The sequence below is a fragment of the Hibiscus syriacus genome, unplaced genomic scaffold, assembly GCF_006381635.1.
Source record: "Hibiscus syriacus cultivar Baekdansim isolate YM2019G1 unplaced genomic scaffold, ASM638163v2 tig00111272_pilon, whole genome shotgun sequence".
Lineage (NCBI taxonomy): Eukaryota > Viridiplantae > Streptophyta > Magnoliopsida > Malvales > Malvaceae > Hibiscus > Hibiscus syriacus.
This window is the reverse complement of record NW_024063039.1, coordinates 426,113-497,518: the sequence shown is the minus strand read 5'-3', so window position 1 is coordinate 497,518 and position 71,406 is coordinate 426,113. Positions and strand designations below refer to the sequence as shown.

At 33.9% G+C, this 71,406-nt stretch overlaps 2 protein-coding genes, 1 long non-coding RNA gene and 1 pseudogene across 3 annotated transcripts; 2 read left to right on the top strand and 2 right to left on the bottom strand.

Moving 5' to 3' along the window:
* Positions 1–901: 901 nt before the first annotated feature.
* LOC120157465 (laccase-14-like) lies at positions 902–2,262 on the bottom strand. The gene is made up of 5 exons (XM_039168572.1): positions 2,142–2,262; positions 1,901–2,052; positions 1,595–1,816; positions 1,396–1,506; positions 902–1,303 (listed from the first exon to the last, which is right to left on the bottom strand). Exons 2-5 carry the CDS (start codon positions 1,995–1,997, stop codon positions 1,008–1,010), a joined length of 726 nt encoding a protein of 241 aa, XP_039024503.1. The 5' UTR covers positions 1,998–2,052; positions 2,142–2,262; the 3' UTR covers positions 902–1,007.
* A 3,002-nt stretch (positions 2,263–5,264) lies between these two features.
* Positions 5,265–7,507, top strand: LOC120157462 (putative laccase-9). The gene is made up of 7 exons (XM_039168568.1): positions 5,265–5,391; positions 5,463–5,614; positions 5,695–5,939; positions 6,031–6,156; positions 6,247–6,838; positions 6,910–7,259; positions 7,340–7,507. Exons 1-7 carry the CDS (start codon positions 5,296–5,298, stop codon positions 7,471–7,473), a joined length of 1,695 nt encoding a protein of 564 aa, XP_039024499.1. The 5' UTR covers positions 5,265–5,295; the 3' UTR covers positions 7,474–7,507.
* A 27,859-nt stretch (positions 7,508–35,366) lies between these two features.
* Positions 35,367–60,881, top strand: LOC120157433. The gene is made up of 3 exons (XR_005519139.1): positions 35,367–35,376; positions 36,058–36,065; positions 60,635–60,881. It is a non-coding gene; the product is annotated as an uncharacterized LOC120157433 (long non-coding RNA).
* A 4,730-nt stretch (positions 60,882–65,611) lies between these two features.
* On the bottom strand, positions 65,612–71,018 carry LOC120157451 (annotated as a pseudogene).
* Positions 71,019–71,406: the final 388 nt, after the last annotated feature.

Genomic DNA, 71,406 nt, shown 5'->3' with positions numbered 1-71,406 from the left:
AGCCATTAAGCGATAGGACGGAGCTCCAAAGTTGAACAACAAGAGTGCATTGATAGAAAATATGATTTCTTGTTTCCTGATCGATTCTGCAGTTTACACATGTCCATTCTGTTGAAATACCCATTTTGAGGAGCCGATCTCTAGTTGGTAATATGTTTAACAAAGACATCCAAGCAATCAAACTGAATTTAGGAATGTGCATGGGAAACCAAATTAGATTATGCCAGGGAACTTTATCCCTTTTGATTCGGATAGAATCCCAAATATCTCTTAGCCTAAGAGAACTTGATGAGGAGAAGATGTTGAGAGTAGTAGGACGCAAATTTAGGACTCTATTAATACTCGAGCCCACATTAGAACCTGCAACAAAATTCCAAAAATCTTGATCTTTGAAAACATAAGAATTTAACCAAGCCACCCAAAGCGAGCCATCACCCGCTAAGATTTTCCGGATTAGATCAATAGAACACGCTTTGTTCCAGATTTTAGTGTTTTTGAGGCCAAGGCCGCCTTTGACTTTAGAGAAGCAGATAAAATCCCAGCTTACTCGAGCACATGTGGCACACTTATCGTCACCTTTCCAGAAAAATCTGGAGCAGAGTTGGTCCACTTTTGTAAGGATCGAATTGGGAAGGATTAGTTGTCTGCACCAATAATTTGAGACGCTGAAAAGGACAGAGCGGATAAGTTCAAGTCTGCCAGCGTAGCTCAGATTTCTAGCAGACCAACGGTGAAGCCTCTATTTAATTTTATCAATAAGCACAACACAATCATTCTCAGTAAGTTTACGAGTAACAAGAGGACAGAAACTTTATTTTAGTTAATTCTAATCTAAAATAAATAACATTGTACGTCTTTAATAGAAAAACTTCCAATCACAATATTAAAAACACCTTGTTCAAATAACAAACATCCATCAGACAACAAATTATTTCATACCGAATCACTTATTTTAACATCAACAATATTAATCAAACCCCTTAACATTGGATAGTGTAGAACTAAAATTAAGTACTAGTGGTATATCGTAGAATTCCGGCGGTAGAGCGTGTGGTGTCGGAGGAAGGTCGAGCGGTGATGTAATAATGGCCTAGATTTTGGTTTGCGCAGAACAAAACATCAATAACTTGGTGTGGGGCGAGGGTCAGGGAATTTGTAAAGGAACGTCGGCTGTAAGCCCCTCTTTGTCCAATAATGGTGAGACTGTGGGATGCGATACCAAACTCCATTGTTTCATTAACAGCATTTACTATGCGAACAATGAAAAGCCCCTGGTAATCTACTTGATACTCGAACGTTGTATCTACAACATTCAAAAAAACAATTGTCAAAATTGTCGGATTATTACAAGAAAAGTTCGTGCATAAAAAGTGTAAAACAATTGTGCATACGTACCGTTACCGCATCCATTTGTTTCTCCAGGGTGTCCATTTATTGTGTAAGCATCGGGTTGGGCATCGGCCATGGTTTGATTGGCTTCGGTTAACTCCTGCCTGAACCATTCTCCTGAAATAAGAAATTGGCAGAAGAAGCGTTGAGATTCAAGCAAGTTTTACTCTCAAAATATGTGAAGGAAACAGCTAACAATATGTACCGATTATAATCGTTTTATCAGAATCGGGTGCAGGGAAAGGATAGTCCTCGTTGGCTGCCGGCAGAATGATAAAGGCGCCGTGGACGGTGGCACTAGCCCATACACTGGTAGCGTGCCACCAAAGAGTCCCTATCTGGTCGCCTAAATCAATCTGGTAAGTGAAGTTTCTGCCTGGCTGGATTAATTGATTTGAACCATTATTTTGAATCCTCAATGCCCTCCCTACAAAAACACATTTAATTCATCATTTCATCATGAACTCGTAAAAGCTGACGAAAACTGTGTAAACGTTGAATATAATCTTACCACGTGATGGAAACGGAGCTGTTTGCTTGATTGTGGACATTGACAAAAACTGTGTCCCCTCTACGAACCATAATCTCAGGCCCTGGGAAGCTTCCATTTACAGTCAAGATGTTCTTCGTGCTACACAGCTTTGTACACCGGGATTCTTGCAACTAAATCAACAGAAATAAGAGAGAACACAAAAACCAGAGTCACTAACACTTATTGACACAACAGAGAAGAGATGCAAGAAACTACTTACAAAGAATTCGTAATGGTGGTCATCAGCCATGGATAACACAAGAATATCAAGAAACAAAAGCCCTGTTAACCACATCAACCCTTGCTTTTGGAAACCCATTTTGTTCCTCTATGTATCTGTGTCCTTCTGGTATTTTTATCGATTTCTTAAATATTAATTAAAAAAACAACCGTTTGGAAAAAGTCTTTTTGGTAAGGAAGTGAAATTATTGACTAAAAAGAAACCGAAGTTTCTGAAAGCCATAATGAGAAATCCAGAGGTCAAACCGTTTGCAATAGAAATTTGCAAAGTTTCCAGACGCGTAAACCGGAAGACAAACGAAAGTCAAAGTGGACAAAATATTTTAGTGGATCCGTTATCCTACCTAATCTGCCCTTGAAAATGAAGGTTGATTGTCAAGCTAAGACAAGTTAGCATGCAAAATGACATTTTCATTCGCCACAAGGAAGCAGGACGATGACACTTAGCAGATATCGTAACAGCCTCATCTTCTCGGATGCCAAGTTCCATTTTGAGTTAGATTTGATGTTAGTTTGTAGTTACTGTTATCATGAGAATGGATGTAACGGTATGATTAAAATTAGTGTTGGTTTAGATTATAAGTTGATCTTTAGACTTTTTAATATCATTTTAATGAAGTTTTTACGTTAATTTAATCATTTGTTTAGATAGATATCAATTTAGATCCGAAACAAAAATATATTTAATATATATATATATATATATATATATATATATTAAAATTTAAACACTACTCACGTATACGATATAGCACTTGAATAATATGACATTTAATGACATATAATATGTTTAAAATTTTATCTATGCATATTTTAATTTTATCTATGTATTTTTTTGTCAAATTTTTGTCATTCATGCTCAAGTAGATGAGCGGACTAACGCAAAAATATTTAAAACAATATTGGTAGTTGAAAATTTTAGTTAAAATCTTTTAAAAATGGGAGACCAACTTAAAATCTAAGTTATGATGCCTTTAAACCATACCTTTCACATAACTTTTCTATAGCAATTTAAAAAGCATTTTTCAACCTAACAACGATGAACAACAATTCTTAAGCTTTTATTAACGTATGTCTTATCAGGACGGATGCAGAAATTTATGTCAGAAGCTATAATAAAAATTTTAGAGGTGCGAAATTAGATAATCAATAAAAAATACAAAAATAAAATCTAAAATATGAGGGAAGGTGCGACCGCACTCCCCAACACCCCGTCGGTCAATCCATGTGTCTTATCGTATATATTTAGACAATGTTAGTTGGTGTTAAGATATATTAATTACAATCATAATATATATTTTTCATATACTTGCGAATTTAAATAAACGAGCAGTATGCCTATAGTAAATATTTAAAATGTATTATTTATAAATTACGAGAACATTGACATAAAAACTGGAACACGCAAAAGTGGTTTACAGAATAAAACTTAACAGATAATGAGAGAGATAAAGATGCCATCTTTGTCAAATATTTCTGGACGGTTCCCCTCAAAATGTAGAGTCAGAGAAGCTACCATTTAAAATACCACGATTGTCAAATGTCAACCTTTAGAAAGCAATAGATGATTATATTCAATCAAGGAGAGGAGTATGAAATTGGACATGTTTTCATAAAATCAAACATCTTAAATTCATTTGCATACTAAACAAAATCTAATGATGAATTGTGAAGAAAATATTGCAAGTTAATCGTGGCTAAAACTGTGGAAGACTCGTATAAAGGGAGAAAATTCAAACATTGATGGCTGCCTAACTAGCTTGCATCAGTTCAGTTGTGTTGTGCTGTTACTCATTTTCTGGGATTGTAAGAAACTAAATGGAGGAAGGGTTGCATCATTTCTAGAGAACGCGTTTAGAAGACCCGCAAAGTCGCACATGGCTGGCCGGTGATCTCTCAAGTTACAACTTTCAAAGAGACAGCCATCATCTCCGTTGGAAAATAGCTAGTATTTGTTTTCTCCATAGTTGCTTGAATCTGCGGTTCAAATCAACCGGAGTTTTGCATCTCTTTTCGGTGAAATTCTTTGTTACCTAATCCGGGTCCACGCAATGCCACAAGTCATACAAATGCAATTGGCTTTAGTTGTTAAACTTTCGAATAATATATGATACTATTAGTTATATCTACACATTTTCCACAATTTAGTATTTGATTGCTGTGCAAACATTCGAGACTTATAAAATATTAGTTACATATGACAATGGAATGGTCAAATCAAATTTTTGATAAATATAAACTTAGTTTGAGTATTATACTTTTCACTAGACATTAATCAGATTCGATTTTAAGGAAGTTTCGCACAAATTAGAACTCAACTTGAATATACAAGTTATCATTTTTATTTCATAAAATAAGGATCTGGTTGGAAAAAAAATAAAGAATGATGTTATAGTAAATATTCTTAAATATAAAGAAGAAAATTATATTATTATCCCGAATTAGATTAGAACTTTAAATTCAATCTTAATTTGACTCTCTAATATCCGATCTAACTTGATCTTTTTTTCTAAAGAAAAAAAAACTATAACGTTGGGATCAAATTGCAATTCTTATTACATTACTTGTTAGAGTTGAGGACAAACGGAGGAGGTAACATTTTGGGGGTCAATATTTAGCAGTTGTTGATAGTTTATATTAGTCATTTCACATTTTTGTTTAAGTTTTTAAAGTATGGGGATTGAATTTACTAATCTATTAATTAAGGAAGGACCAAACATCCAAATTAACAAAGGATAGCCTTTTTCCAAGAGAAGAACTATGACAATTTGAAAACAACACTAACGAAATATTATTATAAACATGGGCTGTAACGTACAATCCACGAGATTTAGGTACTAAAATTTTTACGCTAACAAGAAACCTAGCTTTATCGGAGCCATTATTTAATATTGAAATAGCCATATAGCTGACTTCCAATGCTTACCTGGAATAAGGAGTGTGACGTGTAAGTTTTTTTACTGAAAAATAAAATGCAATTTACTTTTTTATACATACATCTCAGAAGATTTGTTTTATATTTTCCAAGTGAGAAACTTGAGGAGCGCAAGCCATTTTTCCCGCTATAAATTGTTGAATTTCAGGACAAAAGGACAACTCGGGGGAGAACTAAGAACACTTTAGAGAACAGCAGAATGGGTTTAGTGAATCAAGGTTTTGTGTTTGTTGGTGTTTTGTTTCTGAGCACTTTGCTCCTTTGCAGTGCTGATGTGCATAACTATGAATTCTTCGTGAGTGCCTTTCTTTTTCCTTTCTTTAACATATTTTTTTTTCTTCTAATTAAGGTCTTAAATTATTGTAGGTCCGAGAGACAAACTTTACGAAACTGTGCAATACGACAACTTTTCTGGTTGTAAACGACAGTTATCCTGGTCCTGAGATTCGTGTTAGTAGAGGTGATACTGTCTTCGTTAATGTCCACAATCAAGGGAGCTATGGTTTTACCATTCACTGGTAATTAACTTTATTTTTTTCAGTGGTAATTTCATGAAGAGTCGAAATAAGAAGTGATTAAATAAATCATGTTGCTGCAGGCACGGTGTGAAAAACCCGAGAAATCCATGGTCCGATGGTCCCGAAAACATAACTCAATGCCCGATTCAACCGGGAACCAACTTCACATACGAAGTCGTGTTATCGGATGAAATAGGAACCCTTTGGTGGCATGCACACAGTGACTGGACTCGCGGTTCCGTCCAGGGAGCCTTTATCATTTTACCAGCCGTGAACGAAACTTATCCGTTCCCGACACCGGACGCCGATCAAACAATCATGCTTCGTAAGCTTACCTTTAAACTTTTCGTTTGTGTTGGTTACATATAATTATGAATCACAATTTGATTTCAATTTTCAACTGTATGTTTTGGCAGAATCATGGTACAATGGAGACTACAAGCAGATTATCGATCAAGCACTTGCAACCGGCGTACCTCCTCGCCAACCAGATGCTTATGCCATCAATGGGAATTTAGGAGACACAACCGGATGTCCCAACGGTACGTTCTAGCTTCACGGTATTCGAATCAAGATTTCGTGATTTTTCTTAATGTAAACCGAACTAAGAGCTTATGAATTGGTTGTTGTAGATACAATGTTCCGTATGCAAGTTGATTTTCAGAATACATACCATCTCCGGATAATCAATTCTGCAATGAACGAAGAGATGTTCTTCTCCATCATGAACCACCCCCTCACCGTGGTCGCACAAGACGCCTCCTACATCCAAAGGTTTACGACCGACTATATATTGATAAGCCCCGGACAAACAATGGACGTTTTGGTATTTGCCAACCAAAACGCCGGTCAATATTACATGGCTACTCGGCCTTTCTCTGATTCCGCAGCTTTGCCAGTTGACTTAATTACGACTGGTGTTTTTCAATATTCAAACAGTGCGGGTGGATTGAATGCTTCTTTGATCAATCTACCCGCAAGAAACGATACAAATGCTACTAGCAGTTTTCTCAGCCGAATTAGGAACACGAATATCACGCAGAATCCGCCGCTGAATGTGCCGACGGATTCGGAAATCAGCCGACGAGTGTACATCGCGATCGCCACAAACAACTTACCGTGCAACACCTCACAGTGTCTTGTACAGAACAGAATAGTTGCGAGTATGAACAATGTCAGCTTTGTTGTCCCACGAATTGACATTCTCCAAGCATACTACAACAGGTATACATGGACTAGTTTGATTAGATGATCACTATAGCTGATACTGACAAGTTATCCTCATAATATTTCAGCACCACTGGCGTTTTCACCCAAGATTTTCCACTCAATCCACCAGTATTCTATGATTTCACCGGAAACTTGACTCTTCTCAATCCGGGAGCTGAACTAGGGACGAGGGTTGTGATGCTAAACTATGGCGATGCAGTGGAGATTGTGCTCCAAGCAACCCAGCTCGGTGCTGGTGGAAGCCACCCGATCCATTTGCATGGTTTTAGCTTTTACTGGGTGGGAAGTGGTTCTGGAAATTTTAACAATCAGACTGACCCAAGCACCTATAACCTGGTTGATCCACCCCTCATTAACACTGTCCACGTTCCTGGTAGAGGATGGGTTGCCCTCAGATTTTTTGCTAATAATCCCGGTAAGTTGTCACAAAATTGATTTGATAACTTTTAATCCGAATGATTTAAACTTAAAATAATTGACATGAATGATTTTCAGGGGTATGGTTTATGCATTGCCATTTCGATAGGCATAGCAGTTTGGGAATGGACACTGTTTTCATTGTGAGGAATGGAACTACCACGGAGACAAGCATTCGCCCACCGCCACCCAACATGCCTCGCTGTACCTAGAAATAGAATGATCGGAATAAATATTATCTCTGTCATTGGGAATATTGCTAATAACATCTTTCCTATTTGGAAATGTAACATTATAGTCCATAAATGATACTGTAATCTGATTTAGTTTGTAAGACTATTTGTTTGAGTTTTATATATGATATGATTGGCAGCTATACATTTGTAGTCTTAAGATGACTGGTTTTGGGAAACCTATATATTCCCTTTCTTTGATTAATGTCGTAACAAAACAAAATTCATTGGCGCTGACATTGACAAGTGTTGGTGAAAACGAGAAAAAAGGGGGGCAATGACATCAGCTAAGAAAAACATCACTTGATAAAAGATATAATTGGCTTCCACGTGTGTTGACGCTGTCTACCATCTAAAACTTTATTTTAAAACGACAAATATTTGTTCAAATTACATCTATTTTTTAATGTAAAAGTGTTTAATGTTTTATATTGAAATTATTTTAATTTTTGTTATGTAATATGTATATTGAAAACAAATAATAGGAAACTATAATTTAAAATGAGATGAAGGAGTTGTGTATTTATCCATACGTTATTCTAATTAATCTAGGATGATATTATTTATGCTTATTTGGATAATCATACCTAAAAAGATACGACTTCAAAGAAGAGATTGTTTAATTTGAAACTTAGGTTATAAACTTGGATGGGTTCAAATAAATCTGCGGCTGCCGCAAGAGAAATGAAAGCAATTCAAAAGCGTCCAGAATATGAGACCAAGTCGTTGCTGTCCTATGTAAGTTATAATTAATCAAAGTAATAAGAATAGAGGGGTGGCCATCCTCTTTCTTTTTTACTTTTGCCACTATAGTTTTCCAATAGAGAAGAGTTTTATTTTTTTTAACTTAGTTTAATTATACTTATTAGCGGTAATAAGAGGATTTTTACAGTTTAAATCTGAAAAATATTATATCGGAGAGTATTAAATAATAGTTATATTTTCTGAAAATTTTAAATTTTATATAATCTAATCTGATAAACTATTACAAAATCATCTGTATGATAATGTATATTTTTTAATAGTCTAAGGTTAATTATAAAATAATATATGTTTAAAATTTTCTTAAACTATTAACATCACACACACTACAGACTTTTTTTTAATCTAAAACCTTTATGAAGATTTATATTATTATTTACCATTGAAACCAATTGATAGTTTGGTGTATGCTTCCTTTTTATTTATTTTTATTAATTTAAAGTATTTACAAGTGGTAGTATTTATTTTAAAACTCTTAATCATTTGATAATAAACATTTAAATATCTTGTAGTCTCTAATATTTAAACTTAAAACCTCTATATTTCAAAAATAACAATCATTCTTTAACTATTAAAGCAACTTAATGTACATGTATATTTCTTTTGGTTCATAAGAAATCACCAAACTCAAAATATAAATTCTTTAATAAAAAAATTGCCGTCACATTTAACTCGATGACAAGGACACCATGTTTATGCGTGTAAATATTTTCTTTGACTTATCTTTTTTATGTGATTTCTTACTGATTAATCATTGTTTGAGAGAAATTACCATGTCCAAGATTACACCATTGTCCACGAAAATCAGTTAAAAATGCAAATTGGATGAAAATAGCGCGCATATATATATATATATAGAGAGAGAGTAAATAACAATCAAATGACACAAACTAAATTATCTTAATAATTAAAGTAACTGTTTTTTTTTTATAAATCACAGATTCAAATATCAACAATTAAAAAAATAATTGAAAATATTTAAAACATCTATTAATTTATAATAGACATAATGCAAACAAATACCCCTTATAAAACTCATTTTCGTCTGACTTGGGTTATTCATTTAATTAGTTTATTATATTATATAGTATTAATTTGCATCGTATAAATGTGTTACATTTATATCGTATACATGAATATATTATACTATATGTTATAATACACTATATTATAATTATATATTTATTCTATTTTTTGTTTTTTACAGACCCAAAATTCCAGTGTTTACAAACCCAAAAGCCTAGATGCAACACCTTTGCAGACTGAATCTGGAGCCCGAACTAACCCCTGCGACCCGAATCCACTGGAGCCCGACTTGAATTGGAAGATTAGGGTTTCCAACTCCCACCTCCTTCTCAGCGCCGCAGCCGCCGCAACATCACTCGATCAACTCTGAATTTCCTGGCGATGTGTTATTGTGGGGCACCAACAATCAACAAATAACAATTTCAGTCCCATTAGAAGTCTAAAACCCAAACAAACCGAACTAAAAATAGATTTCTTATAGCTATATATAAATTGATGTAAGCGATTGCACAGAGGGATAAGAAACACGACAAGGAAATCATACAAAGAAGAGAGAGATTCGAATTTGAAAAAACCAAGGGGACCACGAGCAACAGATTCGAACATAAAAGAAAAAAAACACAAAGAGGAAAACCAGAGAGATTTCAAGGGGTTTCTGATCAAAAGGGGAGAAGCTTTTATACCATCCATCAAAACCAGATAAATCAGCAACCACTTTACACAACAAAGAGTTCTAGGGAAAAAGAAAAAGAAAGAACTTACCTTTTTGCTCGGAACGCTTCAATTGCTTCATCGGAGAAAAGGGAACTCCTTCTACCGTCGAAGGTAACCTTGTTTCCTCTATTAATCCATGCTTAGAGTCGAACCTTTTGAAATTTGTTTGGTTTTCTGTAAAAAAAAATGAAGAAAAAAAATAAGAGAGAAGTGAGAGGAGAAAGTTTCAGCGTGAGGGAGAAAAATGGCCAAGCGTGTTTAATTTAGGTTTTACTTTTTTAGTAAAATATTATTAAATGATCTTTTTGAGCCCGTGGTTTTGTTGTGGATTTAGAGTTAGGGCCATGGTTTTGTGACATTTGGTTATTTACATTTTTAGTGCATGTATTGTTTAGTATTTTTTTTATTTTGGGCTCTGGTTTATTTTGTAATTAGTATTCAGTCCTTTCCAGTTGCCGTTAATACCAATTTAATCCATCAATTTAAATTTATTTCAATTTAGTCCTTTACATTTCTGGTTATTCATTCTTTTTTTCTTTTTAATTTAAGCATTTTTTTTCATTTTAGTTATTCATTTTTTTAAAATTTTAGCATGTTTATTTTTTTTCTTTCCTTTTTTCTCATTATTTCCCATTGTTATTTTATCATCCCTTTTAATAGTTTTTTTCTTATTTTATTTATTTACCTTTTTTACCATTTTTTTATCTCTATTTATTTTTATTTTTCATTTTAATATTCTTTTTTTGACTTTTTCAGTAATAACTCAATCGATCAAAAGGTAAGCAATTCAAATTGGATTTTTAAATTTCGATTTAAATTTTAATTTTCGCAATTAAGATAACCGACAAATTAATTGGTACCAAAAGGGCAGTGCAAGGGTGTTAATCCTTCCTTGACTGTGACCGACTCCCGAACCCGATACATTTCTGGTAAAACGCATATCAGATAAGATGATGTTCGATCCACCTAAATGTTTTTAAAATGATCAATAGCGACTCTAACGTTTCATTTCAAGTCGAAGTCCAATTTCGGGCCCATCCAAAAGACAGTTGCGATAGTTTGGTGACTCTACTGGGGACGGGTGAATGAGTCAGGCAAGAATTAATTTTCGGTTGTCTTTTTAAGCGAAAATAATAAATTTTAATTTATTTATTCGATTCTAATTATTTACCTTTTATTATTTTTTAAGTAAATAGTTGTAGTGACGTTTTTGAATGATTTCAGATTTTTTAAAAAGTTTTCATCTCTGGCTCTACACTCGAGCCCCGAATCCTTTTAAGTGGGGGGTGAAAGCGACGCCTTCATGAGAATTTATTCTCCGCATAGGCCTAGCAAGCAACCTTCGAGATTCATATACCTTATGTCTTCATGTGAATTTATTCACCGCATAGACATAAGGAAATGTATCCTCTCGAGTTTAACTTAGTCCACACAAGCTTTTAATGGGCTTAGCACTAAGGGTCTGGTAAGCCCAAGGGCCACCAGCAAGAAGAACTCATGTACCTTTTTTAGAACCTAAACCGGGAGACTACATGGAATTAGATCCCATCCCAAAACTTCATTTCAAACCCTAGGCTGCTTTGAGATTATTTCCTACTTTATTTCCTGTTCAAAGCAAGTGAACTAGAAATTTATGCGATTAGGACCTGTTCAAAATTAACATGTAGAATAAAGATCATGTCCGGGTAGGAATAATAAGCATGTGGGGTAGATATCATGTGAGGTAGGACTTTTTATTTTTCATTATTGTTTTGATGTACCTTACTAACTCTTTTTCATTTTTGTTCTCTTTCATTTTTTGTCATTTGCATCATTCAAGGGAGGTGTTGATCTACCAAAAACGTGTTCGTTAAACATAAATAATTTGCATTAATGGACAAAGGGGTTATAATATAAGAGATGAAAAACTCAGGAGTCCGGCTATGGTCAGAAAAGACTCAGAATTGACCTGGTTTACACCAAGCACATCAAAAGTTAACTTTTTCAAAAAGGGTTAGCACAAGTTGGGCAAGACGAGAAAAAGGTTACTAACCTGAGGAGTCCCTTCAAATGCAACAAGAACAAGATGGCAAAGCGATAGCTGAAACTGGAGGACATTGTTGACGAATTCAAGAAACAAACAAATAAACTTCAGATAGTTCATATCGATGGAGGGCTCCAATGGTGTTTTCGTTAGGGAACCGACTCAGTAGAGAGTGAAAACCAGAGATGCAGCCATTCGAGACTTCTTAGGAAAAATACAAAAATTAGCTCAGAGAGGCTGGAACGGTTCGACAGGATAATCAACTGGTGATAGAAGAAGACAGAGGATGAGTCAACCTATTATAAGCTGTTCAGGGTCTAGAAGACTTAGTGGTTTTTGTCTCTTAAGAAATAACACTTTTGTCCCCAATAAAGATTATTTATAATAACATATGTGTTTTTGGATCAATGCCTCGAACATTTCATGCATCATGCATTTACACACATTTTGCATTTTATTATTGTTCTTCATTTCTTTATATTCGCATTAACTAACAGAAGAATGTCTCATCAAAAAAAGGAACAAATACTAGATATATCACCTCAAGCATTGGACACACCCCATCCACATAACACCCACTCAAAGAAGAAGAAGAAGATGGAAGCCAAAATCGCTCAACTCGAAGAGAACATGATGAGGCTATAAAAAGAGTTAGAAGAAAATATAAGCTGAGAGAATCAGAGTACTCTGGATACAATCATGAAGAGTCAAGAGTCCTTGATCGATTAGATTATGGACAAGTTATCTGGCCTCCATCAAGCAAGTGTACCTGGGGCAGGTTCGTCGGAAAGGGTAGCTATGCCACATACCCCACAAATAGTTATATCACTTGGAATCTTACCTGAACTTCAAGGGAACTCATCCGCTGCAAAGGCAAAAAAAACCCATATACTGTAAAGATACAGACTGCTATATCTAACCCTGAGAATAATCTGGGTTATTACCATATACCAAATTTAGACGAAGAGGACGACAAGGAAAAGAAGATGGATGATAAAATCAAACAATTAGAGGACCAAATGAAGGTGGTTAAAGGAGACCATGACTACTATGGAGTTGATGTTGCAGAGCTTAGTTTAGTCCCATACTTGGTTCTTCCTCTGAAATTTAAGTCCCCAGAGTTCGAGAAGTTTGATAGGAACAGTTTCCCATCCACCTACATCACCATGTTCTGCCGAAAAATGACAGGATATGGAGGAAAAGACCAACTCTTGATCCATTACTTCCAGGAGAGTCTATCGTGCTCAGCTATCCGATGATATAATCAGGTAAGTCGGTCCCATATCAAGACTTGGAAGGATTTAACTAAGTCATTTCTTGAACAATACAAGCACATTAATGATATGAGACAAGACCGAGTTATGTTGTAAAGCCTAGAAAAGAAGCATTACGAGAGTTTCCGATAGTATGCACAGAGATGGAAGGATTTGCTTGCGCAAGTTCATCCATCCTTGGATGAAAAAGAAAATAAAAAGCTCTTTGTGCAGACTTTGAGAGCTCCTTATTTCAGGAACCTGGTTGCAATCACATCAGGAAGCTTTTCAGACTTAGTTATAGCCGGAGAGATGATTGAGTTGGCCATAAAATAAGGTAAAATAGAGGGCGGAGAATCAAACAAGAAACGTCCCATGAAGAAAAAAGATAGAAAGATCAACAAAGTCAACACCTACAATGCCAACAAAGGTACTACGATCTCAAGCACAAAAATAACTACAACTGTACCGTCAGGTACTTCTAAACAAAATCAAAGGGAACCTAAGAAAGAAAGAGAGAATGAGCAATTCGATCATATTCCCATGACGTACAAGGAACTATGCCAACAACTTTTTGGCACTCATACGGTGTCACCTTACCCTATGGAGCCAATGAATCCACCATACCCCAAGTGGTACGATGAGAATGCTCATTGTGAATATTATGGCGGTGTCCCAGGGAACACTATTGAGAACTATTACATATTCAAGAGAATCATACAGAAGATGCGTAACAAGAATTGGATCGTACTTCAACAACTCGGGGGCATCCAAATGAGGAAGAAGATCATTTCATGTCGTCATTTGCAGTATCCTGTTTGAATTTATTTTTAAACTTTCTCATATTTTTTGTGTAACTTGTTTTTTAAACTTTCTCTTTATATGAATATTTAAATGAATTTATGCTACTTTAAAGATGCTGAGTAATGAATCAAATTTACAGACTTAAAATTATTTGAATATCAATTGAATTAAAAAACTCTGTAAATGATTCAAAGTTACAGATCTTTGACAAAGTGGCATGAATTAAAAGCCGATAAAACAAAGGACTTTGACTTTACCCCAGAAAATACGCTCGAACATCGTACCCTTCTCTTACAAGAACCGATATAGCCTTCTCCTCTCGTAAGGGAATGAACAAGAGGCTTGGTATTTAGGTGTACATAGGAGCTGACAATATGGGGCATATTTTGTGTATGACATTATTATACTTTTATTTAAGACGTTCAATGATGATAATGATCTTCACAGATGGAATAGTCGAGTAGGTGAATCTAGTTTAGGTCAGTTGCTTGGAAATTGAACTCTAAAGATAAAATTTTTTGACTTTCAACAACGCCTAGACTATAACAGGTTTTTCTTGACAATTTTAAGAAATTAAATCCTTAAAGCTGAGCTATTCTACTTAGGCAATTGGTTATAGAGGAAACTCGAAAGCCCTGGCTTTATGAATAGATTGCATTCAAATTATGACATTGCTCGGACACTTGGCAATTCTATGTTTGCTGCAATTATCAGGCCGAAGACTTTGTGATGAGATGAACCCTTCAGTTAACCTGATAAAAGTGATTATAATATTAAGTTATCCCTCTAGAGCAATTGGTTAAACGCCCGGCTTTATGGATTCAGCTAGTCAGACGATGACAAATTAAATCAAATTTATCAAAATAAGGAGTTTCGGTAAAAATAGACTAAGGGAGTTAAGGAACACCTGTTATAGTCAATTTCACACTAGCACTCAGGAATTTCATGTTTAGACCGATTTTTCTGCACTACCTTTGTTAGAGGAACTACGAAGCTTGAACAAATGAAAGATTTCAGAGGATCGAAATAAAAGGTCTAGTAATTGATTATGCTAGTTATGTCATTTTGTCCGCATCCGATTAAAATGTCAAGCCAAGAAATAGGGGCATGTTGCAATGTCTAAAAGAACAGAGGAAGAATGACACTTTGGTGGCCGAAACCTTAGAAAATATAAAGCCAACTTAAAGCCAACATATTAATTTGGACATTTGTCAAAGACCTACAACTCTGAAAGCATTAAATAACTATTGATTCTTTTGATATTCTTTGAACTCATATTTATGATTTGATTCGATTGCGAGCCCTAATTAAGGGGCAATGTTTTACAAAATGCTTATATTCTCATATCTTCCCCCCCTAAAATAAGAGAAATGAGAAAAATATTTTCAAACAGGATAGGCTCAAATGTGAAAGGCGGTAACCTGAGAAGAAAATGAGGTATGGTCGATTCCAAGGACAAGTCCAACAGACAAAAATAAGGCTCCATCCAAGAGATAAAACAGAACTAATTCATGTTTCATGCATCTTAGACATACTTAAGAGCATCACATTTATCATATTTTAGCATACATAATTTTTTACAGCTTTTAGAGCCAAGTTTCAACTTCAAGACAAAAGATACTTGATTCAAAAGCCTCTTCAGAAATTGATGGTGGTAGTTTAAATCAGCAGGAATGACTACACCTCAACCAATTTGACCTATTAAAGATCGACATATCTCATAATCAACTTCAGCCAGGTTCGAGAGCCAATTCAGAACGGATCCAGTTCAGTTTAATTCAACGACGAGTAGCTAGTTTCTAATTAACATTTTCAAGGCAGATTTCAACACCACGACGGATGATATCCAGCTAACAGAATTTATCACTTGGCTTTCCCGTGAAGGGGATTCATCTGAAGAATTATGATCGGCTTAGACCTGCGAAGGGGGCCATCTTGCATTTAGAGGAAATTTACAGTACAAGCCGAGAAAAGCTGTTTGTCGACAAACAACTCTCAAGTTTTATTCAGAGTCAATTTCAACTTCATAGCGACGGATATTGGACTCGAAATAACGCAACCTAGACAAGATTGGATTTCAACTTCACAACGAAGGATATCTAATTCAGAGCTCAACTTCACAGTGAATGAGCAATCCACAATTTCCACTTCACGACGAAGGATATCGTGAACAAGTGGATTGACTTAGTTACATCGTAAATTAGTCATATACAATAATAAAGGGTTATCTCGCAGTCTATTTGTAATATCCCAAAAGTCGGGTCAATGACCAAAATAGAATTTCGGTAAATTTAGTGACTAATTTCAGAAAAGACTGGAAGTGGGGACTTAAATGAAAAGTGTTGATGTTGGATTTAATAACAAAGTTTGAAAGTAATAAGGGTATTATGGTCATTTTTTAGGTAAGATTTTTATTTTCCCTTTATAAAGAGTAATAAGCACGTAGGAAATGAGATAACTTCTCCAGAGCCTTCTTCAGTCTTCTTCTTTCTCCTCTCCACCGTGAAATCTTGTATAAGGTAAGTGGGTTTTCAGTTGGTTAATTCTTTCGTTTTAAAGCTTGTTTTGATTCTTGGGATGTTAAGAAAAATTAAGGAAAGCTTTAGGTGGCTTAAAACTCAAAGATTAACAAGTTATGAGAAATTAAGAAAAATGAGTTTTTAAGTGAATATTTGAAATAGAATGAGTTAATAGAGTTTGAAGACGAATTTGACTTGTAGATGGTTAAATTAAGGAATAAGAAATGTTAGAATTAGATTTAGAACATGTTGGAAATTGAGTGTAATTCTTGAATGTCATATAAAGGATAGGATGTTGAGTTTAAAGAAGTGATTATTGAGTAGAAATGAGTTTAAGTGTGTGTATGAAAGCTAGGAATATTAAAGGAGGTGAAATATGAAGAGTTGAGATGAAAAGAGAGTGAATTTCGTGCATAAAATGGAATTTCTAGGTTGTGTGTATCGATGTATCTTCAATGTGTATCGATGCACTCTCAAATAAATGAACACCGAATGCAATTAGTGCATCGATGCATAAGGAGTGCATCGATACACCCCCTTAAAATATAAACATCGAATGGGATTTATGTACCGATGCATAGATAGTGCATCGATGCACCCATCAAAGGATGCATCGATACATGGTGTAGTGCATTAATGTATACCTTCATTAAAAGATGAAAATAACTTTCTTTTTAGCCTAAGGAGTAATAGTTTAGAATCTATCAATTCGTATGCTGATATGTAATCTTGTTCTGAAACAACCGAAATATTAGGATCGAGTCAAAGCAAGCAAGGCTAAGGTGAGTGCGTATTAGTTGGTATATTATGATGAATGGAAATAAGACTTGCGACAAGTCTATTTCCTATAATAGCATACATATAAGCATGTTATTGATATGGGCATAATTGTGATATATTATTGTATATGTGGTATGATATGTGTTAATGTATGTCATTGTTATGTGATTAAGATATCATTCATGTGATAATGATTTGTATGGATATATGGAAGGTGAAGTAAGCTAAAGTAAGTGAACATATGTATATAAGATAAGCCATGTAGATATGATTTATGAGAGTATAAGTGATATGATTGCAAGATTTCAAGAGATAAGCCATATGATAAGAACCTATGTTTATGTGATATAGCTATGTGAATATAGGGTAAACATAATAATGATGCCCATGTTACGTGACATGAGAGCTAGAGGTATAGTTGGCATGCCAAGAGTCGAGGGTTCTACGTGGTCCTTCGGGACATATATGTAATTCTGTGGAACATATATGTGATACTTCGGTACACTTATTTGGTCCATTGTATTATGTGTATGGTTCTTCAGGAGTGGTCCTTCGGGACAAATCAGTGGTCCTTCGGGACATAGTGGCCGTTCGGGATATAGTGGTCCTTCGGGACAAATATACAGTGCCTCTAGTGGGAATTTATTCGAGCTGTGGTGACAGCATCAGTGTACAAACTCAATGAACTCACATATCTTTAGTTCTCCAAGATGTACATGGGCCAATAAAGAAATAATATACAGAAACTTAACATGATTGTCATATGTGATTGAACATTTGGATATGAATGTATGAGTTTCATTTATTGCATTTATGATATTTTCTATGTGAAATATGTTTATATGATATATGGGAATGTAAGTGAATATAATATAATTATATGATATGTTAGAAGTAATTTCATTAGAAATCTAGTGAACGCTATATATATATATATATATATATATATTCATTAGAAATCTAGTGAACGCTATATATATATATATATATATATAGATAATGAAGTGGTGAACTATATGATTAATGAGAATTGAGACCAAGCATATAGTATATTAATTGAGGAAAAAGGTTTATAAATAAGTATAAAAGGATATTAGATAAGTTGTGTAGGAAGGTATATACGTTTAAAATAGAACTGTGAACTAACCTTGCAAAATTAGTAAGGGATATGAAATTTAGCTTAAGAATCTAAGAAATCATATGAGAATATCAGAGGAATCAAATGACAATAAGTTATGTAAATGTATGTTTATTAAATAAAGATTTGGTGAGTAATGAATTAAGACAATATAAGAAATTAGGATATTAGAATATGTAACGAGAATTTATGGGTGAAATGTTAAATAGAAACATATAGAAAGGAGAGATAAGATATGTAGGATTACGATCAAAATTACAGGATTAAGAATAAGGTAAGTAAACGATTTAAATGAATATAGTAGAATGTGATATAAACTAAGTAGTGTAAAGTAAATGATTATAAGAATATGAAATAGTAAAACTCATATGTGATATTATAAGGTTTGTGTATGTATGTATTCATTTTATGAAGTGTACATGAAGATGTATATTATAATAGCATTAATTATTCATATGCATTGTTAGAAGTTTAGTTTATATTATATGTTTTATAAGCCTCACTAAGTCATAGACTTAGCGTGTGATTGTTTCACACGTAGGTTACAGAAGCGAGAAGAGAAGCTAATAGGAGTAAGACAGGTCAACATCTTCCTTACAAATATCGGATTAGAAACATATTAAATATATGTTTTCTGTTTATTAGAATGTAGTTGGCATGTAGTATAAAGATTTGAATAGTATAAGCTCTGATATGTTTTGTAAAACCCAGTTATGCCAATTAATGAAAATATTAATTTTATTGAATAGTTAGGTTAATTTTTACCCACCTGTAAAGGAAAATGTTTTGAAAAGTCAATGTGACACCTAGGACTCGGATCCGGGTCGAATACGGGTTGAGGGTGTTACATTTAATGGTATCAAAGCTAAGGTTTAGCTGATTCTAGGCTTAAACCGAAGGTAAAAGAGTTTTAAAAATGTGTGCATGCTAACATAGAGTGAAAATTTCTTATCTGATAGTGTAAGGAATATGTTGTCTTACTAATAGAATTAGATTGCTAAGTTATAATAGATGTATGATTATGATAATTTCGAAGTATAGTGAAAGGCGATATTCCTGACTGTGATAGCTATTCACTTGCCCTGTCCAGGTAGGATGAAGAGCGACCACCTTAGGAAGTGCCTCGCAAGATCAAAAGTTGATTTCAGAAAATTGAAATCATATTAGAATAGTGATAGAAGATCTTCATTATTTTGAATCAGAAAGGTGATATGGATTAGTTTTGTTAGTGCATGGATAAGATAGAATATGGTGAATAAGTGTCACCATAAGAATGTTAAAAAGATCAAAGGAAGTGGTGAGTATTTGTATAAGAGTTCAAGAAAAGATGCATCAGTGATAAGTGTATAAGAGATATGAAGATAGAGTTTATGAATTTGAGAAAAAAGGGATAATATTATGTTTAAGCAAGAATATGAATACGATAAGGGTTTGCATTCTAGAATGGGAAAGTTAGCGTTTGCTAACAAGATTATGTGATGAAAAATGTATTGGAATTATAAGATTTTGAGATATTGTCAGGATAAGATAACCAAAGATGATGTGGATCTGAATACAGTTGTATATTTTGATCATAATAATGTGACATAGTGAAGAAGGTAAGGATTCATATGTTTAAGGAAAGTTAAAGAGTAATAGAAAAGTTTAAGAATCAATATATTAGCAATCAGTTTATAAGACAGAGAAAGTTAGACTGCTTGAGTTTGGAAACAGAGAAATCGTAACGTCTAAGGAAATGAATATAGTTTAATAAGTCGAAAAAATTGTTGTTAAGTTATTTAAAGGAAAATGATGTATGCAAGTGAAGTATGGAGGGCTTGTGCCTAGACTAAAAGAATATTATTGGTGTTAAAATTGTTCTTTCCAAGAAGTGATGAATTGTGTTAAAGATCTAGAGAGATCTCAGAAGGATTAAAAGAATTTGTATCTCACAAAAATCAACACTATAGAAGAGAGATAGAGATTATGATTTTTAATTACAGACTCGGTTTGAATTAGTGTATTCCATATCAAAGGATCAAATTTGATGTAAGACAGATACGATTGAATAGTAGAGTCTGGTACTGGAAGATTAAATAAGGAGTTAAGAATGAATATGAAATTAAGTTAGAAGGGAAAATAAGGGATTGTATTAAAAGTTCTGCTAGAAAATAGGTAAAGTAAAATTATTTTAAAAAGGATCAAGTGATATAGGTACTGTTTGCAAGGGTTTAAGAATGGGTACATTGATGATTGGTTTATAAGATAAAGGAAGTTGAAATGCTTGAGTTTAAATTTAGGAAAATTGCATTGTGAAGGAGTAAGAATATGAGTTGAATAATTTAAATACATTAATACTGAGCTAATTTCGATCGGAAAGAGTGTATATGATTGGAAGAATTGTTACGGACTGACAAGGTTGAGTGATGAAGAATGTCGTTAAAAGATTAAAGATGATGTCAGGTTAAGCTAACAGAGTATGGTGTAAATTTGTAAATGGTTATGTATTTGATTATGTAAATGTGATGTAGTGAAAGATATAAGGATTAATGTGTTTGAAGGAAGTTAAGGATATGTATATGCGATACGAACAATGACTTTACAAAGAATAATATTGTGCAATGAGTGTTAATTATCAAAGTTACGAAGAGGTGATAAAGATCAATAATCAGAGATAAGCAGAAGTGATAGGAAAAGAGCATGTGAACATGAAAGAAAATATATGATTTGTGTATAAGGAGGTTTTGATTTTGACGGAATAAAGGAATAATGGAATAAGGAAATAAAATGATAAAGTTTAAAGAATCATACGTGATAAAGGCTATGTTTGGTCAAGTAGACTTAGTCAGATAAATAAAGAATGATTAATATGTATTAAGGAAGTTTAAGAATTAATTAAGTGATGATGGAATAAAAGTTAGTTATTATTGCAAGGCAATTAAAGATTGATAATGAATTTGATTGATTTATGAATTTGAGTGATAAGAATTGATACTACTGGTTATATGATAAGTGACATGATAAGGATGTATAAAGGAAAAAGGTAGTTGGAGAACTAAATAAAGGAAATATTAAGTAAATAAAACAACATAAGAACATTAGAAGATATGTTCTTATTGTGTGTGCAGTGAAAATTCGAGGACAAATTTTCTTTTAAAGGAGGGGAGATTTGTAACATCCCAAAAGTCGGGTCAATGACCAAAATAGAATTTTGGTAAATTTAGTGACTAATTTCAGAAAAGACTGGAAGTTGGGACTTAAATGAAAAGTGTTGATGTTGGATTTAATAACAAAGTTTGAAAGTAATAAGGGTATTATGGTCATTTTTCAGGGAATATTTTTATTTTCCCTTTATAAAGGGTAATAAGCACGTGGGAAAGGAGATAATTTCTCCAGAGCCTTTTTCAGTCTTCTTCTTTCTCCTCTCCACCGTGAAATCTTGTATAAGGTAGTGGGTCTTCAGTTGGTTAATTCTTTCGTTTTAAAGCTTGTTTTGATTCTTGGGATGTTAAGAAAGATTAAAGAAAGCTTTAGGTGGCTTAAAACTCAAAGATTAACAAGTTATGAGAAATTAAGAAAAATGAGTTTTTAAGTGAATATTTTGAATAGAAGGAGTTAATAGAGTTTGAAGATGATTTTGACTTGTCGATGGTTAAATTAAGGAATATGAAGTGTTAAAATTAGATTTAGAACATGTTGAAAATTGAGTGTAATTCTTGAATGCCATATAAAGGATAGGATGTTGAGTTTAAAGAAGTGATTATTGAGTAGAAATGAGTTTAAGTGTGTGTATGAAAGTTAGGAATATTAAAGGATGTGAAAGATGAAGAGTTGAGATGAAAAGAGAGTGAATTTCGTGCATAAAATGGAATTTCTGGGTTGTGTGCATCGATGCATCTTCAATGTTTATCGATGCACTCTCAAATAAATGAACATTGAATGCAATTAGTGCATCGATGCATAAGGAGTGCATCGATGCACCCCCTTAAAATACAAACATCGAATGGGATTTATGTACCGATTCATAGATAGTGCATCGATGCACCCGTCAAGGGATGCATCGATACATGGTGTAGTGCATCGATGCATACCTTCATTAAAAGATGAAAATAACTTTCTTTTTAGCCTAAGGAGTAATAGTTTAGAATATATCAATTCGTATGTTGATATGTATCAATGTATTACTATGTAGATTTAGAACGTAATCTTGTTCCGGAATAATCAAAAGATTAGGATCGAGTCAAAGCAAGCAAGGCTAAGGTGAGTGCGTATTAGTTGGTATATTATGATGAATGGAAATAAGACTTGCGACAAGTCTATTTCCTATAATAGCATACATATAAGCATGTTATTGATATGGGCATAATTGTGATATATTATTGTATATGTGGTATGATCTGTGTGAATGTATATTATTGTTACGTGATTAAGATATCAATCATGTGATAATGAATTGTATGGATATATGGAAGGTGAAGTAAGCTAAAGCATGTGAACATATGTATATAAGATAAGCCATATAGATATGATTTATGAGAGTATAAGTGATATGATTGCAAGATTTCAAGAGATAAGCTATATGATATGAGTGGTATGATAAGAACCTATGTTTATGTGATATGGCTATGTGAATATAGGGTAAACATAATAATGATGCCCATGTTACATGACATGAGAGCTAGAGGTATAGTTGGCATGCTAAGAGTCGAGGGTTCTACGTGGTCTTTCGGGACATATATGTAATTCTGTGGAACATATATGTGGTACTTCGGTACACTTATTTGGTCCATTGTATTATGTGTATGGTTCTTAAGGAGTGGTCCTTCGGGACAAATCAGTGGTTCTTCGGGACAAATATACAGTGCCCCTAGTGGGAATTTATTCGAGCTATGGTGACAACATCAGTGCACAACCTCAATGAACTCACATATCTTTAGTTCTCCAAGATGTACATGGACCAATAAAGAAATAATATACAAAAACTTAACATGATTGTTATATGTGATTGAACATTTGGATATGAATGCATGAGTTTCATTTATTTCATATATGATATGTTCTATGTGAAATATGTTGATATGATATATGGGAATGTAAGTGAATATAATATAATTATATGATATGTTAGAAGTAATTTCATGAGAAATCTAGTGAACGCTATATATATATATATATATAGATAATGAAGTGGTGAACTATATGATTAATGAGAATTGAGACAAAGCATATAATATATTAATTGAGGAAAAAGGTATATAAATAAGTATAAATGGATATTATATAAGTTGTGTAGGAAGGTATATACGTTTAAATTAGAACTGTGAACTAACCTTGCTAAATTAGTAAAGGATATGAAATTTAGTATAAGAATCTAAGAAATCATATGAGAATATCAGAGGAATCAAATGACAATAAGTTATGTAAATGTATGTTTATTAAATAAAGATTTGGTGAGGAATGAATTAAGAGAATATAAGAAATTAGGATATTAGAATATGTAACGAGAATTTATGGGTGAAATGTTAAATAGAAACATATAGAAAGGAGAGATAAGATATGTAGGATTGCGATCAAAATTACAGGATTAAGAATAAGGTAAGTAAACGATTTAAATGAAGATAGTAGAATGTGATATAAGCTAAGTAGTGTAAAGTAAATGATTATAAGAATATGAAATAGTAAAACTCATATGTGATATTATAAGGTTTGTGTATGTATGTATTCATTTTATGAAGTGTACATGAAGATGTATGTTATAATAGCATTAATTATTCATATGCATTGTTAGAAGTTTAGTTTATATTATATGTTTTATAAGCCTCACTAAGTCATAGACTTAGCGTGTGATTGTTTCACATGTAGGTTATACAAGCGAGAAGAGAAGCTAAGAGGAGCAAGAGAGGTCAACATCTTCCTTACGAATATCGGATCAGAAACATATTAAATATATGTATTTTGTTTATTAGAATGTAGTTGGCATGTGGTATAAAGATTTGAATAGTATAAATGTTTTGTAAAACCCATTTATGTCAATTAATGAAAATATTAATTCTATCGAATAGTGAGTTGAATTTTTATCCACCTGTAAAGGAAAATGTTTTGAAAAGTCAATGTGACACCTAGGACTCGGATCCGGGTCGGATACGAGTTGAGGGTGTTACACTATTTGCAGCATAGCTCAAGGCGAGAATGACTATCTGCTAGCAACAAACCTTCGAGTTCGATTATATTCAGCTCAATGGCATATCAAATTTACAGTATAGCTCAAGGCGAGAAGGGTTATCTTCCAGCAACAAAGACCTTCGAGTTCGGTTACATTCAGGTCAAATGCATATCAAATTTACAGCATAGCTCAAGGCGATAAGGCTATCTGTCAACAAAGACCTTTGAGTTTGATTACATTCAGCTCAAGGACATATTAAATTTATAGCATAACTCAAGGCGAGAAGGGTTATCTATCAACAAATATCTTCGAGTTCGATTTCTTTTTGCTCAAGGGCATGTCAAATTTACAACATATCTTAAGTCGAGAAAAGCTATCTGTCAACAAAAACTGTCGAGTTTGATTCCATTCAGTTCGATGACACATCAACCACATGGTAGCATCGAGAAACTACTTTCTGGTTGAAGCCGAAGTCTTCAAGTCAAGAAGATGATCTGGGGCAATCTCAGCTTAGTACATCATAACTCAAGACGATAAGGGTTATTTGTCAATGAAAACTGTCGAGTTTGATTCCATTCAGCTCGATGATACATCAACCACATGGCGGATTCAAGGACTATTTTCCAATCAAATTTTCAAACCAAAGTCTTTAAACTAAGAAGAATACCGAAGTTGACTACAATTTGGCAATGAGAAGCCACATTCCGATTCAAATTTCGAACTACGACTTCAATTTTATATTGTTTCAAGATGGACTCGACTTCGTGACGGAGGAGTCATCCACAACTCAATTTGACAGGGATTTATTCCTAATTGCAATATCAGACTCAATTAGACTCAGGGAACCCTTCACACCGAACGAAAATTTGTGTCATTTTATCTTTGCCCTATTTTTTGTTCCACAAAAAAGGACAAAGAGGGGCAACTGTAGACACTCATTTTCGTCTGACTCGGGTTATTCATTTAATTAGTTTATTATATTATATAATATTAATTTGCATCGTATAAATGTGTTACATTTATATCATATACATGAATATATTATACTATATGTTATATTGCACTATTATTATAATTACATATTTATTCTATTTTTTGTTTTTTACAGACCTAGAATCCCAGTGTTTACAAACCCAAAAGCCCATATGCAACACCACTGCAGACCGAATCTGGAGCCCGAACCGACCCGAATCTACTAGAGCCTGACCCAAATCAAAAGATTAGGGTTTTCAACTCCTACCTTCTTCTCAGCGTTGCAGCAGCCACTGCATCACTCGGTCAACTCTGAATTTCCTGACGATGTGTTCTCGTGGGGCACTAAAAATCAACAAATAACAATTTCAGTCCCATTAGGAGTCTAAAACCCAAATAACCCGAACTAAAAATAGATTTCTTATGGGTATAAATTGATGTAAACGATTACATAGAGGGACAGAAACACGACGGAGGAATCATATGAAGAACAAAGAGATTCAAATTTAAAAAAACCAAGGGGACCACGAGCAACAGATTCGAACATAAAAGAAAAACACAAAGAGGAAAACCAGAGAGATTTCAAGGGGTTTCCGATCAAAATGGGATAAGTTTTTCTACCATCCATCAAAACTAGAGAAATCAACAACCATTTTACACAGCAAAGAGTTCTAGGGAAAATGAGAAGAAAGAACTTACCTTTTTGCTCAGAATGCTTCGATTGCTTCATCGGAGAAGAGGAAACTCATTCTACCATCGAAGGTAACCCCGTTTCCTCTATTAATCCATGCTTAGAGTCGAGCATTTTTGAATTTGTTTGGTTTTCTGTAAAAAAATAAAAAAAATAAGAGAGAAGCGAGAGGAGAAAGTTGCAGCGTAAGGGAGAAGAATGGAGAAGCGTGTTTAATTTAGGTTTTACTTTTTTAGTAAAATATTGTTAAATGATCTTTTTGAGCCTGTGGCTCTACTGTGTATTTAGATTTAGGGTCGTGGTTTTATGGCATTTGGGTTATTTACATTTTTAGTGTCTGTATTGTTTAGTATTTTTGTTGAGTTAATCGATCTACGGAATCGGCCAAGAGGGGGGTGAATTGGCAATTAAAAATTTCGTGGAAGCTTTTGCAGAAAATTTAAAGTAATTGCACAGCGATTTACAGTGGTTAGACTTTCTCAAACAAAGTCTACGTCCACTACCTTAGCTATCCACACTAAGGATTTTCCAACAAATTCACTAATTTGTTCTTTCTTTTGAGGCCAAAGAGATAACCTTACAAAATTCCTCAAGAGTATACCCCAACTCTTGAGAACACTCTTTTTCCCAAAGAGAATATTACAAATTTGCAAACTTACAAGAAAACCTCACAAGGTAAGATGTTTGCACAATTCTAGAACAAAGAAAAGAACACTCAAGGATAAATACAATTGAGTACAAAAGTGTTCTTGAAAGCAAATGAATATTGGATGAAAAATAGGCTTGAAATACTCAAACTTGAGGTTTGATGCTTTCTCTTTGATTCTCTCTTGATTCTAGTTGATTGATGTTTCTTGTTGTTGATCAATGGCTCCAGAACTTGTTTAAATACCCCTTGAATCAATTCTGAACGTTGGTGATAATTAGTGGGGATAATAGAGCCGTTTAAGTGTGAAAACAATTAATTTTTCTAGGTGGAGCGTCTCATGCATCGATGCATGATCAAGTATGCATCGGTGCATTCGTGTAAAATTTAAATATTTTGACCGTTGGAACACTTGATGCATCGGTGCACCAAGTGTGCATCGATGCATGAAATGCATTCGATGTTTTAAAAATAGCCTGATGCATCGATGCATGACTTGTGCATCGATGCATCAAATGCATTCGATGTTTTGAAAATATTCAGAGTGCATCGATGTATGGAGAGTGCATCGGTGCATGGAATGCATTCGATGTTCAATTAATTCATCGATGCATCGATGCATGGACTGATGCATCGATGCATGCCTTTGAATAATTGATTTAAGGCTTGTTTTTGGTTCAAAATACTTTGTGAAAATTGTTTCAAAAATAGTTTAAGTACAAATCACAATTTTACACATTTAGTAAGGATTAAAATTGATCTTGAAAAACTTGGAGTAATAATTTGATATTCGGTTAATTGAATCGAATTTGTAAAATCATTTTTGAAATCTTAAAATTCATTTAACTTAATTTGTTATATCGAAATATCAAAAATGTTTTCAACAATCTCCCCCTTTTTGATATAACAAAACATTTGAATAATTTTAAGATTTGTTTAAGAAATTATTTTTGAAATCGATTTTGAAAAACTTACTCCCCCTTACTATAGCACATCTTAAATTTTCTCCCCCTTTTTGTTAAATCAAAAAGACTCTATATAAACGTTTTAAACAAGAATTTTGAAAAACATTAGCCAATTGATTTATTAATAATAAGCTGCTAAGATCACAATCAAAAGAGAGATTAGCCATTAGTTTTCATAAACAATATTCATAATAAAATGTGAAATGGCATAATTGGTCATATATCTAATGATGCAAAATGAATAAAATTCAAACCAAATATATTAAAATTAAGTCCAAACATTCAAGCATCCAAACATCCAAACAAACATAAACATTCAAATCAAAAAGTTTAACAATCCAAGTTCTTAAAGTTTAAAACCAAATATCATCAAATAACGTTTAATCATCCATAGCAGAATCGGGAGGAGGAGGAGGATAATGAGCTCTAACTTCAAGAGTAAGAGCATCCATACGATCACGCATCTCCCTCTGAAACTCATTAATCGTAGACTCCATGGAAGCAAAACGCAGATCAAACGACTCTAGAAAAGATTGGAAATAAGGTGGCGTTTGATCATCTTGCCGAGCTGGTACTTCCTTGCCAATATCTCTCATAAGCCTTTGAAGCTCTGGATCATTATCAGCGTCAGGAGCTGGAGGAGGAGGAGGAGCACGAGAAGAACTAGGAGCAGCTCGTGAAGAACTAGCTCCCGGGGTTTGCTTACCGGGTCGAAAAGACCATAGTCCGGTGTTCTCATCCAATTTCCAATCCGATTTCTTTAAGGATGTGATATTGATTGGGTTTTGGAGCGGAATAGGATTGTCAAGGGAGACATCTAGGCCGAGTTTGATAAACAAATTGCTTAGTAGACAACCATAAGGTAGGGTTTCTATATGCTTTGAGGGAATGATGTTTATGATATCGACAAGCGCGCTAAAGACAATATGTGGAAAATTGATTTTCTTTTTGTTCTTTATACAGTGCATCCACCATAAGTCTGTAGTACGTAGTGTGGAGTACCGACCTACGGATGGTCTAAACCACCAAGAGATCATTAAGTGAAGAAATCGATCGTGGTGAGACCTAAAGGTACTGACACTAGCATTAGGGAGATATGGATATTCCACATCTTCCTTCTCATTAAATAAACCCTCGTCATCTAAACCAAAATGAGATGCGATGGATTCAGAAGTAATAGTGATATATTGTCCTAAAAGATATGATCTAATCGCTATAGTACTGCACTGAGTTGTGTTCTGAATACAAACCGCATTGGAATAAAAGATGCGGACAAGTTGGTGAAAGACGATGGGTTGAAGAGAAAATAGTTTATCAAACTTCCATCGGCGAAGAATTGAGAGGTATTCAAATTCAAGTTTTATCATAGCTTGTAGAGAAGGAATACGCTCTTCCCTAATACGATAGGATTGGAAGGAGTTCATGTACCTAGAGTACAATTCATCCCTACGGTTTTCAGGCATGTTAAAACAAGTACTAATGAGGGATGAAGGAATATTGGATGGATTTTGAGGTCTAGGAGCGGGAGGACGGTTTTGGTGAGACCGACTTGAGGATGATCTAGGGCGTTTGGGATTAGACATGGTTAGGGAAATCGGAAAAGAAATATCACCTGCAATTTAAAAACACATGTATGCACAAAATTCAATCCCAAAACTCAAATGAGTCCTCAATAATTCAAGGTTCTCTAACATAATCCTAATGGGCAAAGTTTTGAAAACTATTTAAAATTAATATCATAATACGCATAGTTTTCATGAAAACAACACAATTGAATCAATAATTTTCGAAATAATAATAATAATTTTTTTTTTGAATTCGAAATTTCCAAATAATTTTGAAAAATTATGCGTTTTTGATGAAATTCGTTGTAGAAACTAGTTTAGAATCATCATATAGCCAATGCCCGATAATTATTTCAAACTAGAACTAATCTAAACTAGTCCTAAGTTCAAAAATTTAATGAAATAGAGTTTTTGTGAAAATACCTTGAAAAATTCGGATTGAGGGGAATGAGGAGATGTTTTGCGCGATTTAATGAGTGTAGCAGGTTTGTAGGATGAAAAACTTGAAGAATCCGATGTTTTCCCGAAGATTTTGAGCAAAAATAGAGATTTGAGGTGAGAGGGGGACGAACGGTCGAGAGTTTGTGTTTTAGGTTTTGAGAAAAATGAAGAAGATGAAGATTTTAAACCTAAAACCCGGCGGATGCATCGGTGCATGGTCTTATGCATCGATGCATATTCAAGGATGCATTGTTAAATGCATCGGTGCATGAAGCGCAAAAATGTCAAAAATCCATTTTAAACACTTAAAATGCTAAATAATTTGGCTCTAATGGTAATGGCAACTCATATATATAAAAAATTAATTATGTTCAATCAATCAAATTAATCTTCAAACTTTATTTGAACATAAAATTAATTTTTATTAAGAATCATAAACTCCCCCTAACTAATAGCAAGAATACAATCAAAAATTATTATTATAAGCATTTTTCAGTATTTATTAAAAGTGCTAAATTATTTTAAACACTAAGTGAAGATAGGTCAGTTAAACCTAATTCTCTTCTAAGTGTCCAAAATCTTTCTTTATCTAAGGGTTTTGTAAAAATATCCGCTAATTGGTGCAAAGTATCAACAAATTCTAGAACTACATCTTCCTTAGTGACATGGTCTCTAATGAAGTGATGTCTTATTTCAATGTGTTTAGTTCTAGAGTGTTGGATGGGATTTTTAGTGAGACAAATAGCACTAGTATTGTCACACTTGATAGGAATAGTACCTACTTCAATTCCATAATCAAAAAGTTGTTATTTCATCCATAAAACTTGTGCACAATAACTACCAGCTGAAATGTATTCGGCTTCAGTGGTAGATAATGCAACACAATTTTGTTTCTTTGAAAACCAAGAAATCAGCATATTTCCAAGGAATTGGCAAGTACCGGAGGTGCTTTTCCTATCTAATTTGCATCCTCCATAATCCGCATTAGAAAAAGCATGCAAGCTAAAACTAGAGTCTCTAGGATACCAAAGTCCTAAACTAGGAGTGTCCTTAAGGTATCTAAAGATTCTCTTAACAGCTAGTAAATGTGATTCCTTAGGACATGATTGAAATCTAGCACATAAGCAAACACTAAACATAATGTCCGGTCTACTTGCAGTTAGATAAAGCAAAGAGCTAATCATTGACCTATATAATTTAACATCTACACATTTACCTCCTTCATCTAAATCAAGCTTTGTTGAAGAGCTCATTGGAGTGTTATGAGGTTTCCCATTTTCCAGTCCAAACTTCTTGAGCATATCTTTGACGTACTTAGCTTGATTAATGAAGATGCCATCTTTTCTTTGCTTGATTTGGAGTCCCATGAAAAATGAGAGCTCCCCCATCATGCTCATCTCAAACTCACTTTGCATTAGCTTAGAAAATTCTTGGCAAAGAACATCATTAGTAGAACCAAATATTATATCATCAACATAAATTTGAACTACTAATAAATCTTTACCTTTTCTCTTTAAAAACAATGTAGTGTCAACCTTTCCTTTTAAAAAACCTTTTTCAATTAAAAAATTTGACAATCTTTCATACCAAGCTCTAGGAGCTTGTTTTAAACCATAAAGAGCTTTTGTCAATTTTAAAACATGATCCGAAAAATTTGAATCTTCAAAACCTGGAGGTTGTTCCACGTACACTTCTTCTTTTATAAAACCATTTAAAAATGCACTTTTAACATCCATTTGATATAATTTAAATTCATTGAAACATGCAAATGCCAATAACATTCTAATTGCTTCCATCCTAGCTACGGGAGCGTATGTTTCATCATAGTCTATGCCTTCTTCTTGAGTATAGCCTTGAGCAACAAGTCTAGCCTTGTTCCTCACTATATTACCACTTTCATCAAGTTTATTTCTAAAAACCCATCTAGTACCTACAGTAGATTTATTACTAGGCCTTTCAACTAATGTCCATACTTTACTTCTCTCAAATTGATTTAATTCTTCTTGCATAGCCATAATCCAATGTTCATCTTTTAATGCTTCTTTGATGTTCTTAGGCTCTATGCATGAAATAAATGCAACATAATTACAGATATTTCTAAGAGAAGATCGAGTAGTTACCCCTTTTGATGGATCACCTATAATTTCACCATCCTTGACGTAGTTGTACTCTCTTGGAAAAAATACTTCCCTTTCTTCAATGGTTGGATTCTCGAGGGGATCATGAGTTTCCTCATCTTTTGTTTCTTCCTTTGATGATGATTCTCCAACGTCATGTCTAACGTCATTTGCTTGTACAATACCTACATCATCATTAACAGAAGAATCCTTCCTTGGAAGGGGATTATCATCGAAAACAACATGTATAGACTCTTCTACAACTAAAGTTCTTTTATTAAATACACGATAAGCTTTAGAATTTAAGGAATAACCCAGAAAAATTCCTTCATCACTTTTAGCATCAAATTTGCCAAGATTTTCTTTACCGTTGTTTAAAACAAAACATTTACATCCAAAAGGATGAAAATAGCTAATGTTAGGCTTTTTATTTTTGAGAATTTCATATGGAGTTTTCTTTAAAATTGGCCTAATCATTACTCGATTTACAACATAACAAGCGGTATTTGTGGCTTCCGCCCAAAAATATTTTGGCAAATTATTTTCACAAAGCATGGTTCTAGCCATTTCTTCTAAAGTTCGATTTTTCCTCTCAAAAACTCCATTTTGTTGAGGGGTTCTAGGTGCTGAAAAATTATGGCTAATACCATTAGAATTACAAAACTCAATGAATCCAAGATTTTCAAATTCAGTTCCATGATCACTTCTAACACTAGTGATAGAGTAACCTTTTTCATTTTGGATTATTTTTGAAAATGTGATGAAATTTTCTAATGCTTCATCTTTAGTACTTAAGAATAGTGTAACATCCCAAAATACGGGTTAGTGACCAAAAGTGTAAAATTTCAGAATATGGTGATTAAAGTATAATAGTTTAATAGTTTAATGATTTGTTCGGAAATATTTCCTAAAAGTTTATAGTAATTATCCAAAGAATTAAAGGGCAAAATGGTCATTAGACTTGAAAATTATAATTAAATGATATATATATATATATATATATATATATATATATATATATATGGATAAGGATGGGAGATTTTCTAGAAAAATCTCTTCTCTCTTTTCTTGTTCATTTTCTCTTCTCCACGTGGGAAGCCAAGCAAAGGTGAGTTTTCTCTTGAGCTGATTATGTGCTGAAATTTAAGTTTAGTTTTGATTATTAGATGCTAAGTAAGATTAAGGAAGGATTAATTTGCTTTAAAACAACAAAATGAAGAGTTTATGAGGATTTAAAGATTTGAAGTTTTTGAATGAAATATCGAAATAAAGTTTATATTGAGAATTGGAAGTTGAATTTGACTTGTCATCAAGTCAATTAAGGGATAGGAAGTGTTAGAATATGAATTTGAACATGTTGCAAAACTAGTATAATTTTTGCAATTACATAGGAATGACTAGATTTGAAGTTAAAGAAGTGATTAGGGAATAAGAATAAGTTTAAGTATGTGTATTAAAGTTAGGAGTATTAAAGGAAGTGAAATAGGAAGGTTTGAGCTGAAATAAGGTGATTTTCGAGCTCAAAATGAGATTTCTGGGCTAGGGGAATCGGTACCCATTCAAGGGGAATCGATTCCCCCTCAAACGAGTATGAATTCCAGAATGCTAGAGGGGAATCGATACCCCCAAGGGGGGGAACCGATTCCCCCATAATGAAAAAAAGAAAGAAAGAAGAGAGACTAAACTATTAATCCCTTAAATTGGTAGGATATTAGAGGTTAATTTCAAGACTTGGGCATCTGATAATCATCTTGAAAATTATGCTTATGTAGATATGGAACGTGACTTTGTTTCAAAGTAAACGAAGGGTTAGAATTGATTCAATTCAAACAAGGCTAAGGTGAGTGCATGTGCATAACATGATTATGTTAGTATATTCAGTTTTAGAACTGTGATAAGTCTAGATTTAATATCTTGATACATGATTCATTCAATATTATTAAATATGATATGAATTCATACCATATACATTATGGGATATACTATGCAGATTGTGGTAAGTCTATGTTCCAGATTAGAGCTTATATATGAATGAGTTACGAGATATCTATATTAGGTATATGAAGTAAGTGTGCTGTGTTTGTTATGGTTTATATGTATGAATGAGCATATGTATTGACATGTTACAATATATATATATATATATATATATATATATATATATATATATATATATTATATGAGTTGTGTAAATATGTAGATAAATGTGTTAAATATGTGAAATAGTTAAAATGATCAATATGATTTCATAAGAATATGAAATAAGAAGTATGAAAAGGACATAAGAAAGAATATGAAATATACATAATATGAATATGAAATCATATGAGGGATGACATGTATGTATGTATGTATGTAATGGTTATATGAAAAGGTATAGGTAATAAGATGATCATATGAACATGTGATAAAGAGCTATAGAAAAAGAAAAATGTGATATGATGTATGAATATGTAATAAGGTAAAAGACAATGCCATGAGATGAGTTATGAGAACTGTAAGTATAGTTGGTATGCCAAGAGTCAAAGAACTACCTATGTCTTTCGAGACATATGTACAGTATACCTATGTTCTAAGGAACATATGGATAGTTTACCTAGGTTCTTCGGGACCTATGGATAGTTACCGAGGATCTTTATGACCTCTGGATAGTTACCGAGGATCTTTATGACCTCTGGATAGTTACCGAGGATCTTTATGACCTCTGGATAGTTACCGAGGATCTTTATGAACTCTGGATAGTTACCGAGGATCTTTATGACCTCTGGATAGTTACCGAGGATCTTTATGACCTCTGGATAGTTACCGAGGATCTTTATGACCTCTGGATAGTTACCGAGGATCTTTATGACCTCTGGATAATTACCGAGGATCTTTATGACCTCTGGATAGGTCCTTCGGAAAATTCATGGAGCTGTGGGGACAGCATACGTGTGCACAATCTCATAATACTCGTATACCTTGGGTTCTCAATAGTGTATATGGACTTAAATAAGACATAACGAGGATGTATATAGTTGTATCTTAATATGGTATTATTACGATTTGTATTGGCTCATATGTGGTATAATAAATGATGGTATGATAGTATAATTGTGTTTGGATAGTAGACGACATGTTTATATTTTAATAATTCTTTATGATGTAATTATGCCTCACTAAGTCTATGACTTAGCGTGTAAGTGTTTTTACACGTAGGTTTCGAAGAGCAGGAGAATCAAGAATAGGAATTTGCAGATCAACCTATCTCTACTCAGCGATCATATTAGAAGTAAAGTCACAGTAGGTATTTTGTTGTATGTAGTGTGTTGGCATGTAAGAACAGTGTTAGTTCAAATGCTCTGATTAGTTTTGTCTTATTTTGGTTAACTCGTGTGCAGTGACAATGTTATTTTAATCAAAGTTTTAAATTTCATTGGTTTTCGTTAAAAGATTAAAGTTTGAAAAGTCAATGTGACACCTCAGACTTGTATCCGGGTCGGATACGGGTTGAGGGTGTTATATTTAATGGTATCAGAGCCACGGTTTAGTCGATTCTCGGCATAAACCGGAGTCCATAGTGTCTTAAAAAGTGTTCATGCCAACACAGTAGTAAGAACTTCTGATCTGATACGAATAATGAGTATGTTGTTTAGCTAATAGAAATATTTGGTTATCTCTTATTAGATGTCCGGACAAGATAGCTCTCGGGGTGAAGCGAGAGATGATAGATTAGCTGAAAGTAGTAATTCACCTGCCCTGGCCAGGCAAGGTGAAGGACAGGCACCCTCTGGAGTGCCTGTATAAGATCAAAATGTATTTTCAGGACGTTGGGCACTATTTTGACACGTTTCCAAACTCCTGCATCCTCAACGCAGAGGATTAATATAGCCAAAGAGTTAAAAGGATTAGGAGCTCCAGAGTTCAAAGGTGAAGCCGAAGAAGGTCCTGTTGTTGCGGACCTTTGGCTTAATGATGTAAAGATCATGTTAGAGGGACTCCACTGCTCTGATATGGAGAAACTAGATGGGATGGTCTCTTTGCTCCGTGGGCAAGCAAGAATCTGGTGGACGAATGTTATTCATAGGATGCCAAATGATCAGAAAACATGGTATTTATTTTTAGAAGAGTTTAAGCACAAGTATATAGGAGATCAGTTCATCAGGGAAATGAAGCAAGAATTCTTGAATTTGAAACAGCTGAATCGCACAGTGTATGAATATGAGTGTGAATTCAACAAGTTAAGTCGATTTGCGGCCGAATTGATTCGGACAGAGAAAGAAGCATGTGAGTGGTTTATTGAAGGACTACGACCAAGGCTAAAAGAGATGTTGATTGTTTTGAACTTGTCCTCATTTCAGGAAGTAGTAAATCGTGCTAAAGCTCTAGAAAGAGCTCAGAATGAGCGGTTTGGGGATCAGAAAGCTCAATCTTCCAAAAGAACGGGGGCTTCGTCGAGCTCTGTACCACCCAAGAGAGGTAGAGATTCTGGGTTCCAATACCAAGTAAGGCCTGAATCAGTGGTATCCTCTGCTAGAGGATCAAATCAGATGAGAGCTAGACAGACTCAATTAGGAAAGTCTGGTGATGGAAGAGCACAACAGAGACACTGTTAGATTTGTGAGAGATATCATGGTGGGGCATGTAGAGTTGAATCTGGAGCCTGTTTTCGATGTGGGGAAATAGGACATTTCATGAGAGATTGTCCACTGGGGACAGGAAAGCCTCTGCAGTCGGAGCGATCTGCTTCGATATCCCAGAGAGGACGGGGTAGAGGTAGAGGAAGAAGTCAGACAGAATTTTCTACTCAACAGGAAATGCGCTCTACGGCTAGAGTATATAATCTCAATATCAGTGAAGACAATGAGGATCCAGAGATAATAGCAGGTATCTTCTATTGTACAGTAAATGCTTTATGATATTAGTTGATATGAGATTGTATAACCATATAAGAGTAGAGAATGGGTGAAAGAATTGAGAATTCAATTAGAAATTATTCATAGTAATATGACAGTGACAAATTTATTAGAGTACAGTGTGTGGATAAGTAAGATATATTGAAAGTGTCCCATTATAATGTTAGAGGATTTATATCATTCTGAAATAGAATAGTTTCTTTACTGCATTGATAAGATAAGGTATAGGGGATGATTCTTATAAGGAGAATATTAAAAGATCAAATGATGCAGAATATTGTTATAGAAAAGTTTAAGAATATGTACATCAGTGATCAGTTTATAAGACAAAGGAAAATGGAATGGTTGAATCTGAACTATAAAAAAATAATAATAATAATAATAAATATAGATGGATTATTGGTATGGAGTGATGAAAATAGAGGTTACTGTCTATATAATGAGTTACATTATATGGATTTTAGAAAGGTTAAAGTAAAATGCATTGGAGATGTGTAGATAATATCTTATCTCCTAGTGCAATGAAAATTCGAGGACGAATTTTCTTAAGGGGAGGAGATTTGTAACATCCCAAAATACGGGTTAGTGACCAAAAGTGTAAAATTTCAGAATATGGTGATTAAAGTATAATAGTTTAATAGTTTAATGATTTGTTCGGAAATATTTCCTAAAAGTTTATAGTAATTATCCAAAGAATTAAAGGGCAAAATGGTCATTAGACTTGAAAATTATAATTAAATGATATATATATATATATATGGATAAGGATGGGAGATTTTCTAGAAAAATCGCTTCTCTCTTTTCTTGTTCATTTTCTCTTCTCCACGTGGGAAGCCAAGCAAAGGTGAGTTTTCTCTTGAGCTGATTATGTGCTGAAATTTAAGTTTAGTTTTGATTATTAGATGCTAAGTAAGATTAAAGAAGGATTAATTTGCTTTAAAACAACAAAATGAAGAGTTTATGAGGATTTAAAGATTTGAAGTTTTTGAATGAAATATCGAAATAAAGTTTATATTGAGAATTGGAAGTTGAATTTGACTTGTCATCAAGTCAATTAAGGGATAGGAAGTGTTAGAATAGGAATTTGAACATGTTGCAAAACTAGTATAATTTTTGCAATTACATAGGAATGACTAGATTTGAAGTTAAAGAAGTGATTAGGGAATAAGAATAAGTTTAAGTATGTATATTAAAGTTAGGAGTATTAAAGGAAGTGAAATAGGAAGGTTAGAGCTAAAATAAGGTGATTTTCGAGCTCAAAATGAGATTTCTGGGCTAGGGGAATCGGTACCCATTCAAGGGGAATCGATTCCCCCTCAAACGAGTATGAATTCCAGAATGCTAGAGGGGAATCGATACCCCCAAGGGGGGGAACCGATTCCCCCATAATGAAAAAAAAAAGAAGAAAGAAGAGAGACTAAACTATTAATCCCTTAAATTGGTAGGATATTAGAGGTTAATTTCAAGACTTGGGCATCTGATAATCATCTTGAAAATTATGCTTATGTAGATATGGAACGTGACTTTGTTTCAAAGTAAACGAAGGGTTAGAATTGATTCAATTCAAACAAGGCTAAGGTGAGTGCATGTGCATAACATGATTATGTTAGTATATTCAGTTTTAGAACTGCGATAAGTCTAGATTTAATATCTTGATACATGATTCATTCAATATTATTAAATATGATATGAATTCATACCATATACATTATGGGATATACTATGCAGATTGTGGTAAGTCTATGTTCCAGATTAGAGCTTATATATGAATGAGTTACGAGATATCTATATTAGGTATATGAAGTAAGTGTGCTGTGTTTGTTATGGTTTATATGTATGAATGAGCATATGTATTGACATGTTACAATATATATATATATATTATATGAGTTGTGTAAATATGTAGATAAATGTGTTAAATATGTGAAATAGTTAAAATGATTAATATGATTTCATAAGAATATGAAATAAGAAGTATGAAAAGGACATAAGAAAGAATATGAAATATACAGAATATGAATATGAAATCATATGAGGGATGACATGTATGTATGTATGTATGTAATGGTTATATGAAAAGGTATAGGTAATAAGATGATCATATGAACATGTGATAAAGAGCTATAGAAAAAGAAAAATGTGATATGATGTATGAATATGTAATAAGGTAAAAGACTATGCCATGAGATGAGTTATGAGAACTGTAAGTATAGTTGGTATGCCAAGAGTCAAAGAACTACCTATGTCTTTCGAGACATATGGACAGTATACCTATGTTCTAAGGAACATATGGATAGTTTACCTAGGTTCTTCGGGACCTATGGATAGTTACCGAGGATCTTTATGACCTCTGGATAGTTACCGAGGATCTTTATGACCTCTGGATAGTTACCGAGGATCTTTATGACCTCTGGATAGTTACCGAGGATCTTTATGACCTCTGGATAGTTACCGAGGATCTTTATGACCTCTGGATAGTTACCGAGGATCTTTATGACCTCTGGATAGTTACCGAGGATCTTTATGACCTCTGGATAGTTACCGAGGATCTTTATGACCTCTGGATAGTTACTGAGGATCTTTATGACCTCTGGATAGTTACCGAGGATCTTTATGACCTCTGGATAGTTACTGAGGATCTTTATGACCTCTGGATAGTTACCGAGGATCTTTATGACCTCTGGATAGTTACCGAGGATCTTTATGACCTCTGGATAGGTCCTTCGGAAAATTCATGGAGCTGTGGGGACAGCATACGTGTGCACAATCTCATAATACTCGTATACCTTGGGTTCTCAATAGTGTATATGGACTTAAATAAGACATAACGAGGATGTATATAGTTGTATCTTAATATGGTATTATTACGATTTGTATTGGCTCATATGTGGTATAATAAATGATGGTATGATAGTATAATTGTGTTTGGATAGTAGACGACATGTTTATATTTTAATAATTCTTTATGATGTAATTATGCCTCACTAAGTCTATGACTTAGCGTGTAAGTGTTTTTACACGTAGGTTTCGAAGAGCAGGAGAATCAAGAATAGGAATTTGCAGATCAACCTATCTCTACTCAGCGATCAGATCAGAAGTAAAGTCACAGTAGGTATTTTGTTGTATGTAGTGTGTTGGCATGTAAGAACAGTGTTAGTTCAAATGCTCTGATTAGTTTTGTCTTATTTTGGTTAACTCGTGTGCAGTGACAATGTTATTTTAATCAAAGTTTTAAATTTCATTGGTTTTCGTTAAAAGATTAAAGTTTGAAAAGTCAATGTGACACCTCAGACTTGTATCCGGGTCGGATACGGGTTGAGGGTGTTACAAATAGAACCCAAGTGTATCTAGAATAGTCATCTACCAAGACAAAAGCATATTGTTTTCCTCCCAAGCTAGTAGTTCTAGTTGGCCCAAAAAGATCTAAATGGATCAATTGTAATACTCTACTAGTTGATACATCATTAATAGATTTAAAAGAAACTCGTTTTTGTTTTCCTTTAGCGCAAGCATCACAGATTTTATCATTATCAAATTTAAGCTTAGGCAACCCTCTTACTAAGTCTCCTTGAATTAACCGTTGCAAAACACTCATACTAGCATGACCTAGTCTCCTATGCCATAACCAACTATCATGCTCATCCTTAGCAACTAGGCATAAATTAGTCATATCAATAGAATCTAAATGCACCATGTAAATGTTTCCTATTCTATGACCAATAAGCATAATCCGATTAGATGCAATGTCAATAACTTTACAACCATTAATTTCAAATAAGACATTGAATCCTTTATCGCATAATTGACTAATACTCAAAAGATTATGCTTTAATCCATTCACATATAAAACATTCTTAATTTGTATGGAAGAGGTATTACTTATTGTACCAATACCTTCAATGTGACCTTTTGAATTGTCTCCAAAAGTCACTTCTCCTCCATTTTTGGCGTTAAGCTCAATGAACCGGCTTTTGTCTCCGGTCATATGTCTTGAGCATCCACTATCAAGGTACCATGAGTTTGAATTTGTTTCCCGTGCCTTGTAGCAATGCTCCTTTCCCTACAAACATAGATTAATTTTGATTTTTGGTACCCAAATTCTTTTGGGTCCATATTCATTAGTTTCCAAAATCCTAGTCCCCTTAGGTATCCATTTGTGTAGGATATTTTTATCTTTAGTAGTAATGAGTTCTTTAGGAACCCACATACTTCTAATGATTTTTCCATTAGAGGTTCTTTGGGGACCTCTATGATTGTAGTTTCTAAAACTTTTTCTAACAAAGTTGGATTTTGAATTTCCACCTCTTTAAAAATGTTTTGTTCCAACTTTATCAAAAGAAGTTTTAAGATCATCAATTTTCTTTTGATGATCATCATTGATCTTTGAAAGTAAATTTTGCAAATCTAAATTTTTCTTTTCAAACTCTTCTAGTTTGATTTGCAAATCTTTGATTTTACTTTCAAGATCGTTGTTGGTTTTGGATATGAGTTGTTTTCATTTTTCAATTTTGAAACATCATTTTTATATTTTAAAAACAATTTCTCATAATCCAAAGCCAACCCATTGTACTCCTCAAATAACTCATCATAAGATAAATCATCAAAATCGGATGAGTTAGAGGTTACCTTAGAATCTTCCCCGAATGCCATCAAGCACAAGTTTGCTACTTCTTGTTCCTCTTCATCGGAACTTTCTTCATCGCTCCATGTAGCCACATGAGCCTTGTGCTTATTCTTTGATTGACCCTTTTTCTTCAATTGTGGGCAATCATATTTGACATGCCCCGGCTTTTTGCATTCATAGCAAATGATTGGGTCCTTCTCTTTTGGTTCATTTTTGAGGCCTTCGTTTCGTTTGAATTTTCTTCCTTGGTAAGGTCTCATCATTTTTCTGAACCGTTTGGCAAACAATTCCATTTCCTCGTCATCATCATCATTATTAGAATCACTCTCATCTTTTGTGGATTTGAGAGCAACTCCAATATTTTTCTTCTTCTCCTTTTCCTTTGGTGTCTCTTCAACTTTATCAAGGTCCACCTCATCTTTGAGCATCATCTCATGAGTGAGGAGTGAACCGATAAGTTCTTCAAGAGTTAAGGACGATAGGTCCTTAGACTCGATGATTGCCGTCTTCTTTGATTGCCATGATTTTGGGAGGGAGTAGACTAACTTCCTCACAAGCTTTTCATTTGAGATGATCTCTCCATATGATTTGAGACCATTGACAATCGTTGAAAATCTATCCGTCATAGCTTTGATGTCTTCATTTGGTTTCATCCTGAAATTTTCATAGCTATGCGTTAGAATACTAATTTTTGATTTCTTTACCTCATATGTACCTTCATGTGTGACTTGAAGCTTGTCCCATATTTCTTTGGTGGTTGTACACGATGAAACTCTTCCGTATTCATCTGGTCCAAGAGCACAAAAAATAATATGGATGGCTTTGGAGTTGAGCTGGAACATTCTTGTCTCTCATTCACTCCACAACCTTGGATGAGTGATAGGCTTGATGTATCCTTCTTCTACGGCATTCCATGCTCCCATGTCACTTGCTTGAATGAAGTACATCATTATATTCTTCCAATAGGCGTAATTAGCTCCATTGAAGAAAGGAGGCTTATTGACGGGCATCGAATCAAGACCGGAGTCGTAATTTGAAGTGGAGGCCATTGATGACTTGGTAATCGATGTAACTCTTCCCAAATCGACTCAAGAGGCGATTAAACCTTCAAATGAGTGAGGCTCTGATACCAATTGTTGAGTTAATCGATCTACAGAATCGACCAAGAGAGGGGTGAATTGGCAATTAAAAATTTCGTGGAAGCTTTTGCAGAAAATTTAAAGTAATTGCACAGCGATTTACAGTGGTTCGACTTTCTCAAACAAAGTCTACGTCCACTACCTTAGCTATCCACACTAAGGATTTTCCAACAAATTCACTAATTTGTTCTTTCTTTTGAGGCCAAAGAGATAACCTTACAAAATCCCTCAAGAGTATACCCCAACTCTTGAGAACACTCTTTTTCCCAAAGAGAAGATTACAAATTTGCAAACTTACAAGAAAACCTCACAAGGTAAGATGTTTGCACAATTCTAGAACAAAGAAAAGAACACTCAAGGATAAATACAATTGAGTACAAAAGTGTTCTTGAAAGCAAATGAATATTGGATGAAAAATAGGCTTGAAATACTCAAACATGAGGTTTGATGCTTTCTCTTTGATTCTCTCTTGATTCTAGTTGATTGATGTTTCTTGTTGTTGATCAATGGCTCCAGAACTTGTTTAAATACCCCTTGAATCAATTCTGAACGTTGGTGATAATTAGTGGGGATAATAGAGCCGTTTAAGTGTGAAAACAATTAATTTTTCTAGGTGGAGCGTCTCATGCATCGATGCATGATCAAGTATGCATCGGTGCATTCGTGTAAAATTCAAATATTTTGACCATTGGAACACTTGATGCATCGGTGCACCAAGTGTGCATCGATGCATGAAATGCATTCGATGTTTGAAAAATAGCCTGATGCATCGATGCATGACTTGTGCATCGATGCATCAAATGCATTCGATGTTTTGAAAATATTCAGAGTGCATCGATGCATGGAGAGTGCATCGGTGCATGGAATGCATTCGATGTTCAATTAATTCATCGATGCATCGATGCATGGACTGATGCATCGGTGCATGCCTTTGAATAATTGATTTAAGGCTTGTTTTTGGTTCAAAATACTTTGTGAAAATTGTTTCAAAAATAGTTTAAGTACAAATCACAATTTTACACATTTAGTAAGGATTAAAATTGATCTTGAAAAACTTGGAGTAATAATTTGATATTCGGTTAATTGAATCGAATTTGTAAAATCATTTGTGAAATCTTAAAATTCATTTAACTTAATTTGTTATATCGAAATATCAAAAATGTTTTCAACAATTTTCGATTTGGGCTCTGGTTTATTTTGTAATTAGTATTCAATCCTTTCCAATTGTTGTTAATACCAATTTAATCCATCAATTTAAGTTTATTTCAATTTAGTCCTTTACATTTCTGGTTATTCACTCTTTTTTCTTTTTAATTTAAGCATTTTTTCATTTTAGTTATTAAGTTTTTTAATTATAATATTTTTTTTCTTTCCTTTTTCTAATTAGTTCCCATTGTTATTTTATCTTCCCTTTTAATTATATTTTTATTTTTTTACTTATTTTATTTATTTACCTTTTTTACCCTTTTTTCTCTCTATTTATTTTTATTTTTCAATTTAATATTCTTTTTGACTTTTTCAGTTATAATATCAATCGGTCAAAAGGTAAGCAATTCGAATTGGATTTTTAAATTTTGATTTAAATTTTACTTTTCGCAATTAAGACAACAGAATAATTAATTAGTACCGAAAGGGTAGTGCAAGGGTCTAATCATTCCTTGATTGTAACCGACTCCCGAACCCGACACATTTATGGTAAAACGCAGATCAGGTAAGATGATGTTCGATCCACTTAAATGTTTTTAAATTGATTGATGGCGACTCTAACATTTTATTTCAAGTCGAAGTCTAATTTTGGGCCCACCCGAAAGACAATCGCGACACCTATAACATTTGATAATATATGCAATTTTGCCCCTATTGTTTTTTTTGAAAAATTTGATTATTTTGGGTCAAAAAGCACTATCGTTTGATGAAAACCGTAGGTCAACTAAAGGTTAACCCTGAAACTGACTCAACAAGAACATGTAAAGGGAGATGCTGACGTGGCATGTCTATATCATAGTACATGATGACGTGACAGTTCCACATAGACTAAATGTTGACGTGGCATGCCCACGTGTAATGTCACGACATCAATTTTTTTAAATTAGTTAATAATAAATAATTAGTTTTTATTAAATTAATAGCAACCAATCAGATGTTTTCATGTATCACATGGATTTTTTATTAAATTAAGAAAGAGGGATTAAATATTCACAAAATTTTGCAACGGGATTTGAACCTGAATGTAAGGGCTGAAAGTCTTGACACCTAACCACCGGGCCAAGTCACTTAGTTGTTATTAAATGACTAATAAAATTATTTAAAGTATATTGTTGTCATCAAAACCACCAATAACACAAGCACATTTTTTTAAATTATAGTTAGATTTAAATGATTAGAATTATTTGATTCAATTTAAATTATTATTTAAAATTTTAATTAATTTTAATTAATTGAATACACTAATATTCAATCACAAACAATAAACAAATAGTGCTGCAAGATCGCACACCTTGGAAACAAAGGATGAGACCTGGGACATAAGCCTGAACCACACCTGGGGAGAGCCACCTGGTTTCATTTCATTTCATTTCCATAGATGAGCATTATTTTCATCAAAGTTGCCATAACTTTTCCATCTTTTACTAGTCTCCCTATTGGGTTGGTTCAACGACAGTTACATTCATATTTAAAAAAAAACAGTGACGGTTGAAACGTTGGTAACCCAAATTACAAATTAAACAAGCGAAAGAAACATAATTCAACAACTGCTAAAACTTTCAGAGGAAAATGGAATAAACCTGATGAATTCTGATGTCATGTAATACCAAAAGTCCTTAAATTTAAACGGAAGAGGAATAGTATAAGATTCTTTATTCTTCAGGTAACGCCTATACGCCATCAGTGTGAGAGGGAAATGATGACCCCTTTTTACACCGGTCTGGTAATTAAGAGTAAACACTTGGGTTGTCCTAGTTCTTATTCTGTAGTAGTAATCGAACAACTGGTTTGACCAAGCCTAGTTCTTGTTTCATCCAAATAGTAAAAGCTATATTATTCAAATTTTCCTGCTTTTATTTTTTAATAAAAATATATAATTTTAATCAATAATAACCAGGAGAAGTTCTACAGTAATAAAATTTGATTAAGAGAATATCGATATCAAAAGATAATGGGAATGAAAGATAGATCAACGGATACAAAGAATGTAGAAAAAATAAACTTAAAATTAGAGATTAAATCATTTTATTTTTTATTTTTTTAAGTTTATAAATTTAAAATTAATTAAAATTTGAAATATGAATTTAAATTGACTCAAATAATTCTAACCATTTAAATCTAACTATAATTTAAAAAAAATGCTTGTATTAGTGGTGGTTTTGATGGCAACAATATACTTTAAATAATGTTATTAGCCATTCAATAACAACCAAGTGATTTGGTCTGATGATTAGCTTTCATCCCTTAGACCAAATTCAAATTTCATGAGTTGCAAAATTTTGTGGAGGTTTAAATCCCTCATTTCTTAATTTAATAAAAAAATCATATGTCACGTGACAACATCTGATTGGTTATTATTAATTTAGTAAAAAATAATTATTTATTATTAATTAATTATTTTAAAAAATACTGACGTGGCATCACACGTGGACATGCCACGTTAGCATTTAGACTATGTGGATCTACCACATCATCGTCTACTATGATATAGACATGCCACGTCAGCATCTCCCTCCACATGTTCTTGCTGAGTTAGCTTCAGGCTTTGACCGTCAGTTGACCAACGATTTTCATCCAACGATGATTTTTTTGACCCAAAATGAAACGTGGGGAAGTCAAATGTTCCAAAAAAATAATAGGGGCAAAATTACATATATTCTCAAACGTTAGGGGTATTTGTTTGTATTATGCCTTTATAATATATATATCTGTTTTGGATCAAGTAATTAATACCTTGGACTATAACATCTCAAAAACCGGGCTAGTGATTAAAATGTAAGTTTGTGAAATTTTATGGTCAATTTCAAAAAAGTTAAAAAGTTCAAGGACTTAATTGGAATATCTTTGCGTAGGACTGCATAGAAAAGATTGAAAGCTGAAAGGGCATAATGGTCATTTGGTAGGAAATGAAATTAAAATTCATGCATTGGGTATTATATATCCACGTGGAAGGGAAAAAAAGGAAAAGAAGATCCATAAATTTCTTTATCTTTCTTCCTCCTCTTCACCGTGAGTCTCTATGGCTAAGGTAAGGAATGGTCAAATTGGTTATTTCTTGTAAATTATGATGGGTTTTGATTCTTAGGGTGTTAGGAAAGCTTAAGGAAGCTTACATAGAAGTAAAAACTAAAAGATGGACAAGTTATGAGTGATTAAGTAAAAAGGATTTTTGATGGAATTGATAAGAAATGGTTAGTAAATAGATTTTGGAGTGAAATTTGACTTGTCATACGTTGAAATAAGAAATTTAAAGTGTTAGAAATGAATTATGAGCATGTTGATAAATTGATATGATTTTTGAACTCAAGTGAGTATGTAGGATATTGGATGTTAAGATGAGTTAAAATGATATAAGTTGATTTGGGTAAGTGTAGTTGAGTTTAAAAGCTTTAAAGAAGAGTAAAGTGAGAAAGTTAGCAAAGTTTTGGAAATTTTCGGGTTAAATGAATAAGTTATGGGCAAGGGGTATCGGTACTGGATGAACAATATCGATTCTCCAAAGTAAATATAGGTGATATTAGGTATGGGTATCGATACTGGATGAACAATATTGATACCATAAGATAAAAGTGGATGAATCCTTCAAACAATATTGATATTTAAGTAGTAGTATCGGTACTAGGGGTATCGATACCAATGTTTAAGTATCGGTACCATTTTTAGATTCGAATTCCAGAATGTCTAGAGGGTATCGATACTGACCACAATAAGGAAGTATCGATACTATACTTTGGGTACCAATACTATTCATATGGAATTTGTGAGTTAAGTGCTTTGTTTACCTTATGATAATAAGAATTGATTATATGTGATTCTAATTAAGACATTCATATTGATTATATGTATTGTGTAGATATCGAACGAAAGCAAGTACCAGACGAGTCAACGAGATAAGAGTTATAAGTGTTGCTTTGACTAGTGATGCCAATGTGAGTGCATATTACTATGGTATATGATTATATGGAAATTAGACTTGCGATGAGTTTGTTTCCAATATTTTTCTTTCATGATTACATAAATATTAATATGTTAATATGGTTTTTTAGGTGTGCATAAATAAAAGTATGGTTGGTAGTTGTTCGTATGTAAACATGTATTATTCTCTGTTATATGATATTGATCTATGTGAGTAGGGTAAACTTGTGACAAGCTAAGTGAAACTTAACTAAGTGAATATATGAAACTAGGATATAAGTGATGTGATATAACATAAGTGATTAGATGAAACCGTGAAATAAGCTATATGGCATTGATCTAAGAGACTATATGAAAATGGGTACATGAGTACATGCAAAAGATTATATGTTATATACATTGTTAATATATAAGCTATGTGATACATGTTATTCTATGTGACATATGATCTATGTGAACATATGAGAACAAGATATAAGCTATGCGATATGATATATGTGATTATATGCACATGTGATATATGCTATGAGACATGATCTATGTGATTAATAGTTTATGTGAAACAAGGTATAATAGATGATATAAATGGTAAAGCCCATAGTATGTGATATAATCTACGCGGTCCTTCGGGACATCTATGTGGTCCTTCGAGACATTCTATGTGGCACTTCGGTGCAATTTCTACGTGGCACTTCAATGTATTTTATACGAGCTGTGGTGACAACATTTGTGCACAACCTCAATGCACTCACATATCTTTAGTTCTCATAAATGTACCATGGGCTATTAAAAGAAATAATATAAATAAACAGTGGGTAATGTTATATGATATCCTTAGTGAAATGTATTATGATGGTTGTATTATATGATGTTGTACAAAGATTAAGTATAAAATTAGATGTTACAAATGGATTAAGGATAATTATGTAGATAATGATGTTGATGATGATGATGAGGGTATATATACAAGTATGAATTTTATTATATGAAATGTTATATGGTTTTGTATGATATTATTGTATGAAATGCTCATGTGTTATTAAGTAATAAAGGTTTTATTATATATTTTATATTTTTATATGTCTCACTTAGAATGTGAGTGTTTCACACGTAGGTTCAGAGAAGCAAGAAGTGTAACCCTCTCATCCGATCTGGAGTGTCACATTAGAGCCACCGGAGCAACCCACCGTAAAAATAGTGGAAAATTTAAAACTTTTCTTAAAACTTGTAAACTCATAAAATCATTTATGAGTACAAAATAAAAGCTATCAGTATTTAAAATAAAACAAATTTTCAGACTCGTATATAAAATAAAATACAATTACATTCCCCCTAATTACATGTACCTTACTCTGCAAGCAACGCTGGAAAAAACTCCCTTATTGATGTCGATAGATGCACTGATACAATTCTTTAAACCTGCAATGGTGAGTAATAGAGTAAGCTTCGGAAAGCTCAGTAATACAGAACTACCAGGTGATGCTATAGGATATGCAGATAAATTGAAAGCCATATAATTTTCCTTATTGAATCAGACATATACCGGTTTTCGAAATAATCTGGGGTTCCAATGGTAGTTCATCAAGTAGAAGATATAAAGATCTCAGTTCATAAAAAGCATTCATGGTATCACGGTTTCATAAGGTCGAATAGGATGTCTAGCATGTTCTAACAGTACAATAAAATCATAATAGGTACAATAATCAAATGATAGTTCAGTAAATCTCAGAAACCATACTGCAGTGGAGCTTTTTAAACTCGTATTTTAAAACCATTGTATAAAGAGTTAACCTAAGGGAACATCTTAGGGCCTGAGAGCCTATCCAAGAAAGTTCGGGGCCACGGAGCCTACCTAAGAACACATCTTACGGCCGTAGGGCCTACCCGAGAATAATCTCAGGGTCGTAGAGCCTACCTATGAGTCACATTAGGTCTATATAAATTTTTTCAGCTTGATCAGGGTTGTACTTTACAAATATGTATCTTCAAGATACAATTTATACATTGATACAATTCCATAAGCCATCATTAATAAGTTGGTGCATCCATAAAATAGTAACCATAGATTTCAGTGTACCTCATGTTAAAATAATAGAACAAATTATTAAAATATAAGGAACACACTAGAGAAATCCCAATATTTATCAGAGGCATTTTGTAGTTATCAACATAGATAACATGAAACTGATGTCTTTTGATAATATCCCAGGAACGAGGTCTTATTAAAAGGAGTCAATTACTATTTGTTCAAATCAGACATTTAAATCGATACTTTAGAATCCCACTATGATTCAAGTGTATCAGGAAAGGTGTTCATGAACATTTATACAGGTGAATTATAGATTCATATTCATGGAGAGTAATTTCGTTACTCAAAAAATCTGGGATATACATAATCCTTTGCATCCGAGTTACTTGTGTGAATCATACATGATCGGAGTGATTTGAGCTGATAAAGGAGAAACAAAGATTCAGAGCATTTACCATTTATATTGATCGATCAGATTATCAAACAACTCCCAAAACTGATGACGGTTGACTGGTCAAATCCTTGCCCTTCAGGAGTACTCACTCTTTAATACCAAAATTTATTATCCAAAGTTTCTCTTCAGAATCATCACTGAATAAAACTTAAGGGAACGAACAAATATTCCACGGTCGTTATTTCATTTCCACATTTCAACGATATTAGGAAATATCAACGTACTTGATTTGTGATTCATAATCCATAGAAATAGTACACTATGTAAACTCATCAAAGTTTCCAGACTTATCCAAATCACTTAATTAATCCTCAGTCATTGAGGTTACTTAGTTCATTTAGCAAACAAGTCTATCCCTGTTTCTTCAGAGTTTTCCAGAATAATTCAGACGTTTCTAAATTTCAAATATATATTGTACTTCCGATCAGTTCAATTTAGTCTTTTCAAACAATTCTGACAAAAGATCACCATCTATAAAATATTCTTCATGTAATTACTCAATTCGATGATTTCTACGATAAATGCATTCTCAGATGTTACTAATGAATTATCAGTAATTTTCCATACAAAAATAGGATCTCAACAATTAAATTAGTAATTTATCAATTAATTACAAATTCTCAGGTTACTCTCTAACTCAGAGTCAACTCGGACTATTCTTACCTCTCAAGGGCATTTTCATAATTTCATAACCAGATAATTCCGGTGTTAAACTATTAACAAGGATAATATAATTTGAAGATCCTATAGTTAATTGCTTTCTTGGATAATATCTTAACTTGAAATGATTCCTTATTAAACTTCTAGTATCTTGTACAAGCCATCTTGGTTTAAAAATTGATTGTCCAGGTTTTCCATGCAAAACTAGCATTTTGAATGCACATCAGTAGTTTCATCAAATCAATATGTCTTTAAAAACCTCTTATAAAACTTTCATGGTCAAATCTTGCCTTTTTACAATATAAGGGTATTTTTATAATTTTACCTAATCGAAGTATTCTCATAATTTATCATTTAAACGAATTAGGTTCGAGTCCATATATAATCAAACAGGCATAATAGTCCAATCATATACATCCATGCATTTATCAATTATCAACATGTCTATAAAGCATAAAGATTTAATAATGTATTACCTCGATTTTTGTGCCATACTGATCGACCATAGAAATTTCATTTCAATGCCCTCGACCTTTAATTCAACTTCTAATAATTCCTCAGATAAATATCAACAAAAATTATATAAAAAACGGAGCTTAATTGCGGAAAACGGATCGAATCGGGCTCAAGATGTCGACAAAACCCAAATAATAACTCTTGAATTTAAACTTACCAACTCAATTTCTTACTTCCAATCTTTTTTTCAAGAACTCGAACCTTTAAATATACTAACTCAAATCCAAAATAAATTTCCTAGCCATAAAAATAACTTATTAAAAATCCTTTATGTAATAGAGGGACATAACTGACAAAATTAAGAACTCAAAGGGCCAATCTAATACTTAACTACCAAGGCAAGTGACCAAAATAATCTTATTCAAACCATTAGACAACATTCATAATTATAACGAAAATAAAAGACAAGGTTAAATTCTCACCAAACTTGGATGACTCCTGTTGTGATTTACCCTTCATCCTCTATTAAATTTTTCCTACAACCCACGTGCTCTCTCTAACCTTCATGCTTTACTTATTTCCTTCATTCTTTCATGCTTAATGAACTTTATCAGTGTGCTCACTTTCACAAAAAAAATGAAGAGCATTTCATCTTCTCCAAATCACTTCCTAACACTTTGCATTAGTTTCAGTTCGAAGCAGCAGCACCAAGTAATGGCGGAACCAATTTCTTTCGAAATCATCACTAAACTGAGCTCCCATCTTCTTCACCGTCGACAACATTTCGTTCATGTCGAACTTCGATAAAATCACGACCTTGGTTCCGTTCGCGAGTTTCCCGATGGCGAAAGCTCCGAATCCATATATGTGGAACATGGGAACGGTGCAGATATGGGTTTCCTCTGGAGTAGTTAATATTTTAACTTGGCCGGCGACTTCAATCGTCACTGGCTCATTGTCAAAAAGTACGACGGGAATACCTAATCCAGCCAGCTTCGGGACGAGTTGGCCGGTTGTTATAACCACTCTAAGATGCATCACGTAGAAGCATACGATAAGGAAGAAGATGGAATTTGGTGCGATGATTAGAACGACGTAGCCTCTCTTTATATCCAAACTCAATAAACATGTGGAAACAGAATCAACCACTCGCCAAACTTCTGGAAAACGAGATTTGGCAGCCGAAAGTGGGTTCGACAAAGGCGGTTTTTCCATGGTGAGGATAAGATGAAAGAAACATAGTGATGTCAAGGGAGCGATTGGATGGAAGTGAAAATGGAGTGCGTTTGTTGTAGAAAGTAGAATTTGAATAACAAAACCAACTTCTGGGATCGATTGATAAGCTGCTAAATTCAACCATAATAATGGTTTGATTGAGTTCTCTTCAGGAAACAAATCATTGGATCACTTGATGAATATCATGAATAAAAATCCAAAATATCTTATTCATTAGTGGTTCCAATTATTTTGAATAGAAAAATATTTTATTTTCAATCCCCCCATAGTCAATAATTCACTCCCCATTCACTCCCCCATTATCTTAAAATATATAAAAAAACAAATCAATCCATGTGCTCAATCATTCACTTCCCCATTATCTTGAAATATATATATAAAAACAAATCAGAACTTTAGTAATAATTGCATAAGAAAATTCTAGAATTATTTATCAATTGTTCGATTGTATTCGAATATGAAATACCTTAGCTTTATAAATCAAATACACATATTTATCCATGTAATAAACCACACCACTTTCTTCCAAATCAGCCATTTAAATTTAATACTTTAAAATTCCTAAAATTTAGCCCCTAAATTAGGGTGTTACAATTCTCCCCTCCATAAAAGAATTTCTTCCTCGAAATTCATTCATGTCACATAATTGCATAAATGAAACTTCCATCAGTTCTTTCTTATCTTCAAGTAGCTTTTACAGAAGTACGAATCCTCCACTAATCCTTAACCAGTTGAGTATACATTCTTATCAGAACTCCCCCTCATTCCAATAAAAGAATCAGAACAAATATTTTTTTGGAATCAATTCAGCCTTGGTTACAATAATAGATTCATAAAGCAGTAACATATTCAAATTTTATTTCTAGAGTCGGGTAAGAATTTCTCATATAAGTAACTCTCACATTACTCGTGAGGTATTTTACAGAATTTAGATAGACGTTAATGATATTCCTTTATGCAATGGTAGAGTCCTAACGGATAGAAAACTTTGGTTTGCTCGTTACAGATAGGGACTCAACCTTTGAGTTTCGTCTTAGAGAAGTACAATTGTAGTCTAGGGGCATGTACTGATCATACAACTTTTGAAATTCGACCGGTCGGTCTATTTGTAATTTTTTTTGACTCAAACCTAAACTCTGATACCACTAAATATAACCTTCTCAGACCGATGCGGGTAACCCGATCCGATCTGGAGTGACACATTAGGGCCACCGGAGCAATCAACCATAAAAATAGCGAAAAATTTAAAACTTTTCTTAAAACTTGTAAACTCATAAAACCATCTATGAGTACATAATAAAAGTTATCAGTATTCGAAATAAAACAGATTTTCATACTTGTATATAAAACAAAATACAATTACATACCCCCTAATCACATGTACCTTACTATATAAGCAACGCTGGAAAAAAACTCCCTTATTGATGTCGATAGATGCACTGATACAATTCTTTAAACCTGCAATGGTGTGTAATAGAGTAAGCTTCGGAAAGCTCAGTAATACAGAACTACCAGGTGATGCTATAGGACATGCAGATAAATTGAAAGCCATATAATTTTCCTTATTGAATCAGACATATATCGATTTTCGAAATAATCTGGGGTTCCAATGGTAGTTCATCAAGTAGAAGCTATAAAGATCTCAGTTCATAAAAAGCATTCATGGTATCATGGTTTCATAAGGTCAAATAGGATGTCTAGTGTGTTCCAACAGTACGATAAAATCGTAATATGTACACTAATCAAATGATAGTTCAGTAAATCTCAGAAAACATACTGCAGTGGAGATTTTTAAACTCGTATTTTAAAACCATTGTATAAAGAGTTAACCAAAGGGAACATCTTATGGCCTGAGAGTCTACCCAAGAAAGTTTGGGGCCATGAGGCCTACCTAAGAACACATCTTAGGGCCGTAGGGCCTACTCGAGAATATTCTCAGGGCCGCAGAGCCTACCTATGAGTCACATTAGGTCTATAAATTTTTTTCCAGCTTGATCAAAGCTGTACTTTACAAATATGTATCTTCAAGATACAATTTATACATTGATACAATTCCATAAGCCATCATTAATAAGTTGGTGCATCCATAAAATAGTAACCATAGATTTCAGTGTACCTCATGTTAAAATAATAGAACAATTTATTAAAATATAAGGAACACACTAGAGAAATCCCAATATTTATCATAGGCATTTTGTAGTTATCAACATAGATAACATGAAAATGATGTCTTTTGATCAGATCCCACGAATGAGGTCTTATTAAAAGGAGTCAATTACTATTTGTTCAAATCAGACATTTAAATCGATACTTTAGAATCCCACTATGATTCAAGTGTATCAAGAAAGGTGTTCATGAACATTTATACAGGTGAATTATAGATTCATATTCATGGAGTGTAATTTCGTTACTCAACAAATCTGGGATATACAGAATCCTTTGCATCCGAGTTACTTGTGTGAATCAGACATGATCGGAGTGATTTGAGCTGATAAAGGAGAAACAAAGATTCAGAGCATTTACTATTTATATTGATCGATCGGATTATCAAACAACTCCCAAAACTGATGCCGGTTGACTGGTCAAATCCTTGCCCTTCAGGAGTACTCACTCTTTAATACCAAAATTTATTATCCAAAGTTTCTCTTCAGAATCATCACTGAATAAAACTTAAGGGAACGAACGGATATTCCACGGTCGTTATTTCATTTCCACATTTCAACGATATTAGGAAATATCAACGTACTTGATTTGTGATTCATAATCCATAGAAATAGTACACTATGTAAACTCATCAAAGTTTCCAGACTTATCCAAATCACTTACTTAATCCTCAGTCATTGAGGTTACTTAGTTCATTTAGCAAACAAGTCTATCTCGGTTTCTTAAGAGTTTTCCAGAATAATTCAGACGTTTCTAAATTTCAGATATATATTGTACTTCCATCAGTTCAATTTAGTCCTTTCAAAAAATTCTGACAAAAGATCATCATCTATAAAATATTCTTCATGTACTTACTCAATTCGATGATTTCTATGATAAATGCATTCTCAGATGTTACTAATGAATTATCAGTAATTTTCCATACAAAAATAGGATCTCAACAATTAAATTAGTAATTTATCAATTAAGTACAAATTCTCAGGTTACTCTCTAACTCAGAGTCAACTCGGACTATTCTTACCTCTCAAGGGTATTTTCGTAATTTCATAACCAGATAATTCTGGTGTTAAACTATTAACAAGGATAATATAATTTGAATATCCTATGGTTAATTGCTTTCTTGGATAATAACTTAACTTGAAATGATTCCTTATTAAACTTCTAGTATCTTGTACAAGCCATCTTGGTTTAAAAATTGATTGTCCAGATTTTCCAAGAAAAACTAGCATTTTCAATGCACATCAGTAGTTTCATCAGATCAACATGTCTTTAAAAACCTCTTATCCAACTTTCATGGTCAAATCTTGCCTTTTTACAATATAAGGGTATTTTCATAATTTTACCTAATCGAAGTATTCTCATAATTTATCATTTAAACGAATTAGGTTCGAGTCCATATATAATCAAACAGGCATAATAGTCCAATCATATACATCCATGCATTTATCAATTATCAACATGTTCCATAAAGCATAAAGAGGTAGTAATGTATTACCTTGATTTTTGTGTCATACTGATCCACCATAGAAATTCCATTCCAATGCCCTCGACCTTTAATTCAACTTACAATAATTACTCAGATACATATCAACAGAAATTATATAAAAAATGGAGCTTAATTACGAAAAACTGATCGAATCGGGTGATTAATCAGTCAAAAACAGCTTACCGAGTTCGAATTAGGCGAAACGGACATCGAAATCAGGATCAAGATGTCGACAAAACCCAAATAATAACTCTTGAATTTAAGCTTACCAACACAATTTCTTGCTTACAATCTTTTTCTCAAGAACCTGAACCTTTAAATATACGAACTCAAATCCAAAATAAATTTTCTAGCTATAAAAATAACTTATTAAAAATCCTTTTATGTAATAGAGGGACATAACTGACAAAATTAAGAACTCAAAGGGCCAATTTAATACTTAACTACCAAGGCAAGTGACCAAAATAATCTTATTCAAACCATTAGACAACATTCATAATTATAACGAAAATAAAAGACAAGGTTAAATTCTCACCAAACTTGGATGACTCCTGTTGTGATTTACCCTTCATCCTCTATTAAATTTTTCCTACAACCCACGTGCTCTCTCTAACCTTCATGCTTTACTTATTTCCTTCATTCTTTCATGCTTAATGAACTTTATCAGTGTGCTCACTTTCACAAAAAAATGAAGAGCATTTCATCTTCTCCAAATCACTTCCTAACACTTTGCATTAGTTTCAGTTCGAAGCAGCAGCACCAAGTAATGGCGGAACCAATTTCTTTCGAAATCATCACTAAACTGAGCTCCCATCTTCTTCACCGTCGACAACATTTCGTTCATGTCGAACTTCGATAAAATCACGACCTTGGTTCCGTTCGCGAGTTTCCCGATGGCGAAAGCTCCGAATCCATATATGTGGAACATGGGAACGGTGCAGATATGGGTTTCCTCTGGAGTAGTTAATATTTTAACTTGGCCGGCGACTTCAATCGTCACTGGCTCATTGTCAAAAAGTACGACGGGAATACCCAATCCAGCCAGCTTCGGGACGAGTTGGCCGGTGGTTATAACCGCTCCAAGATGCATCACGGAGAGGCATACGATGGGGAAGAAGATGAAATTCGGTGCGATGATTAGAACGACGTCGTCTCTCCTTATATTCAAACCCGATAAACACGTGGAAACAGAATCAACCACTCGCAAACTTCTGGAAAATGAGATTTGGCGACCGAAAGTGGGTTCGACGAAGGCGGTTTTGCTATGGTGAGGATAAGATGAAAGAAACGTAATGATGTCGAGGGAGCGATTGGATGGAAGTGAAAATGGAGTGCGTTTGTTGTAAAAAGTAGAATTTGAAGAACAAAACCCAGTTCTGGGGTCGATTGATAAGCTACTAAATTCAACCATAATAATGGTTTGATTGAGTTCTCTTCAGGAAACAAATCATTGGATCACTTAATGAATCTCATGAATAAAAATCCAAAATATCTTATTCATTAGTGGTTCCAATTATTTTGAATAGAAAAATATTTTATTTTTAATCTCCCCTAGTCAATCATTCACTCCCCCATTATCTTAAAATATATAAAAAAATAAATCAATCCATGTACTCAATCATTCACTTCCCCATTATCTTGAAATATATATATATAAACAAATCAGAACTTTAGTAATAATTGCATACGAAAATTCTAGAATTATTTATCAATTGTTCGATTGTATTTGAATATAAAATACCTTAGCTTTATAAATCAAATACACATATTTATCCATGTAATAAACCACCTCACTTTCTTCCAAAATAGCCATTTAAATTTAATACTTTAAAATTCTTAAAATTTAGCCCTTAAATTGGGGTGTTACAAGAAGAGCGAAGTTAAGCAAGTTAGGTCAGCTTCTCCTTTCCACATATCAGATAAGAAAAGAATTGAATCATATGTACTTTGTTTTACTGAATGTAGTTGGCATGTAATTAAAGATTTGAATCGAATATGCTCTAATAGATTTTGTAAAAACATATGATAGTATTTAATAAAAATTTTGGTTTTATTTTAAACCTGAAAATTAAGTTTTCAGTTATTTGGTAAAAGTAAATTATTTGAAAAATCAATGTGACACCTCGGATTCGTATTCGGATTGGATACGGGTTGGGGTGTTACACGGACTCCAATACTCAATTGAATTTCATTGATAAGCAAGGAAAATACAACAGAATAGAGAAGGAAATATAAGAAGAGAAATATGAGAGAATTAGTAAGGAAGAGAGGATAACATACTTGTAAAAACTTTTTAATGCTTTCCTTCTATCTTCTATTGCCTTTAATAGCCAGCTAATGTAACTACCAAACGAATCGATTTTGGAATGCCCTTTCTTACGTGTATTCTTCCTCGACATTTGCTGACTTGGCATGGACTATTCTTGGGTCATAACAATATCAGTCAATAATCTCGGAATAATTGAAACTACTATGAATATTGGAAAAGAAACCCTAGTATAAATGTACCACTCAGGTTTCTACTGCAGTTGATTTTGATTTTGATTTTATAATTGAATCATATTTAAATTTTTTTTTTATCAAGAGTACAAATATTATATGTTTAAAGTAAATGTCGATATTAGAATTTATTCAAGATGAGATAATATAAATATCTTTATCACTCGATCAATTGATAAATCTCGTAATGAAATTTGATAAAAAAAAAAAAACCTCCACTGCAATAATTCGATACAGAGGAAAAAATACTTCTTCCTTCCCTTCTTTACCATCTCTTCCTTTCTACAACAACAGGAATACGGCATTTTCTTTTCTCGGTGGTCTCAATAGCTTAGCTGATAAATAACATCCGATTGATGTCCAATTAGACATAAGAAACTGGATCATTGTCATAACCATTTTTCGAAATAGGTTTTATACGATCATTTTTATTATTTTATTTTATCATTAAATATATATATATATATATATATATATATATACTTAGATTTCGAGAAAATATGGTGTTTTAATTAAAGATGAAGTTATCATTGATCATTTGAGGTTAAATATAATGAAATTTTATAAAATTACATTTTAAAGAAAAAATTAAAAATATTTTTAATATCTATTTTTTAAACCAGAGAAAAAATTGAACGAGTTAAAAAGTCTATTAAGTATGAGAAAAATTATAATACGCGCAATATTTAAAATTGGTACTTAATTAAATTATCTTAATAGTGAAAGTTATCAGTTCTAAAATAATTTTACAATCCATTAATGCACGATTATTCAATAGGGTGAATGTTTCCGAAACAAAAAAAATATATAGAGAGAAATTTTTAAGTGTTGACATTTACTCGATTTTTATAAAATTAAAACCAACAAATAAAAAAGGAAATTGAATTAATTAATAAGAAAAGAAAAGGGCTAAAAGGAAAAATAACCCAAAATAGCACAAATCCTTCCCTCGGATCCGGGTCAAGGCACATATCGTTTACAGGTTGAATCCGATCCGCTTCCAAACTATATGTCATTTTTAAAAAACAACTTTTTCCTCACACCTAGAACCAATTACATCTGTCATATCAGTCACCATGCAAAAAACTGCCACCCACCACCGGGAACCATAAAGTCCTGATAAAGATGGAGCATTCTCTTGGGAAACTTTCAACATCCACCGAGTTTGCTTCCACTTGATGATTCCCTTATACTAATTAAGCTTGGTCTAGTGTGTGGGATAAACGTGTTTTGGAAGCGGCTCCTTTGAGTTTCGATAATCACATGTTAATATTCCATGCTATCCATGTTGCCTTGTTTTGTCTTCGTATATACAATGAGAGTGGTTTTCTAGGTCGTTTCGTCGACTACGATTCTCGCTTGGGTTGGGCCAAATTTATCTTTATTCGGTTCGAGGTAAGATATTTCGCGCCCTTCGCAGCAGTTTGTGACAGCTAATAACGTTGCTGATTCGTGGCCGTCTGAAATATGAACGTTTGCCCAAATTCAAACCCATCACATTTATATAAAATAGGTTTAACGGTTTTAAAAGAGGGAAATAATATATAACATCAAATTAAAAAACATTTTAAAAATAATTTCACCATATAATAGTAAAACGAGACAATCAACACATAAATCCAACATAGTCCAAGAATGTACACGAGATTCAAAAAATGTATTGGCTAATCCTGCAAGTGATCCGAACTTTTATCCTTCTAGGGTGCAAAAAGAACTTAAACGAGTAAAAAGAAAAGGCTTGTCCGGAGGTAAACTACAGGCCAAGTTAAAGTAATACACCAGTAACACTAACAAGAACTCAAGTGTCGGGCAATGAGGAGATTAGACGAGGTTTTCATTTCCATTTCTTTATCTTCTCACTGATTCTTTCGTGTATTCTAGAAACAAGCTCACAAACGTGACATTGATGAGATTCTCTATTGAATCTAAGAATAAATTATAATTTTACAAGCATTGGGGCATTTGAATGAACCGACAGCAGAGCACTTCTCCCAGAAAGCTTTAAAAAAAGATGGGAGATGACACTGTTGACAGTAGTTGTATTGGAAGCCTACCTGCTATGATGGCAGCTGCATCTGATCTTGTCGATTTTTAACTTTTATATCCCCAAGTATAATACATTACCTGATGTTGCGAAATAAACCGAGTAACGAGTAATTTTTCTATAATCAGATTAGTGAGAATGCGAAATAAAAGCAGAAAAATAATACCCGAAATTGATAACGGAGTTCAACCAATTTTACTTACGTCTTCGGACTGCTGCAAATCTTTTACTAAGAGAGAAAATTTACATGTGTTTACAAAACACTCACTACTCACAAGAAAGCTCTCTAGTATTGGGAGAAAGAAAATAATTTTGGGATGATTTTGAAGCTAAATGAGCTAGGGTATTTATAGTTGAAACTTAGGGACTAATCTTTGAAAATACCATAAAGTGCGATGACTAAAGTGTGATTAACCCATTTTAAAAATTCAACAAAATTTCTTGCACATTCGGTGCCTACCTTTTGAAATCTTGCACTTTCCACTTTCGGTGGAAATCAATTTCCAACAATCTCCCACTTGAAGACTGATTTTAATCTGTCTTCACACCTCGATCGATGCAGCAATATTTCTGGTCTTGTTATTCTAGCATGCCAACTTTGTCCGTAGTTACCATCTTTGTTAACATGTCTGCCAGATTTTGAGCTCCACTAATCTTTTCAAGTTTCAAAATCTCATCTTCCAGAAGAGATCGGATAAAATGATATCATCAATGTATGTGTTTCGTCCTAGAATGAAAAGACGAATTCTTTGCTAGATGGATAGCACTTTGACTGTCGCAATACAAGACATTGTTTTCTTGTTTCTTGCCTAACTCATCCAAGAAACTTTGGAGCCATACCATCTCCTTGCTGGCTTCCGTAACAGCGACATATTCTGCTTCAGTTGTGGGGAGAGCAACTATCTTCTGTAGTTGAGAAACCCAACTCACTGCAGTACCTCCTAGAGTATAGACATACCCTGTAGTGCTCCTTCTGATGTCAACATTTCCAGCTAAGTCAGCATCTACATAGCCTGTCAGTATTGTATCTCCACTTTTGAAACAAAGTGCTTTGTTTGTGGTACCTCGCAGATATCTGAGGATCCATTTGACAGCTTCCCAGTGTACCTTGCCCGGATTATTCATGTACCTGCTAACAGCTCCTACTGCATGAGCAATATCTGGTCTAGTACAAACCATGACATACATCAGACTTCCAATTGTTGAGGCATACGAAACCTTCACCATGTGTGCACGTTCATCCTCCGTCTTTGGTGACTGATCTTTGGAGAGTCTAAAATGAACACCTAAAGGTGTACTTACTGGTTTAGCATCTTGCATGTTGAACCTGGAGAGTACTTTGTTGATGTACTCAGCCTGTGATAACATCAATGTCCCCGACTTTGTGTCTCTCTTGATCCTCATCCCAATAATCCGCTTTGCAGCACCCAGATCCTTCATAGCAAACTGCTTTGACAATTCTTGCTTCAAGTTTATAATCTCTTACATGTCTGAGCCTGCAACGAACATGTCATCAACATACAACAATAAAATAATGAAGTTGTTGTCGAACCTCTTGATGTAGCAACAATGATCTGCTTGGCATATGGTAAAACCATTGCTACTCATGAAACTATCGAACTTCTTGTACCACTCTCTAAGAGCTTGTTTTAAACCATACAAGCTCTTCTTCAACCTGCATACCAGGTTTTTCTTGCCTGCCTCTATGAAGCCTTCTGGATGCCTCATATAGATTTTTCCTCCAAATCACCATGAAGGAAAGCTGTCTTTACATCTAACTGCTCAAGATGTAAATTCTTTGCAGCTACAATTTTCAACACCAGTATGATTGTAGACAGTTTTACGGTTGGAGAAAAAATTTCATTGTAGTCAATACCTTCTTTTTGCTTAAAACCTTTGACAACCAATCTTGCTTTGTAGTGTTTACTCCCATCGTGCTCTTATTTGATCCTGTAAATCCACTTGTTATGGAGTGTTTTCTTGCCTGGTGGTAATTCAGCTAATTCCCACGTCTGATTTGACATAAGCGAGTCCATCTCATCTTTCATAGAATACTTCCACTTGACTGAATCCTCCACCTGCATTGCTTTATCATAGCACTCTGGTTCACCATTGTCAGTCAGCAACAAGTAGTGCAAAGAATGTGAATAACGCTGGGTTGATTTAGGAATTCTGGATGAACGTCTTAGTTCTGGTGTGCTTGGTTCTTCTTGAACTGCTTCAGGACTTATCTGAACATCATTTCCAGAAATCTCCTCGAACTCAGCAAATTCCTTTATTTCAGCTTCGATATTTGAGCTACTTGATTCTATGGTTGACCTGTCTTTGTACATCACATTCTCATTGAAAATGACATCTCTGCTTCTGATGATCTTCCGATTTTCATAGTCCCAAAACCGGTAGCCGAACTCATCACCGCCATAACCAACAAAGGCATATTTGTTGGACTTAGCATCAAGTTTACTTCTTTCAGCAGAGTCTATGTGTACATAAGAAATTCAACCAAACACTCTTAAGTGTGAAAGGTTTATTTCTTTCTTGCTCCAAACTTCCTCTGGTATTCTTCCATCCAAAGGAACTGAAGGCCCACGGTTGATCAGGTAAACTGCAGTGTTGATAGCTTCAGCCAATAGAAATTTGGGTAATCCGACATGTATCCTCATGCTTCTGGCACGTTCATTCAGAGTTCTGTTCATGCGCTCTGCTACGCCATTCTGCTACGGTGTCATGGGAACTGTTGTCTCCATATTGATCCCATTGTTTGCGCAGAAATCTCTGAATCTCCTATTTCTGTACTCTCCTCCATTGTCAGACCTCAACCGCTTGACTTTCAGACCAGTCTCATTTTCCACCATGGCCTTCCATTTTCTGAAGGTATCAAAGACTTCTGATTTCTTCTTCAGAAAATAAACACACACATTCCTTGTAGAATCATCGATGAAGGTGACATAATATAATGAGCCCACAAGAGATGGAACTGGAGATGGTCCTCATACATCAGTATGAACCAACTCTAACTTTTCAGCCTTGGGTGTCTTACCAATCTTTGCAAAGTTGACTTTCTTTTGTTTGCCAAAGATGCAATCCTCGCATAGTCCGATATCTACATTCTTTAGATCTGGCAGCTTCCCTTTTGACAAAAGTGTCTCCATCCCTTTCTCGTTCATATGGCGAAGCCTTTGGTGCCATAGGTTTAATTTTCCATCAGCATCTGCGGCTGCAATAATATTCTCTAAATTTGAGGTTACATAGAGAGTATCAGTCTTTTTACCACGAGCAATGATGAGTGCTCCTTTGGTAATCTTCCATTCATAACCTGAAAAGGTTGTGCTATATCCTTCTCCATCAAGTTGTCCTATAAAAATTAAATTCCTTTTGAGGCCAGGAATATGTCTCACTCCTGTCAGCTTCCAGGTGGTCTGGTTTGGCAGCTTTAGTCGGATGTCTCATTTTCCGAAGATCTTCAAGGTTTCATCATCAGCTAGATGAACCTTCCTAAAATCACCACTGACATAGTTCTCCATGATTTCTCGGCATGGGGTGGAGTGGAAAGATGCCCTTGAATCCAAGATACATGATTCAATTGGACTGTTGACGCTTAGAATCATGGCATCACCTGTCTCCTCTGTCATGTTGGCAGAATCCTGTGTGCCAGTATCTTTCATCATCAGCTGCTGACTGCTGTAACAGTAGCATTCCAACTGTCTGGTAGAGATGATAAGAAGAGAATTAAAGCTCGAACTTAATCATCGAATTCAATTTTTACTGAACTCAACTAGGTTGTGATTGTGTTGAGTTCATTTAGGTGTTGAGTCACTGATGCCCCTTCCGACATCCGCAAATTGAATAATCACCTCATCAAATGAATTTTGTTTGAGGCCGATGGTTTCTCATACATACTGGAGAGAGCCGCCATAAGACCCGCTGTGGTCTTTTCCTTTGTTATGTTAAAAGCAACATTGCGGGATAACGCCAATCGAATAACTCCGAGGGCTTGTCTGTCGAGAAGAGCCCAGTCTTCATTCGTCATGCCCTTTGCTTGCTTTCCTGAGAGAGGTTGATATAGATTTTTCTAGTACAGAAAATCTTCAATCTGCATCTTCCAAAAGCCAAAGTCCGCACCATCGAACTTTTCAATTTTCACCTTCCCTTCGTCTGCAGCCATCGCACCCACTCGAATCTGGTTTCTTTGGATCGTTCTGACAATTTTCGCGAACCACCGTGTATTAGAACACCTCCGTCGACAAATTCGTATCGCCGACAAATTTTTACTATTCACGAAATTCACTATTCATATGAATAGTAATTAATAGTAACCTCGCAAAAATTGATAAAATTCACAACCAAAAGCTCTGATTACCAGTTGTTGGGAAATAAACCGAGTAACGAGTAATTTCCCTATAACCAGATTAGTGAGAATGCGAAATAAAAGCGAAAAAATAATATCCGAAATTGATAACGGAGTTCAGCCAATTTTGCTTATGTCTCCGGACTGCTGCAGATCTTTTACTAAGAGAGAAAAAATTTACAGGTGTTTACAAAACACTCACTACTCACAAGAAAGCTCTCTAGTATTGGGAGAAAGAAAATGATTTTGGGATGATTTTGAAGCTAAATGAGTTAGGGTATTTATAGTTGAAACTTAGGGACTAATCTTTGAAAATACCCTAAAGTACAATAACTAAAGTGTGATTAATCCATTTTAAAAATTCAACAAAATTTATTGCACCTTGACTTCTTGCACATTCGGTGCCTACCTTTTGAAATCTTGCACTTTCCACTTTCGGTGGAAATCAATTTCCAACACCTGAGAAACCTGCTTTTCACCATATTGCACCTCTTCTGTTCTAGGTATTTGATTAATGTGTGCTTAATAAACATCAAATGTTCGTGAAGTTTTGGATCCACTTACATTGGACGCGTTCAACCCAAATGTGGACGAACAGTTTTTTCCCCATCTAATTTCACCATTTTCGGAGGCCGATTTACTGCTGCTTAAGGATTTCGAAAAATATTTGATATCTCTGCATTGCCATGTGTTATAGAGGGACCAGGCTGTTATAGAAATGAAAAAGAGAAGTTAACAAGAAATGCTGGAATATTAGAAGAAATAAAAACCAGTGTTTGACTAACTTGAAAAAAGATAAAGTCAGTGCTAGCTGAAGAAGATCACAAGCGAGACAACTGGTGTTTGTCTATGGAAAGGCAGGACAAAGGAAGGGGCAAGGATCCATCGATATGCTCAACAAATAAAAAAAGGGAAAATATATGTTCAATATCGATCGTGTAAATGAGAGATTTTCTTAAAACCCAACTTTAACTTAATATCTCTTGGTAGGATTTGACCCACTGAATTCCTAAGCAATAGAACTAACAAGTTTTCTTATCAAATTTTCAAAAAGCAACCTAAAAATACATCTAGCTGCTAAATTCTTAAAATTTCAAATCTAATGATTTGATGATTTCTCTCAACAAAACTATATAAGAACAAATCAGAACATGATCGAAAGATGCATGTTTGTAATTAACATAAACCGTAACTAAAGTTTCTCTAGTGGCATGTTCTAGTACCAAGATTTTGCACCTGGAAGCCGGTATCTGAAAACGAGGGATGAGGTGCAGGCGCTGATTGCATGACAGCATTTGGCAAAACCATCCGACTGCCATGACTTAAATTAGCAGTTGCAAGCTGTCCTGACTCCTGAGTGTGGCAATGAAGGCCGCAATTGTCGGATGAAGAATTTGCCACCTGAATTTGTGGTATAACGGAGATGTTTATGGAAGGAAGTTTGGGAACTACAGAATGTGCAGCAGCTGGCGGTAGAACTTGATGGCTGGAATGTTGTGGAAGCTGTGTCCAAGGCTGCAAAGTTGATTGTAGGGTTGCAGAAAATTGGTTGTGAGCTAAAGAATTATGAGGTACAGAAGATATTCGACTTTGTACTTTAGGAATCAAGCCAGTCTGAACCATCTGAGATAGAGGTTTCTGCTGTTGGCTGCTGACTATGCTGGGCATCCTGTAACGGAATCTGTGCATGTTGACCAAGAGGCTGTCGTATGTTTGGCATCTGCAACTGCAAAATTCAAAAGAAAATATCTTTTATGCGACCGTTTAAAAGCACCAAATAAACGATTAACATTCTTTTTGAGACAATGAAACAAACCACTTGGGAGGTGACCATTCCTAGCATTATGTCTGCCTGAAAAACAAAGGTGAATAAGTAAGACTGAATCTATGACTTTATCAAATAGTTTCTTAAAACGTTTAAAACTTCTGTAAGGAAAAAGAACACCTTTTTATTTTAATCGACTTTCTAACATCTAGAAGTTCATTGTAATAAAAGGACAATTTTAAACCGTGTGATAAATGATCAACATTATGGGACTTTTAGATTTAAATACTATTTTCTCAACAAAAATACTTTGATTTTATAACTTCTACATTTATGTTACATTTGATAGGAGTATTATTTCCCCCCCCTAATGTTTTAGTACATTTGATAGGAGTATTACTTTTACATTTATGTTACATTTGGTAATATTTAACCACTCACATTACTTAACTTGAACAAAGAGAAGGAATATGTTTTACTTATTTCAAGTTTAGATTTGTACAAATTTTTCTTTATGTTATGACAAACTACTTTCAAACTCAAGTAATAATTATGTTTTTTTACAATGTTTAATGCTCAAGTACCGAACGTGGCATTAATAATTCAAATGAACTTTATGTCAACAGTTTTCAACCAAAAAATTAACTAAATAGCACAATATTCATATGTAAAAGATAAACAATGCTGAAAATAGCTGTAATAAATATATGATAGCTTGAATGCAACAAAAAAAAAGTAATCATGGCAAAACAAATTAGGCGCATATATATATATATATATATAAAAGGTTTCAGTTAAAGAATGGGAGAACCATTCCTCCCTGCATGGTATTTTTAAGACTAAAAAATAAAAACAAGAAAGAACAAGTACTTTTTCCACTTGAAAAGGAAGATATATCAGAGGGTTGTCCTCATAATAAAAGAATTGGAGGAAGCACACCTCATGATAAGGAAATTGTTACATACGACCTTAGTCCATGAACCAGGTACATAAGATTTGTGCAGATAAAAATACAAAAACATAGAAGAGATAATGGGCCATGATTGTAATTAAACACCCAGAGGCCCAGAGAAGGTCCCTGTGGAGATATCATAAAAAGTACAACAATCCATACAAAAAGAGATGCAATTAGGATTTTTGGCTACCCTTAGCAGAAGATAGTTGATTTTCAATAGAATGAACAGATTCTTTATAACCTTTTTATTGTTCTCGTGGCAGAAAGATAAATGGTCAAGTTTTGACCACATACCTGCTGCTAGTGCATTCAAATTTGCTTTAAGTCACTGCATCTCTATTTTGAAGCAGAACTAATCTGTCAGCTGGATATTCTAAACACAATATTGCTGTTGTGATGATTATTTTATTTTTATTTTTTTTATAAGTAGGCCTCATTAAAACCCCTTCTTAACCGTTAAGCTACAAAGTATTTTAACGGGCATTGGAAGAAGGAAAAAAGCCCAAAATTTATTAATATCAACAAAGAGTACAACCTAGGTAAACACTCCCTAGATTACAACCTTACTCATAAACACACCTATCCCATGACAGGATAACATCACTCCCAACAAAAACCAAAAAACAGAACACAAAACACAGAAAACATTACCCATTTTCCGCCTTAGCTAAACTGTCAGCTTCTCGATTATTACTTCTCTTCACAAACCTAAGTAACAAATTGGAAACCAACACAGTCCTTGATAATTCTTTTACCAGAATGCTAAACACGGCAGGACAACACTTTGGATTTTTAATCCAATTCACAGCAACCAAAGAATCACTCTCCAAGATGAGACACCCCTTGTCTTTCCACTTCGAATCCAAGAACATTTTCAGTCCTGCTTGAATAGATTTGAGTTCAGCCAGCACCGGCGGACCAGGTCCAGACGCGACCGAGAAAGACCCCAGCTGCTTACCTTCTGAGTCCCTAATCAACCCACCAATACCACTGCACCTCCAATCACAGTCCATTGCCCTATTCACATTTACTTTAAACCAGCCCGAAGGGGGAGGACACCAACCTGTCAAAGGAGGAAAATTCTTATAAAAACAATGATTTTTGAACATATAACAACTGCTAATCTTTTCTCAGAAAGAGAGAGCACTGTTCAAATTCCTTTCTAGAGAAAAAAATTAATGACACTTTGACACTTATAGCAAAAATATAAGAAGTAACACATCAAGTAATAAACATAAAATGTTTGAATTTATGACAATTAACTCATTTCTTTTTTGGCATTTGGAGTCTCAATGACACTTTTAATCAAGGGAATTTGGATGAAATTTATGAGATAGATATTAAACATCTGAGATAAATAACTCTTCATATTTTCTTTTAAAGAAACACCAAAAAATGAAAAATACCTGAAAAATTGAAAATTGCTATCAGCAATTGAGGTTTTGAAAGAGTAGCTTGCGAGCTCGTTCCTTACTTTGTGTAGCCATTTTCTGTTGAAAGAATACCATTAATTAAAAGAAAACGAACAAAGCTCCATATAACAGTTTGTATTGCTCAAATTATACCTTCATCTCAGACATAATTTCATTCAGTTGGCTCCTGGACATTTTGGCAAGATGGAGCGTTAGCGGATCAGTAGCTGGTGCTGGCTGACCTGGCAAAACATTTTTGATTATGCTGCAGACCAGCCTGGAGCTTTAGCCACAAGAGCTGCAACATTTATAGCTGAATGGAGACCAATAGGCTGCAGGTGAAAAGATTCGTCCTGGACTGCTTGGCCTCCTTGTTTATGAGGGTCTATGATGCATCAGTTAATGGGGGGGAAATCAGGTTGTGTTCCTCCAAAAGAAATAACCTGAAAGAACCATAAAAACTAACCAATATTTGTTGCCAGTCCAGGTCCCCCACGAGCCTGCAATAGAACAAGATGCACTGTTTAAACTAATAAATAAAAAAACTAATTTTGGAAAACCAAAAAATCAAAAGCCATATTCAAGGAAGAAAACCATTATAATGAAGAAGTATCATCCAAAGCAGTAGGATAATGCATGTACACGGGCTTTTGTTGTAACGGAATAAGCCTCTGTAACCACATAGAATCCTATGATTAATCTCTCTTTCTTCCAGGAGGGATATTTATGCCGAGGCATTGGTCCATAACATCAAGTTCACAGCAGTTCTTTTGTCCTTTCTATCACTTTTTTAAGAATCGAAATATATAAACTAATAAACATACAAGAATCGAAAAACTAAAAACTTTTTAAGTGAAACGAGAACTGTATCAAATAATACACACTAAAGTCCAGGCCTCCTTTTATGTTATCCAACAGATTAAAGTAAATTTCATCACTAAAAGCTACGTAGCAAATAAAATTTGCATAGATCATAAGTACAGATTTAGATATCTAGATATCACATAGAAAACATACTTTGCCAGTGTAACTGAAATTACACTTAAAATACAGATAGGAACAGTTTGGAATGGAGGTAAATTCCGTATTTATAGGCTTAAATTAAACTAAACTAAACTACACTAAATAGCTACCCACAGTCCCACACGAATTGTGACATTAAGACAAACGTTCATCTAATCACGTTATAACCAGTTTCACTGTAAGAAAGGAAGCTATAATAGTGTCAAATTTATCACCCCGGCCAAAAAAAAAAGATGCACAAAAAACAGTTCACCTGCTCTCGGTTTTTATCGGAGCCTTTGTCATTTTCAGCAAAATCAACTCGTAATTTCCGGCTGTTGATCTCGTAACCTTGAAGATTCCTTCGCGCTCTTAGGGCTGTCTCCTCATCCATGCACTCACAGAACCCATAACCTTTTGGTTTACCAGTTTCTCTATCAATAACTAATCTGAAAGAAGAATGGAAATTTAGAAATGAAGAACTCTAAAATAGAAAAATATCTTCCAGAAAGCAATTTCATCTCAAATCAAGTTAACAGAGAATTTTTCTGGGGATTTTTCATCGTTCATGCATGATGCACCCATACTATTAGACTGTATTTATATGTTTTTATCTGGATGTTTACTGAATACTCGTGTATGACTTTGTTCCATATTCCTCGATAACTTAAATCCCATCTTACCCGTCAAGGTCAAAAGATTATAATATTTTAACAAACATATCTTCAAATTTTCGTAGTCATTGTACGAGTTCCAACCATCACTATCAATTATGCAACTAAGCTGTTAAAACAATCAGGCAACTCGGTTTGCTTTAAAAGCTTTTCATTCAGTAATCCGTACCAATTCTTTTCTGGCATAGTAACATGCCTAAAAGCTTTACTTAAAAAGGGGGAAATTGAAAATGGATCATTTTAAGAAAAAATAATTCCAAATGTCGAAATATTTAAAAAGAAAATTTCAAACCTGAAAGAAACAACAGGGTCAACCTCCGTGCAGATTTCTATAAGCTGTTACTCAGTAGCATCATAAGGTATATTCCCAACTGCCAACCAAAACAAAAACA

What these genes read in the sequence shown, in the direction of transcription:
- LOC120157465 (XM_039168572.1), bottom strand. Translation starts at nt 1,997, where the DNA reads ATGGAAGCTTCCCAGGGCCTGAGATTATGGTTCGTAGAGGGGACACAG. An exon ending in AGCTCCGTTTCCATCACGTG is followed by an intron (nt 1,817 to 1,900) that starts GTAAGATTATAT and finishes GTGTTTTTGTAG; the next exon opens with GGAGGGCATTGAGGATTCAA. An exon ending in AACAAATGGATGCGGTAACG is followed by an intron (nt 1,304 to 1,395) that starts GTACGTATGCAC and finishes TGAATGTTGTAG; the next exon opens with ATACAACGTTCGAGTATCAA.
- LOC120157462 (XM_039168568.1), top strand. Translation starts at nt 5,296, where the DNA reads ATGGGTTTAGTGAATCAAGGTTTTGTGTTTGTTGGTGTTTTGTTTCTG. An exon ending in CACAACCGGATGTCCCAACG is followed by an intron (nt 6,157 to 6,246) that starts GTACGTTCTAGC and finishes TGGTTGTTGTAG; the next exon opens with ATACAATGTTCCGTATGCAA. An exon ending in CTCCAAGCATACTACAACAG is followed by an intron (nt 6,839 to 6,909) that starts GTATACATGGAC and finishes ATAATATTTCAG; the next exon opens with CACCACTGGCGTTTTCACCC.